At 39.1% G+C, this 72,089-nt stretch overlaps 1 protein-coding gene across 1 annotated transcript; it reads left to right on the top strand.

Annotated features, from left to right (window-relative positions):
* The first annotated feature begins 57,083 nt into the window (after positions 1–57,083).
* SCG2 (secretogranin II) lies at positions 57,084–62,655 on the top strand. Its single transcript, XM_036858101.1, has 2 exons — positions 57,084–57,185; positions 60,368–62,655. Exon 2 carries the CDS (start codon positions 60,382–60,384, stop codon positions 62,230–62,232), a length of 1,851 nt encoding a protein of 616 aa, XP_036713996.1. The 5' UTR covers positions 57,084–57,185; positions 60,368–60,381; the 3' UTR covers positions 62,233–62,655.
* Positions 62,656–72,089: the final 9,434 nt, after the last annotated feature.

Below are 72,089 nucleotides of genomic sequence, written 5' to 3'. Positions count from 1 at the left end.
CCAGGAAGGCCAATCAGGGCTAATGGGATTCAGTCCTGGCAATTGGTTTGTATTATCAGGAGAGCCTTGGGACTGTAAAGCTAACAGATGGATCCTACTAACATGCTCTGAGTCCTGAATTAAGCCACACTTGAAACCACAGGACTGTTCTGTTATTTGAGTCAATATAGTCCCTCTCTGTAAACCTATTAGGCTTGGGTTTGATGTTTTTGTAAGCAACTTTGGCGGACTCCCTGAACTTAATAGTTTTAAACAAATGTTTTAAAAGTAAACATATAGTGGCCTGAATGTATCAATAGAAACCTGTCCATTTGTAAATAGTCAGACTTATTTGCCTACAGCTGGATGGATTCTACCCTATCCAGAGAGTAATTTGAACCATCGGCTTTGACTTGAGATAAGGAGAATAAAGAACACTGTTTCCATGTTCAGGCCGACTGCACCAAAACCTTGAGAAGTCCTGAAGGTACAGCAAGAAATTAAACTTGAAAGTATACAATGTGGCATTATAAGACATTCTTTTATGGAAGCAGCTTGCTGTGGCAATTTTGGACTGGCATAATTGACTCTGGAGACAGACCTCCTGGGCGTGAATCCTGCTTGGCCACTTATTAGTAGTGAGATCATGGACAGATTATTTCATTTTTCTGTGCCTCAGTTTCCTCATCTGTAAAAAGGGATAATAATAGCACCTATTTAAAGGAGGTTTTACAAACCACATTTGCAAAATATATTATAGATGCCATATCATTTTTTTAAATTACAGATACACAAGGTAATAAACTAGGCCTATGAATACTGACACATCTTCTCCCCAACATGACACTATTTGGCCTGAAATAGAATACAAAGCAGTGACCCCAAAGTTCAATGCAACTCTGACTCTTCCTTCAGACCACCTGGGCTATTGAGACACCGAACTTTGGATTTCTATGACGAATAATGATGGATTCAAGAGCCCAATCAACTCACACTACTACATTTCTGGAAGCTTAGGCCCATCTTTTGCAAGGTCTGCTTGCTAGTTCATGACTAAGACATGATGAAAAAAATTCACTTGAGGCCAGTGGTCATTTTCACCTGGGCCAGTCTTGGTGACCTGACTTGGCTCAAAAGTAATAGAGTCATTGCTCAAAAAAGGTTTGACAAGAATATTTTAATAAGTACTAAAGAAATTTTTTTGGCTAATTCTGCCTCATGTGACCATGGAATAAGTAGATGTTTTCATTACCATATGCACCTTTTCAACATGTTTTGAGACATTTCAATTCATTCCAAGATCCCTGAAGCCATTTGACATTTATAGTTAGGTTCACTTATCTTTATCTTTACCTGCGTCATTTCCCCCTGTGGATGTCAAATCCCACTTTGTTTTAGCCTTTGAAAGGGAACAAAGCTCTGATAACCCAGAAAAACAGCCTAAAACTATTTTCTTTTTTTAAAAAATTTATTTTTATTTATTTGTTTGTGGCTGCATTGGGTCTTGGTTGCTGTGCGCCAGCTTTCTGTAGTTGTGGTGAGCCGGGGCTACTCTTTGTTGCGGTGCGCGGGCTTCTCATTGTGGTGGCTTCTCTTGCTGCGGAGCACAGGCTCTAGGCGCACGGGCTTCAGTAGTTGTGGCACATGGGCTCAGTAGTTGTGGCCTGTGGGCTCTAGAGTGCAGGTTCAGTAGTGTGGCACACGGGCTTAGTTACTCCGTGGCATGTGGGATCTTCCCAGACCAGGGCTTGAACACATGTTCCCTGCATTGGCAGGCAGATTCTTAATCATTGCACCACCAGGGAAGTCCTTAAAACTATTTTCAATAGTGTTGCTTCATTACTATATTATAGGTAAGGTAAACAAGATTCAACAGGTACAATAGTATTAAAAAGTATCTATAAGGTCAACTTCTTTTTGTGCAGCATACTGATGTGCACCCTTTTAAATAAAGTTCACAGAAATAAGCAAATATGTTTTTAATTGGGTTTTTGTATTAGACTTCTACAATCCATACTTATATTTAAAAGAGCTATCAGTTTATAAACTGAGAAACTGTCAAATAAAATGGAAATAGATAAAATGTTTTATTGCTAATAAATGACTTCATATGTTGAGTCAATTATTCTCTTTGCTAATTTGACTAGTTTTAGCTTTTTTGGTTACTTAGATAGACTTTCTCTGTCTTCATTTTACCCTCCTTCTATTTAGAGAAGTTAGAAAGCTAGGATTACGCTTCAATATGGCAGAGGAGTAAGACGTGGACATCACTTTCCTCCCCACAAATACATCAAAAATACATCTACATGAGGAACAACTCCTACAGAACACCTACTGAAAGCTGGCAGAAGACCTCAGACTTCCCCAAAGGCAAGAAACTCCCCATGTGCCTAAGTAGGGCAAAAGAAAAAAGGAAAAACAGAGACAAAAGAATAGGGACGGGACCTGCACCTCTGGGAGGGAGCTGTGAAGGAGGAAAAGTTTCTGCACACTAGGAAGCCCCTTCACTGGTGGAAACGTGGGGTGGGTGGGGGGGTAAGCTTCGGAGCCACGGAGGAGAGCGCAGCAACAGGGGTGCAGAGGGCAAAGTGGAGAGATTCCTGCACAGAGGATCAGTGCCGACCAGCACTCACCAGCCTGAGGGGCTTGTCTGCTCACCCACCGGGGCAGGTGGGGGCTGGGAGCTGAGGCTTGGGCTTCGGAGGTCAGATCCCAGGGAGAGGACTGTGGTTGGCTGCGTGAACACAGCCTGAAGGGGTTAGTGCATCACAGCTAACTGGGAGGGAGTCTGGGAAAAGGTCTGGAACTGCCTAAGAATCAAGACACCATTGTTTTAGGATGTGTGAGGAGAGGAGATTCAGAACACTGCCTAAACGAGCTTCAGAGATGGGCACGAGCCACAGCTATCACCATGGACACCAGAGACGGGCATGAAACGCTAAGGCTGCTGCTGCAGCAACTAAGAATCCTGTGTGCAAGCACAGGTCATAATCCACACCTCCACTCCGGGGAGACTGTGCAGCCTGCCACTGTCAAGGTCCCATGATCCAGGGACAACTTCCCCAGGAGAACTCATGGCACACCTCAGGCTGGTGCAAAGTCATGCCAGCCTCTGCCACCGCAGGCTTGCCCTGCATTCTGTACCCCTCCCTCCCCCCGGCCTGAGTGGGCCAGAGTCCCCTAATCAGCCGCTCCTTGAGCCCCCTCCTGTCTGGGTGAAGAACAGACTCCAGAGGGCTACTTACATGCAGAGGCAGGGCCAAACCCAAAGCTGAACCCCAGGAGCCGTGTGAACAAAGAAGAGAAAGGGAAATTTCTCTGTGCAGCCTCAGGAGCAGTGGATTAAATCACTACACTCAACCTGATGTACCTGGCATCTGAGGAATACCTGAATAGACAACGAATCATCCCAAAATTGAGGCGGTGGACTTTGGGAGCAACTGTACACTTGGGATTTGCTCTATGCGACAGACTAGTTTCTGATTTTTATGTTTATCTTAGTATAGTTTTTAGCACTTGATATCATTGGTAGATTTGTTTATTGGTTTGGTTGCTCTCTTCTTTTTTTTTAATTACTTTTTAATTTTTTTATTTTAATAATTTTTAATTTTAATAACGTTATTTATTTAACTTTATTTATTATTTTTTTCGTTCTTTCTTTTTTTCTCCCCTTTCTTCTGAGCTGTGTGGCTGACAGGGTTTTGATGTTCCAGCAGGGTGTCAGGCCTGAGCCTTTGAGGTGGGAGAGCTGAGTTCAGGACACCGGACCACCAGACACCTCCCAGCCCCAAGTAATATCAATCAGTGAGAGGTCTCCCAGAGATCTCCAACTCAACGCTAAGACCCAGCTCCACTCAACAACTAGGAAGCTCCAGTGCTGGACACCCCATGCCAAACAACTAGCAAGACAGAAACACAACCCCACCCATTAGCAGAGAGGCTGCCTAAAATCATAGTAAGTTCACAGACCCCAAAAACACAGCACTGGACATGGTTCTGCCCACCAGAGAGACAAGATCCAGCCTCATCCACCAGAACACAGGCACCAGTCCTCTCCACCAGGAAGCCTACACAACCCACTGAACCAACGTTACCCACTGGGGGCAGACACCAAAAATAATGGAAACTAAAAACCTGCAGCCTGTGAAAAGGAGACCCCAAACACAGTAGGTTAAGCAAAATGAGAAGACAGAAAACTACACAGCAGATGAAGGAGCAAAGTAAAAGCCCACCAGATCAAATAAATGAAGAGGAAATAGGCAGTCTACCTGAAAAAGAATTCAGAGCAATGATAGTAAAGATGACCCAAAATCTTGGAAATAGAATGGAGGAAATTCAAGAAATGTTTAACAAGGACCTAGAAGAATTAAGAGCAAACAATGATGAACAACACAATAAATGAAATTAAAATTTTTCTAGACGGAATCAATAGCAGAATAACAGAGACAGAAAAACAGATAAGAGACCTGGAAGAAAAAATAGTGGAAATAACTACTGCAGAGCAGAATAAAGAAAAAAGAATGAAAAGAATTGAGGACAGTCTCAGAGACCTCCGGAACAACATTAAACACACCAACATTCAAATTATAGGGGTCCCAGAAGAAAAGAAAAAGAAAGAGACTGAGAAAATATTTGAAGAGATTATAGTTGAAAACTTCTCTAATATGGGAAAGGAAATAGTCAAGTCCAGGAAGCACAGAGAGTCCCATACAGAATAAATCCAAGGAGAAACATGCCACAACACATATCAATCAAACTATCAAAAGTTAAATACAAAGCAAACATATTAAAAGCTGCAAGGGAAAAACAACAAATAACATACAAGGGAATCCCCATAAGGTTAACAGCTGATAATTCAGCAGAAACTCTGCAAGCCAGAAGGGAGTGGCAGGACATATTTAAAGTGATGAAGGAGAAAAACCTACAACCAAGATTACTCTACCCTGCAAGGATCTCATTCAGATTCGATGGAGAAATCAAAACCTTTACAGACAAGCAAAAGCTAAGAGAAAACAGCATCACCAAACCAGCCTTACAACAAATGCTAAAGAACTTCTCTAGGCAGGAAACACAAGAGAAGGAAAAGACCTACAAAAGCAAACCCAAAACAATTAAGAAACTAGTAATAGGCACATACATATTGATAATTACTTTAAATGTAAATGGATTAAATGCTCCAATCAAAAGACATAGATTGGCTGAATGGATACAAAAACAAGACCCGTATATATGCTGTCTACAAGAGACGCACTTCAGATCTAGGGACACAAACAGACTGAAAGTGAGGGGATGGAAAAAGATATTCCATGCAAATGGAAATCAAAAGAAAGCTGGAGTAGCAATTCTCATATCAGATAAAATAGACTTTAAAATAAAGACTATTACAAGAGACCAAGAAGGACACTACATAATGATCAAGGGATCAATCCAAGAAGAAGATATAACAATTGTAAATATTTATGCACCCAACATAGGAGCACCTCAATACATAAGGCAAATGCTAACAGCCATAAAAGGGGAAATTGACAGTAACACAATCATAGTAGGGGACTTTAACACCCCACTTTCACCAATGGACAGATCATCCAAAATAAAAATAAATAAGGAAACACAAGCTTTAAATGATACATTAAACAAGATGGACTGAATTGATATTTTTAGGACATTCCATCCCAAAACAGCAGAATACACTTTCTTCTCAAGTGCTCATGGAACATTCTCTAGGATATATAATAGCTTGGGTCACAAATCAAGCCTTTGTAAATTTAAGAAAATTGAAATCGTATCAAGTACCTTTTCTGACTACAACACTATGAGACTAGATATCAATTACAGGAAAAAAAAAACTGTAAAAAATACAAACACAAGGAGGCTAAACAATACACTACGAAATAACCAAGAGATCACTGAAGAAATCAAAGTGGAAATAAAAAAATACCTAGAAACAAATGACAATGAAAACACGACGACCCAAAACCTATGGGATGTAGTAAAAGCAGTTCTAAGAGGGAAGTTAATTGCAATACAATCCTACCTCAAGAAACAAGAAACATCTCAAATAAACAACCCAACCTTACACCTGAAGCAATTAAAGAAAGAACAAAAACCCCCAAAATTAGCAGAAGGAAAGAAATCATAAAGATCAGATCAGAAATAAATGAAAAACAAATGAAGGAAACAATAGCAAAGATCAATAAAACTAAAAGCTTGTTCTTTGAGAAGATAAACAAAATTGATAAACCATTAGCCAGACTCATCAAGAAAAAAAGGGAGAAGACTCAAATCAATAGAATTAGAAATGAAAAAGGAGAAACAACTGACACTGCAGAAATAAAAAAGGCTCATGAGAGATTATTACAAGCAACTATATGCCAATAAAATAGACAACCAGGAAGAAATGGACAAATTCTTAGAAAAGCAAGAGACTGAATCAGGAAGAAATAGAAAATATAAACTAACCAATCACAAGCACTGAAATTGAAACTGTGATTAAAAATCTTCCAACAAACAAAAGCCCAGGACCAGATGGCTTCAAAGGGGAATCCTATCAAACATTCAGAGAAGAGCTAACACCTATACTTCTCAAACTCTTCCAAAATATAGCAGAGGGAGGAACACTCCCAAACTCATTCTAGGAGGCCACCATCACCCTAATACCAAAACCAGACAAAGATGTCACAAAAAAAGAACACTACATGCCAGTGTCACTGATGAACATAGATCCAAAAATCCTGAACAAAATACTAGCAAACAGAATCCAACAGCACTATAAAAGGCTCATACACCATGATCAAGTGGGGTCTAACCCAGGAATGCAAGGATTCTTCAATATATGCAAATCAATCAATGTGATACACCATATTAACAAACTGTAGGATAAAAACCATACAATAATCTCAATAGATGCAGAAAAAGCTCTGGACAAATTTCAACACCCATTTATGATAAAACCCTTCAGAAAGTAGGCATAGAGGGAACTTACTTCACCATGATAAAGGGCATATACGACACAGCCACAGCCAACATCATTTTCAGTGGTGAAAAACTGAAACCATTTCCACTAAGATCAGGATAAAGACAAGGTTGCCCACTTTCACCACTATTATTCAACATAGTTGTGGAAGTTTTAGCTACAGCAAGCAGAGAAGAAAAAGAAATAAAAGGAATCCAAATCGGAAAAGAAGAAGTAAAACTGTCACTGTTTGCAGATGACATGATACTATACATAGAGAATCCTAAAGATGCTACCAGAAAACTACTAAAGGTAATCAACGAATTTGGTAAAGTAGCAGGATACAAAATTAATACACAGAAATCTCTTGCATTTATATACACTAATGATGAAAAATCTGAAAGAGAAATTAAGGAGACACTCCCATTTACCACTGCAACAATAAAAATAAAATACCTAGGAATAAACCTATCTAAGGAGACAAAAGACCTGTATGCAGAAATTAAAAATGATACAAACAGATGGAGGGAGAGACCATGTTCTTGGACTAGAAGAATCAACATTGTGAAAATGACTACACTACCCAAAGCAATCTACAGATTCAATGCAATCCCTAGCAAACTAACAGTGGCAATTTTCACAGAACTAGAACAAAAAATTTCACAATTTGTATGGAAACACAAAAGACCCCAAATAGCCAAAGCAATCTTGAGAAAGAAAAACGGAGCTGGAGGAATCAGGCTCCCTGACTTCAGACTATACTACAAAGCTACAGTAGGGGCTTCCCTCGTGGCGCAGTGGTTGAGAATCTGCTTGCTAATGCAGGGGACACGGGTTCGAGCCCTGGTCTGGGAGGATCCCACATGCCGCGGAGCAACTGGGCCCGTGAGCCACAGCTACTGAGCCTGCACGTCTGGAGCCTGTGCTCCGCAACAGGAGAGGCCGCAATAGTGAAGGGGCCCACACACCGCGATGATGAGTGGCCCCCACTTGCCGCAACTGGAGAAAGCCCTCGCACAGAAACGAAGACCCGACACAGCCAAAAATAAATATAAAAATAAATAAATAAATAAGACCCGGTGCAACCAAATTAATAAATAAAAATTTAAAAAAAAAAAGCTACAGTAAACAAGACAGTATTGTACTGGCACAAAAACAGAAATATAGATCAATGGAACAGCATAGAAAGCCCAGAGATAAACCCAGGCACATTTGGTCACCTTATCTTTGATAAAGGAGGCAAGATATACAATGGAGAAGAGACAGCCTCTTCAATAAGTGGTGCTGTGAAAACTGGACAGCTCCATTGAAAAGAATGAAATTAGAACACTCCCTAACACCATACACAAAAATAAACTCAAAGTGGATTAAACACCTAAATGTAAGACCAGACACTATAAAACTCTTAGAGGAAAACATAGGCAGAACACTCTATGCCATAAGTTACAGCAAGATCATTTTTGACCCACCTCCTAGAGAAATGGTAATAAAAACAAAAATAAACAAATAGGACCTAATGAAACCAAAAGCTTTGCACAGCAAAGGAAACCATAAACAAGATGAAAAGACAACCTTCAGAATGGGAGAAAATATTTGCAAATGATGCAACTGACAAAGGATTAATCTCCAAAATATACAAGCAGTTCATGCAGCTCAATATCAAAAAACAAACAACCAATCCAAAAATGGGCAGAAGATTGCCAACAAACACATGAAAGGATGCTCAACATCACTAATCATTAGAGAAATGCAAATCAAAACTACAATGAGGTATCACCTCACACCGGTCAGAATGGCCATCATCAAAAAATCTACAAACAATAAATGCTGGAGTGGGTGTGGAGAAAAGGGAACCCTGTTGCACTGTTGGTGGGAATGTAATTTGATACAGCCACTATGGAGAGCTGTATGGAGATTCCTTAAAAAACTAAAAATAGAACTACCATATGACCCAGCAATCCCACTACCGGGCATATACCCTGAGAAAACCATAACTCAAAGGCGTCATGTACCACAGTGTTCATTGCAGCTCTATTTACAATAGGCAGGACATGGAAGCAACCTAAGTGTCCATGGACAGATGATTGGATAAAGGAGATGTGGCACATTTATACAATAGAATATTATTTAGCCAGAAAAGGAAACGAAATTGAATTATTTTTAGTGAGGTGGATGGACCTAGAGACTGTCATACAGAGTGAAGTAAGACAAAAGAGAAAAACAAATACTGTATGCTAACACATATATATGGAATCTAAAAAAAGAAAAAAAAAAGGTTCTGAAGAACCTAGGGAGAGGACAGGATTAAAGACGCAGACATAGAGAGTGGACTTGAGTACACGAGGAGGGGGAAGGGTAAGCTGGGACGAAGTGAGAGAGTGCCATTGACATATATACACTGCCAAATGTAAAATAGATAGCTAGTAGGAAGCAGCCGCATAGCACAGGGAGATCAGCTCAGTGCTTTGTGACCACCTAGAGGGAGGGTGGTTGGGATATGCTACAGGGAGAGGATATGGGGATATATGTATATGTATAGCTGATTCACTTTGTTATACAGCAGAAACTAACACAACATTGTAAAGCAATTATAGTCTAACAGATGTTAAAAAAAAAAAGAAAGCTAAAAATGTGACATTACCTTGACTCTTTTGCAGCTAGGGTCCTGAACACCGAATAGATTCAGTTATTTGATAAAATTTTGTGAGCTCTAAAAGGCAGAAAGATGGGGTTTATCATCTTGAAGTAGAGTATAGATGGACAATTAGGCTCTAATAGAAATAAATATTAACAATGGCTGGATTCTACATCTCACCTTGGTCACTAGCTTTGTGGATGCAAGTGGCTTTGAAATTAGCAGCAGTTGAGATGGCTGTAGCAATATCTGACCTCTGCATCACATTTACAATGATGGGAACTTGGAACCAAACTTCTCCAGCCTTTAAACTGATTTTTTAAGCATTTAATCTTCCTTATTACCTATAGTAATTTCTGTCTTTTGCATTGAATCTTGACTATAACAAACAGCAAGTCATGTCTATAACCTATGTACAATTCAATGGAATATAATTAGCTTGTCATCCCTATCCTGGAATCCTTATATGAATATCATCTGCCCAGCCATTCAAAATGCCATGGAGAATGCATAAAACTGGTGCATATGTAATTCATTAAGAATACCCTTCTATCTGTCTGTTTGTAACTGATGATACTTGTACTCTTTATCCTTGATTTCATTCACTACACAAATACTTATTAAATTCTTAATCTTTGTCTAACATTATTCTAGGGGTTAGACAGGAATTGCTGAACAAGAAAACAGCCTTTGACCATGGGAAGACCCCTTGAGCAAGTAATTACCACTGTGATAATAATAGCTAACATCTTTAACAATTACCCCTAGGATATTCTGTTGTAGGTCATCCACATACCAAACTTTAAAAAGCACTGAACTTGGACTTAATTAATATGTTCCACATAATCAGTAATCTGCAAGTAAGTTTGGATGTGGAACCAGAAGGCACTAAATAGCATCCTCCATACTGAGCTATGGGTTTGAGAAAGAATATAGAGCTGGGTTATTTGTTGGAGATAACGGATTTCTTTGATGATTATTTCCAAACATCTGTTTTTCAACTTTCTCTTCCCACAGCCCCCATGGTGCAAATTTTGTTGGTTTTTTGTTGTTGTTTTTGCTGGTTTTAAGCAGCCATTTTCCTACTTACTGGCACCTTTAATTTGAAGGATAGATAATATATGTTTTATTTTTGAAAAAAACATATTTGCTAATAGCAACCAACATTTGGTCTGACCAAAATGGAATTTCACAGTTGACTCTCATATTAAATATTAGTAAAGCTTAATGTATTTCCTAATTTTAAAATAAAAACATATAAATAGAGGTTCTGCTGTTTTCCTCTAGTTCCTAATTGATTGTCTCATGCACAATCCTTGATGTGTCCACCCATGTTTGGAAACCTACGGCTTAGAGGACAATCTTTGTTGGCCAACTATTTTACCTTTTATATAAAAATTTATGGCATTTATTCACACAGAATATTCCATTATTGGATAAAGAAGATGTGGTATATATGTACAATGGAATATTACTCAACCATAGAAAGAATGAAATAACGCTATTTGCAGCAACATGGATGGACCTAGAGATTATCATACTAAGTGAAGTGAGCCAGACAGAGAAAGGTAAATATCATATGATACCACTTATATGTGGAATCTGAAAAAAAAAAAAAAAAGATGCAAATGAACTTATTTATAAAACAGAGATAGACCTACAGACATAGAAAACAAACGTATTGTTACCAAAGGGGAAGGGGTGGGAGGGATAAATTAGGAGGATGGGATTAACAAATACACGCTACTATATATAAAATAGATAACCAACAAGGATCTACCATATAGCACAGGGAACTATACTCAAAATACTGTAATAACCTATAAGGGAAAAGAATCTGAAAAAGAATATATATATATGTGTATATCTATATATATTATATATATATAGCTGAATCACTGTACTATACACCTGAAACTAACACAACATTGTAAATCAACTATACTTCAATAAAAACAAACAAATAAAAAGTAAAACAAACAAAAACAAAAAGAATATTTTAGTTCTCACCTCTAAGAACCATGGTTGTCCTCACATTTATTCATTTAATAAATATGTATTAAAAGCCTACTTTATACTATGAGTAATTTTAGGCTCTGAAGATATGTGAGTGAAGAAAACAAAATTCCTGTCCTCATAGAGCTTGCATTCTGGTCTGTATGTGAGCAAACAGACCAGAAATAAATAAACAAGCAAATATTTAATATGTCAGATAAGTGCTAGAGGGTAAAATAAAGCAGGTTAAAGGGGAAGGGAGTGCCAAGTACAGAACTGTGCTGGAGCCACTCTCAAGAGCCCATTGTGTGCATGTCTTCCCAAGTCAGCACTCAGTGATGTCATGTTGGTAGACTGAAATTGGCCATGATGGGGGTATTTATAGCATGGAAATGAACAAATGCTAGAAATCAGGACTTTTTTTTCCCAGAGAACTAATAGTTAAACATTTACCAGCACATTACTGGATAAGAGTGAGGGGTTCTATGTTATATAGGGTTATTAGAGCAGGCATCATTAAGCAGAGATAAGAAGGCAGTGAGGGAGTGAGTCATATCGATATCAGAGGTCAGGATGAACAGCGTTCTTGGAAGAGGGAACAGCAAGACCTTTGATAGTATAATTGGAGAAAGAAAGAAAATCTTCCACACTGGAGCAGTGTGAAATGGAGGCAACAATAGTGGGAGATGGTGTAGGAAATGTAGATGGGGCGGGATCATGTCAAGTCAGAGTTTGCTGCTTCATAGTAACCATCGGCTAAAGTTGAATAGCACAATCTGCTTTGAGAAAGATATGTGCTCTGCAGGTTGCAACAATCCCACTACTTGTGACTGTATTTCACCAAGCTCACCTGCTTCCCTGGTTTAAGTTTTCTACCTGGTCCCTCTAGGTGTATTGACCCTATTCAATAGCATTTTCTTCCCTCTATATTATAGCACATATTTTATGCTGCCTTGTGTGTGTGTGTGTTTTCAGTCAGTGCAAACAGTTTCCGTAACTCAGCTGAAACAAGGACTGTCTTTTTGTCCTTTTTAGTACTTGGAACAATGCCCTTCATGCAGTTGGTGTTTAATACATGTTTGTTGAGTAAAATAGGACTAAGGCTCTGTATTTATACTGGTACCTTCTCAGGATGTGCTAACCAATTTTCCTCTATTTAGTGAAATCCTTATTTTCTCCCAAAATTCTGAGCCTGAACTTATGATCCAGGTTTCATTAGCATTTATAGTATATATTTTAAGCTATTAAAGTTTACCTTTAAGTGATATTATACCACTTTACATATAGTATTAGGATCTCAAAATAGTATAATTCTTTTCCCCTCCTAACCTCTGTGCTATTATATTAAATGTTACTTTCACATGTATTATAAACTCCACACTACATTGTTATTATTTTTGTTTTTATAGTCAATTATCTTTTAAGGAGACAATAATAAAATATATCTTATATATTTACCCATGTAGTTACCATATCTGAACTCTTCATTCTTTTGTGTAGATTCATATTTATACATTTCCATCTGGCATCATTTTTCTTCTGCCTGAAGGACTTTCTTTAATATTTCTTATAGTGAGGATTTGCTGATGAAAAATTATGTCAGCTTTTGTACGTGTGAAAAAAAATCTTTATCTTGTTTTTGCTATTTTTTTTCTTAAAGTGGCCAAGTTTTGTCAGTTGCTCAAGTATGAGTAGTTTGTTGGATTAAAAAAATTAGTGTGACAAAATATACATAATATAAAATTTACAGTTTTAACCATTTTAAGTGTACAGTTCAGCAGCATTAAGGATATTCACATTGTTGTGCAATCATTATCACTATTTCTAGAACTTTTTCATTATCCTCAATAGAAACTCTGTGTCTATTAAGCAATAACTCCCCATTCTCCCCTCCTCCCCGTCTCTGGTAATCTCTATTCCACTTTTTGTCTCCTTGAATTTAACTAGTCCAGATATTTCATGTAAGTGGAGTCATATAATATTTGTCCATTTGTGTCTGCCTGATTTCACATAACACAATATTTTTAAAGTTCATCCATGATGTAACATGTGTCAGAACTCTAATATGGACAGGAAGGCGGGGGTGTGAGTTAGTGTCTTATGCAGGATGTTATAACTGACTACCATAGACTTGGCAGCTTATAAACAACAGAAACTTATTTCCCACAGTTTTGGAGGCTGCAAGTCTTAATATCAAGTTGCTGGCAAATTCGGTGTCTGGTGAGGAGGACCCACTTCTTGGTTCATAGATGGTTGTCTTCTTGCTGTGTCTTCATCATCGCAGAAGGGGCGAGGGAGCTCTCTGGGTCTCTTTTAGAAGGTCATTAATCCCATTTATGGGGGCTTCACCCTCATGTCCTAATTATCTCCCAAAGGTCCCACCTCCAAATATCATCACATTGAGAACTAGGTTTCCAAATATGAATTTTGGGCAAACACAAACAGACAACAAAAAGCAGGTAACATCTTCTAAGGAGAATACTTTTTTTAAAAAATGAAGTATAGTTGATTTACAATGTTGTGTTAGTTCTGGTGTACAGAAAAGTGATTCAGTTTTATATATATATATACATATATATATATATACATATAACATATGTATACCTACATATAAACATATATAATCTTTCTCAGATTCTTTTCCATTGTAGGTTATTACAAGATGTTGAATATAGTTCCCTGTGCTCTACAGTAGGACCTTGTTGTTGATCTATTTTGTAAATAGTAGTGTATCTGTTAACTTTCTACTTTAAAATTTTATGTTTCCATCCTCATCATCCTCATCATTGTTGAATTATTAAGACTTGAAATAAAGGAAAATCATCCACAAGACCATGCTGTTTGTGTCTTTGTTTTTTTTTTTTTTTTTAAAACCTATGTATTGATATCTCTCTGTTAGTGTGTCAAGTGGGTGTAAAGCGGCATAAACACAGCAGTGAAAAGCAGCTAAACCCCATTATAAAAATAAATTACTTTTAAAAACCCATGAAACAAAGACAGTGAAAGAGAGAGAAATTCTTACACAATTCGTTCAGGGGCTGTGATGCACCCTGGATTGACCATATCTAGACCCACAGCTGGATGAGACATAAGGGTGGACACTCTTGGGGCTGAGAGGTTTGGTGAGGTTGGGTGAGCAAACGCAGACCCTTTAAAGTAATACTGCGTGGTACCCATCCCATGGGTCCCAAATCTCCAGGTTCAAGGGCATCTTCCTACATCGAAAACATGCATGAGAAACCCAGAAGATGGTACACCGTGTGATGGGGAAAGGTTTCTAAAACGCACCTCATTTCTCATCTCCTTGTGCTCGGGTTCGCCATTCCAGCCACTTTACTAGCAATCTCCCTACTTGGAGCATCAGCACCTTTAACCTCCTGTTCCGTACAGGTTGCAATTTGTCCTGAGGATGAACGGGAAGACGGGGAACCAATGAGAGACTAGCTCTTGGTGTTGGGACAGGCACAGGTCACTCTATTTTCCCATCAGGAAGAAGAATTAACCACAGGCTCAGCCTGCCCCCCGGAACCAGAACAGGGCCTGAAGCCATCCTGCGCTTTTGCGGCCAGCTCCCAAAAAGCGAGTTGAAAAATGGAGCTCAGGGGCACTGCAATTCACAAACCTGCAGAGTTATAAATGATAACTCTCGTCCACAAATATATTGAGGGAAGGCAACGAAGAGGATTTGAAAGCAAGGCAGAATTGCAGGAAACAGATTTCAGGAGGTAGATTCGAATCGCCTTTAAAGCACAGGAAAAGCGGCAAAACCTCGACAATGATGCCCTTGGCCAAAAAGGGCGTATGCGTTTTTTCCTGAATATATTCAGGAAAAAACGCATACGCCCTTTTTGGCCAACCAAGCAACCTGGAAAGGCAAATCAGCGCTACAAAGAAGTCTCGCTTCCCATCGGTCAAAAGGGCCATGCTGAATAAAGTGTCAAAACCAGAAATGCAGGACAGGCCATGGAGAAATGGGAGCCTTGCTACGCTGATGGGCGGGATGTAAATTGCCAACAGCCACTCTGGAGAAGTGTACGGTGTGTCCTGAAACATCTAAAAAACACAGCTTAGAGAGCATAGGGCACTTCCACTCATGGGAGTATAAATTGGGAAAACTAAAAATCAGCAAGACACAGGCACCCCAAAACTGTTTGTGTCTTTGAACATTATTCTTGAAGTATGAACAAGGATGCTCAATCATATTGGTTAAGTGCTACCAAGTGTGACAGGTGACACAAAGTGCCTATGTAGTGAATACATATGAATAGCACAAATAATCTAGACTGCCATGAAAGAGTAGATTCAACAATTTCCCATTCTTGTCATACTTTATAGGAGAGAGTTTGGAGGAAGTAAATAAACATTCAGCAGCTTTGAGAACAATGCCAGGAAATAACTTTTTCTACTCACTGTGCTAGCAGGATGGAAAGATAGGGTTATAGGCTGAATAGATCCCTGTGCCCTGGTCAGGTCTGTTGTGCCACCCAGCCAAGGACAGAGCCTCTCCAGGGCTGGGGAAGTAGAATGGTGTAGAGGCTCCCAGGTTAGACTGTTAGGCTTAGGTCCGGGCTCCATCTCTCACCATGTGGCCTAGGACAAGTTACTGACCTCTCTGAGCCTCACTCTCCTCAACTGTGTAATGGGGATGATATTAATATTTACTACAAAGGGTGGTTTTGAGAAACGCATGCGGCAATCAAATAAAGGGCTTAACATAGTCCCTGGCATATGTTAAGATCTCAAGAAATATTAGTTATGAATTAAGGGTGATATTTGAAATGTTCTAAGTGGTAGGGCATGAATAGAGACCAATCTGAATTGTCACTTCCTGGAGATGTCATACCTTTAGTAACTGGATGGTGGGCAAGCCCAGGGGTATCGGGGAATTGGGGGGAGATAAAGAGCCTTTGCGAGACTTGAGGCAGCCACAATTAACCAACTGGTATAGAATTATTTAAATATGTCAATAATTTGCATGACCATACCCCTGCATATCAGGCTTGGTTGTTATTCTGATGATTATTCTTGCAAAGGAGTGTTATTCTGGAGGCATGAATTTGCTTATCACATTAAATAAATACTTTATGCTGATGACTCACAAATTACATCTCCAGCCTTCTTCTGCTCTACTGCCTACTGACATCTCTGCCTGGATGTCTTACGGACATGTCAGACTTAACATTTCCAAAGCAGAATTCTTGATCTCCCCTGCAGAAGGTTCTGTTTCTCTCCTGGTCTTTCCCACCTCAAGTTAATGGTGCCAGGGACCTGGTATGTCTCGGATGTCACTATTTCTCCACATATGAGGGGCTCAGTAAGGGAATAAATGGATGTGTGGTGCTTCCCCATGAATACAACACTCAGAGATGAAGCCTAGAGGTGGGGGCTGTGTGGCTAAGTGAATCACCTTCAGTGGAGCCAGACAGAACTAAACTCACGCTCAACTTTGTCTTTTGCTAGCCAGGCCCTTGAGCAAGTCACCAACCCTTCATGACCAAGTAATTTTCCTGCCTTATGGGAATAATATCACTGTGGGATGACTGTGTGCAGTCAAGACAATGTCCATGAATTGACTGACACACAGTAGGCATGCAACAGATGGTGGTTCTCGTATTTGTTATTGATGCTCTATTGATTGCCTGAGTCATTGGAAATTCCAGGACAGGTCAGCTGGCCAGGAAGTGAGAAATCTTCTGTTTTCTCCTCCTCACAAACTCACCATCTCTGACCTTGAATCTCTCACATAGTACTTAATTCTCCCATATTTGTTCAGAGCATCCTTCCTCAAAACTGTCTCCAGTATCTTAATTTCCTTGCCTTTGAAGCAGAACAGATCATATTTTCCACTTATCATGCTGAAGCGTTCAGAGAGTTAAGAAAATTATGTGAAAACTTGGAAATAGACAAAAGGCATTTGTTATGAACAGAATGTTCACCCCCCACCCCCAGTTTGTATGTTGAAGCCTTAACTCCCAATGTGATGGTATTTGGAGATAGGGCCTTGGTGAGGTAATTAGGATTAGAGGAGGTCATGAAGGTGGGGCCCGCATGATGGGATTAATGCCCTTATAAGAAAAGGTACTCGGAGCTTGCTCCCTCTTTCTCTCACTGAGTGCAAAGAAAGGGCTCAGTGATGGCTGCCTGCAAGTCAAATCAAGTTAAGAGAAGAGGCTTCAGAATGAAACCAACCTTTGCTGGCACCTTGACCTTGGACTTCTAGCCCCTAGAACTCTAAGGAATAAATTTCTGTAGTTTAAACTACTCAGTCTATGGCATTTTGTTATGGCTGTAAAGCTAACTAAGATAGCATTACTGTTTTTTTCAGTGCAATATTGCATATTTCTAGCAGGTGCACCTCTCCTGGGGACTATCTAATTATCCAGGGGGGTATATCTTTGTTAAACTTCCTATTTCCTATTAATTAGGGATTTTCACAGCCTTGTAAAAATAGATATTAACTGACAGCATTGCAGATTAGTGTTGGGGGCAAAGCAAGTAATTCCTACCCATAAAGTATGATCTAACATTGGGTTACCATTTATTGCCAAGTAGGACATTTAGAGTTTTGACACTATTGGCAAATTTATTTTAGCTTTCTATGGAGTGTCTGACTCTACTTCCCTATTTATTTATTTATTTAACATCCTTATTGGAGTATAATTACTTTACAATGGTGTGTTAGTTTCTGCTTTATAACAAAGTGAATCAGCTATACATATACATATATCCCCATATCCCCTCCCTCTTGCCTCTCCCTCCCATCCTCCCTATCCCACTCCTCTAGGTGGTCACAAAGCACTGAGCTGATCTCCCTGTGCTATGTGGCTGCTTCCCACGAGCTAGCTATTTTACATTTGGTAGTGTGTATATGTCAATGCTACTCTCACTTTGCCCCAGCTTACCCTTCCCCCTCTGTGTGCCCTCAAATCCATTCTCTATGTCAGCATCTTTATTCCTGTTCTGCCCCTAGGTTCTTCTGAACCAGTTTTTTTTTTTTTTTTTTGATTCCATGTATATGTGTTAGCATACAGTATTTGTTTTCCTCTTTTGACTTACTTCACTCTGTATGACAGTCTCTAGCTCCATCCACCTCACTACAAATAACTCAACTTTGTTTCTTTTTATGGCTGAGTAATATTCCATTGTATATAAGTGTCATATCTTCTATACATATTCATCTGTCGATGGGCACTCAGGTTGCTTCTATGTCCTGGTTATTGTAAATAGAGCTGCAATGAACATTGTGGTACATGACTCTTTTTGAATTATGGTTTTCTCAGGGTATATGCCCAGTAGTGGGATTGCTGGTTCATATGGTAGTTTTATTTTTAGTTTTTTAAGGAACCTCCATACTGTTCTCCATAGTGGCTGTAACAACTTACATTCCCACTAACAGTGCAAGAGGGTTCCCTTTTCTCCACACCCTCTCCAGCATTTATTGTTTGTACATTGTTTGATGATGGCCATTCTGATCAGTGTGAAGTGATACCTCATTGTAGTTTTGATTTGCATTTCTCTAATGATTAGTGATGTTGAGCATTCTTTCATGTATTTGTTGGCAGTCTGTATATCTTCTTTGGAGAAATGTCTATTTAGGTCTTCTGCCCATTTTTGGATTGGGTTGTTTGTTTTTTTGAAACTGAGCTGCATGAGCACCTTGTATATTTTGGAGATTAATCTGTTGTTAGTGGCTTCCTTTGCAAATATTTTCTCCCATTGTGAGGGTTGTCTTTTCCTCTTGTTTATGGTTTCCTTTGTTGTGCAAAAGGTTTTAAGTTTCATTAGGTCCCATTTATTTATTTTTGTTTTTATTACCATTTCTCTAGGAGGTGGGTCAAAAAGGATCTTGCTGCGATTTACGTCATAAAGTGTTCTGCCTAAGTTTTCCTCTATGAGTTTTATACTCTCTGGCCTTACATTTAGGTCTTTAATCCATTTTGAGTTTATTTTTGTGTATGGTGTTAGGGAGTGTTCTAATTTCATTCTTTTACATGTAGTTTTCCAGTTTTCCCAGCACCACTTATTGAAGAGGCCGTCTTTTCTTCATTGTATATCTTGCTTCCTTTATCAAAGATAAAGTGACCATATGTGCATCGGTTTATCTCTGGGCTTTCTATCCTCTTCCACTGATCTATATTTCTGTTTTTCTGCCAGTACCATGCTGTCTTGATTACTTTAGCTTTGTAGTATAGTCTGAAGTCAGGGAGCCTGATTCCTCATCTCCATTTTTATTTCTCAAGATTGCATTGGCTATCTGGGGTTATTTTGTTTCCATACAAATTGTGAAATTTTTTGTTGTAGTTCTGTGAAAAATGCCATTGGTAGTTTGATAGGGATTGCTTTGAATCTGAAGATTGCTTTGGGGGTATAGTCATTTTCACAATGTTGATTCTTCCAATCCAAGAACATGGTATATCTCTCCATCTGTTTGTATCCTCTTTAATTTCTTTCATTAGTGTCTTATTGTTTTCTGCATACAGGTCTTCTGTCTCCTTAGGTAGCTTTATTCCTAGGTATATTATTCTTTTTGCTGAAATGGCAAATGGGAGTGTTTCCTTAATTTCTCTTTCAGATTTTTCATCATTAGTATTTAGGAATGCAAGAGATTTCTGTGCATTAATTTTGTATCCTACTACTTTACCAAATTCATTGATTAGCTCTAGTAGTTTTCTGGTAGCATCTTTAGGATTCTCTATGTATAGTATCATGTCATCTACAAACAGTGATAGTTTTACTTCTTTTTTTCTCATTTGTATTCCTTTTATTTCTTTTTCTTCTCTGATTGCTGTGGCTAAAACTTCCAAAACTATGTTGAATAATAGTGGTGAGAGTGGGCATCCTTGTCCTGTTCCTGATTTTTGAGGAAATGGTTTCTGTTTTTCACCATTGAGAATGATGTTGGCTGTGGGTTTGTCATATATGGCCTTTATTGCTGAGGTAAGTTCCCTCTATGCCTACTTTCTGAAGGGTTTTATCATAAATGGGTGTTGCATTTTATCAAAAGATTTTTCGGCATCTACTGAGATGATCATAGGGTTTTTCTCCTTCATTTATTAATATGGTTTATCACACTGATTGATTTACATATATTGAAGAATCCTTCCATTCCTGGATAAACCCCACATCATCATGGTGTATGATCCTTTTGATGTGCTGTTGGATTCTGTTTGCTAATATTTTGTTGAGGATTTTTGCATCTATGTTCATCAGTGATATTGGCTACTAGTTTTCTCTTTTTGTGACATGTTTGTCTGGTTTTGGCATTAGGGTGATGGTGGCCTCGTAGAATGAATTTGGGAGTATTCCTCCCTCTGCTGTATTTTGGAACAGTTTGAGAAGGATGGGTGTTAGCTCTTCTCTAAATGTTTGATAGAATACGTCTGTGAAGCAATCTGGTCCTGGGCTTTTGTTTGTTGGAAGATTTTTAATCACAGTTTCAATTGCAGTGCTTCTGATTGGTCTGTTTATATTTTTTATTTCTTCCTGGTTCAGTCTCGGAAGGTTGTGCTTTTCTAAGAATTTGTCCATTTCTTCCAGGTTGTCCATTTTATTGGCATAGAGTTGCTTGTAGTAATCTCTCATGAGCCTTTGTATTTCTGCAATGTCAGTTTTTACTCCTTTTTCATTTCTAATTCTGTTGATTTGAGTCTTCTCCCTTTTTTTCTTGATTAGTCTGGTTAATGTTTTATAAATTTTGTTTATCTTCTCAAAGAATCAGCTTTTAGTTTTATTGATCTTTGCTATCATTTCCTTCATTTGTTTTTTATTTATTTCTGATCTGATCTTTATGATTTCTTTCCTTCTGCTAACTTTGGGGTTTTTTTGTTCTTTCTCTAATTGCTTTAAGTGTAAGGTTGGGTTGTTTATTTGAGATGTTTCTTGTTTCTTGAGGTAGGATTGTATTGTGATAAACTTGCCTCTTAGAACTTCTTTTGCTACATTCCATAGGTTTTGGGTCATTGTGTTTTTATTGTCATTTGTTTTTAGGCATTTTTAAAAATTTCCTCTTTGATTTCTTCAGTGATCTCTTGATTATTAGTAGTGTATTGTTTAGCCTCCATGTATTTGTATTACAGATTTTTTTCCTGTAGTTGATATGTAGTCTCATAGCCTTGTGGTCGGAAAAGATACTTTATATGATTTCAATTTTTTAAAATTTCCCAGGCTTGATTTGTGACCCAAGCTATGATCTATCCTGGAGAATATTCCATGAGCACTTGAGAAGAAAGTGTATTCTGTTGTTTTTGGATAGAATGTCCTATAAATATCAATTAAGTCCATCTTGTTTAATGTATAATTTAAAGCTTGTGTTTCCTTATTTATTTTCATTTTGGATGATCTGTCCATTGGTGAAAGTGGGGTGTTAAAGTCCCCTAATATGATTGTGTTACTGTCGATTTCCCCTTTTATGGCTGTTAGCATTTGCCTTATGTATTGAGGTGCTCCTATGTTGGGTGCATAAATATTTACAATTGTTATATCTTCTTGGATTGATCCCTTGATCATTATGTAGTGTCTTTCTTTGTCTCTTGTAATAGTCTTTTTTTTTAAGTCTATTTTGTCTGATATGAGAATTGCTACTCCAGCGTTCTTTTGATTTCCATTTGCATGGGATATCTTTTTCCATTCCCTCACTTTCAGTCTGTATGTGTCCCTAGGTCTGAAGTGTGTCTCTTGTAGACGGCATATATACAGGTCTATTTTTTTTTGTATCTATTCAGCCAGTCTATGTCTTTTGGTTGGAGCATTTAATCCATTTACATTTAAGGTAATTATCGATATGTATGTTCCTAGTCCCATTTTCTTAATTGTTTTGGGTTTGTTTTTGTAGGTCTTTTCCTTCTCTTGTGTTTCCTGCCTAGAGAAGTTCTTTGAGCATTTGTTGTAAAGCTGGTTTGGTGGTGCTGAATTCTTTTAGCTTTTGCTTGTCTGTAAAGTTTTTGACTTCTCTGTCAAATCTGAATGAGATCCTTGCTGTGTAGAGTAAATTTGGTTTTAGGTTTTTCCCTTTCATCACTTTAAATATGTCCTGCCACCCCGTTCTGGCTTGCAGAGTTTCTGCTGAAAGATCAGCATTAACCTTATGGGGATTCCCTTGTATGTTATTTGTTGCTTTTCCCTTGCTGCTTTTAATATTTTTTGTTTGTGTTTAATTTTTGATAGTTTGATTAATATGTGTCTTGCTGTGTTTCTCCTTGGATTTATCCTGTATGGGACTCTCTGTACTACCTGCACTTGGTTGCCTATTTTCTTAACCATATTATGTAAGTTTTCAACTATAATCTCTTAAAATATCTTCTAAGTCCCTTTTTTCTTTCTCTTCTTCTTCTGGGACCCCTATAATTCGAATGTTGGTGCGTTTAATGTTGTCCCAAAAGTCTCTGAGACTGTCCTCAGTTCTTTTCATTCTTTTTTCTTCGTTCTGCTCTGTGGTAGTTATTTCCAGTATTTTATCTTCCAGGTTACGTATCTGTTCTTCTGCCTCAGTAATTCTGCTATTGATTCCTTCTAGAGTATTTTTTATTTCATTTATTGTGTTGTTCATCATTGTTTGTTTGCTCTTTAGTTCTTCTAGGCCCTTGTTAAACATTTCTTGTATTTTCCTCATTCTATTTCTAAGATTTTGGGTCATCTTTACTATCATCACTCTGAATTCTTTTTCAGGTAGACTGCCTATTTCTTCTTCATTTGTTTGGTCTGGTGGGTTTTACCTTGCTGCTTCATCTGCTGCTTATTTCTCTGTCTTCTCATTTTCCTTAACTTACTGTATTTGTGGTCTCCTTTTTCAGGCTGCAGGTTCGTAGTTTCCATTGTTTTTGGTGTCTGCCGCCAGTGGGTAATGTTGGTTCAGTGAGTTGTGTAGGCTTCCTGATGGAGGGGACTGGTGCCTGTGTTCTGGTGAATAAGGCTGGATCTTGTCTTTCTGATGGGCAGGACCACATCCAGTGGTGTGTTTTGGGGAGTGTGTGAACTTATGGTTTTAGGCAGCCTCTCTGCTGATGGGTGGGTTTGTGTTCCTGTCTTGCTAGTTGTTTGGCATAGGTTGTTCAGCACTGTAGCTTGCTGGTCGTTGAGTAGAGCTGGGTCTTAACATTGAGATGGAGATCTCTGGGAGAGCTTTTGTCATTTGATATTACATGGGGCCGGGAGGTCTCTGGGGGACCAACGTCCTGAACTCGGATCTCCCAACTCAGAGGCTCAGGCCAGGTACCCGGCCAAGCATGAAGACCCTATCATCCACACAGCTCAGAAGATAAGGGAGAAAAAAAAAAATAATAAAATAAAATAAATAAATATATAAAAATAAAAATTATTAAACTAAAAATAAAAAATATTATTAAAAATAAAAAAGTAATAAAAAAAAGAGAGAAAGAAAGAAGAGAGCAACCAAACCAAAAAAACAAATCCTCCAATGATAACAAGCACTAAAATCTATGCAAAATAAATAAATAATTAAAATACTGACAGACAGATCCCTAGGGCAAATGGTAAAAGCAAAGCTATACAGACCAAATCAGACATACACCTACACACTCACAAAGGGAGAAAAAGGAAAAAAAAATATATATATATATATGTTTTTAAAAAAAGGGAAGAGAGCAACCTAATCAATAAACAAATCTACCAATGATAATAAGCTCTAAATACTAAATTAAGATAAACTTAAAACCAGAAACAAATCAGTTGCAGAAAGCAAACTCCAAGTCTACAGTTGCTCCCAAAGTCCACTGACTGAATTTTGGGATGATTCTTTGTTTATTCAGGTATTCCATAGATGCAGGGTACATGAAGTTGACTGTGGAGATGTAATCTGCTGCTCCTGAGGCTGCTGGGAGAGATTTCCCTTTCTCTTCTTTGTTTGCACAGTTCCCGGGGTTCAGCTTTGGATTTGGCCCCGTCTCTGCGTGTAGGTCGCCTGAGGGCGTCTGTTCTTAGCCCAGACACGATGAGGTTAAAGGAGCAGCTGATTGGGGGGCTCTGGCTCACTCAGGCCAGGAGGAGGGAGGCGTACGGAATGCGGGGCGAGCCTGCAGCAGCAGAGGCTGGGGTGATGTTGCACCAGTCTGAGGCGCACCGTGTGTTCTGCCAGGGAAGTTGTCCCTGGATCACAGGACTTTGGCAGTGGCGGGCTGTACAGGCTCCCAGGGGAGTGTGGATAGTGACCTGTGCTTGCTCACAGGCTTCTTGGTGGCTGGAGCAGCAGCCTTAGCGTCCCATGCCCGTCTCTGGGGTCCACGCTGATAGCTGCGGTTCATGCCCATCTCTGGAGCTCGTTTAGGCGGTGCTCCAAATCCCCTCTCCTCGCACACCCCGAAACAATTGTCTCTTGCCTCTTAGGCAGTTCCAGACATTTTCCCGAACTCCCTCCCGGCTAGCTGTGGCGCAGTAGCCACTTCAGGCTGTGTTCACGCCGCCAACCCCAGTCCTCTCCCTGGGATCCGACCTCCGAAGCCCAAGCCTCAGCTCCCAGCCCCCGCCCGCCCTGGCGGGTGAGCAGACAGGCCTCTCGGGCTGGTGAGTGCTGGTCGGCACCGATCCTCCGTGTGGGAATCTCTCCGCTTTGCCCTCCGCACCCCTGTGGCTGCGCTCTCCTCCGTGGCTCCGAAGCTTACCCCCAGGCCACCCACTGTCTCCGCCTGCGAAGGGGCTCCTAGTGTGTGGAAACCTTTCCTCCTTCACAGCTCCCTCCCACTGGTGCAGATCCTGTCCCTATTCTTTTGTCTCTGCTTTTTCTTTTGCCCTACCCACGTACGTGGGGTGTTTCTTGCGTTTTGGGAAGTCTGAGATCTTCTGCCAGTGTTTAGTAAGTGTTCTGTAGGAGTTATTCCATATGTAGATGTATTTTTAATGTATTTGTGGGGAGATGGGATCTCCATGTCTTACTCCTCTGCCATCTTGAAGGTCCCTCTACTTCCCGTGTTAATGAGTCAATATCTTACTGGCTCACTCATTTATTAATGAGTGAATGGAAAATTTGACATGTGTTCATTTTGTGTTTATATGAGAATCAGGTTTTTAACTTTTTTGAAAGTCATACTTTATTAGGAACATTAGTGAGCTCGTGTTTAGAGAAATCTCTGGCTGAAATATGTTGCCTCATTGATATGCATTATAAGAAGGGCATTTGTAAGAGTCATGATTCCTTCCTGAATGGTCTCTAACCTTCTGTTTCATAGTTTAGTGTCTTTCATGTACCTTGGTAGCCATTCTAGAGATTATCTTTTTAGTAGCACACAAGGAAAATCTAGGGCATTAAGGCATGCTCTCTGACAGACCATGATGTGTTTCAGCTGCTTTTTGACTTCTGAAAAATAAACTTTTCACTAATGGTTATCTTTCTTTACAGGGCAAATGAGGTGTTTTAAATTGAGTGTACTGAAATAGGATATTCTATTCACTGCCAATCTGCTAAAATGCTTAAAACAGATAAAATGTCACCAGAGTAATTTGGGGTTGTTAAATTTGTTATTTCTCTAGTTTCACAAATTAATGGAAACAAATCAAATGTCAATCACTCTTAAGGTAGCTTATTCTACCCCATTCAAACTATGAGATGCCTGTCAGGGTAAATTGCAGAGACAAATAGTGCTTGGTGACATGGTACATTATGATGATTTTATTTTTTTTTCTTTCATTCTTGTTTCAACACCGAACTGAATTTATAGATTTCTCCTATGTGTTAGAAAAGAAACAAACTCATGAAGTTAAGGTAGAACAGTCAATTCCTTAATGCTGAATTTCAGGTCTAAGTTATTAAAAGTCTTTGGAGTTGAACAATAGGCAGTGGGTAATTTATTAATCCTGTGTAAATAGTTCTCTTTTCTTTGCACAAATCTAACTGAAGTGACTTTTGGTGATTAATAATCAATTACTAAATCTTCTCACACTCAGGCTATTCTGTGTCATCACATATATATCATAACTGCCCATGACTGGAGGCATTATCAGAGTGATAGCCACATACTTACAGTTAAGAATCATAGGTACAGTGGAAATGCATTCCCTATAATATTGATTCCCAAGTAATCTTAGACATGATCTTCACCTTTCCGGAGGTTACGTTCTAGAAGAGGATATAATCATTAAACAAGTAATTAAATTGTGAGGAAGGCTATGATCTGAGAGTGCAGAGGGCTAGGGAACATGACCTATTCTCTCAGGCTCAGTGCTTCTTACATTGTTCTGTCATAATCTTTTTCTTTTTTCTCTTTTCTTTCACTCAACTACTCAAACAGATTAATCACTAGTTATCTAATGCCTACTACATACTTAACACTGGACCGGCTGGGAATTATGAATGCCCTGATCTTTGATGATTAATAAAATAGAAACAAAGTCCATCAACACCCAAGGGTGCCTACCCCAGGAGGAAGGACAAATGAGTAGAAGACATAATGAATATAGTAGATATGTACCAATGAAGGAGCAGAACTCTATCAATTTCATGTGCTATTTGCACCTGAGAAAGAGAGGGACCACTGTGTGCTTATGCGATAAAGAAGAGATTCATGGGGGAGGTAGGACATGAAACAGGCAAAGAAAGGTGGAGAGAAGATAGTTATCAGAGCCATTTGGGGGAAGGGGGACAGCATTTTATTTAACTAACACTTTTAGAATGCCTATTATGTGCCAGGATCTGGTCTAAGTGCTTTAGAAATGCTAACTCATATTTTTTAAAAAAATTTTCTTATTTTTCAAAAAACTTTTATTTTATTTTTGGCTGCATTGGGTCTTCCTTGCTGCGTGGGGTCTTTCTCTAGTTGTGGCAAGTTGGGGCTACTCCTTGTTGCGGTGCGCGGGCTTCTCATTGCGGTGGCTTCTCTTGTTGCGGAGCACGGGCTCTAGGCGTGTGGGCTTCAGTAGTTGCAGTACGCGGGCTTAGCAGTTCTGGTGCACAGGCTCTAGGGAGCACGGGCTTCAGTAGTTGTGGTGTGCGGACTCAGTAGTTGTGGCTCGGGGACTTAGTTAATCCATGGCATGTGGGCTCTTCCTGGACCAGGGTTCAAACCCAAGTCCCCTGCATTGGCAAACGGACTCTTAACCACTGCGCCACCAGGGAAGTCCCTAGAAATGCTAACTCATTTAATCCTCATAATAACCCTATGAAATATAATCATGTTCATCTTACAGATGAGAGTATCTGAAGCACAGAGAGGCTAAGAAGACTGTTCAGGTTATGTAGCTGTAAGTGGCAAGGTGGAATTTACAGCTGGGAATTACAACTGATGTGCTTTTAACCATTGTACCCTGTTGCCTCCCCAGCATTAACCAAGACACAGTTTTGGGAAAAAACCTGAGCTATGGGGAATCAGTTAAACTGTGGGTGTGTTGAGATGATGGGACATCCAGGTGGACTATCAGGTGCCACTTGGGCATGCAAGCTGGGGCTTGTTTTGAAGACAGAAACCTGGAGTAATAGACTGGGAAGTGAGTCATCTGCCAAGTGGTATAGGTGAAGCAAGGAATATTCTGTATAGTTAGCAGTCCTTAATTGTGCTCAGATGGAACACTTGCTAAATTCTGCCTACTTGACAGTCCTTAAGCAGAAAGGGGCATTTCCATTGTCTTTTAGGGCATGCCACTTATAGAGAGACTGCAAATCAAAATGAGGGAGAATGCAAAGATATTTGTAGTTGTGAAAAGTACCCATTGAGTGATATCAATCTGCACTGTATTACTCTGTCTAAAGTCAACATACACATAGTCACTATTGGGGAAAGGCTGTCTGAGGAGAAGAGAAGCTTCTATTTTAGCTATTTCTTGTTTTGCTTGGAGAGCAGAGCCTCAGGTTCTTGAAGGAAATGGTTTCAGGGCCTTTTTCAAAGTCACAGCAAGTGAAATTGTTAGAGTGTTGAACTGCTGCTATCATTATTCTGATGAACAATTCAAAACCTGAATTTGAATTATTCATGGCGTTTAAATAACTTATCAACATGAACAAAACTGATGTGAAACTGTTGCAATTAGAAAAGCTTACTTAAAGCTTGTAGGCAAATATCGTTAATTAAGTAATATTGCCTGCTGGAGATGGAGTTTCCAGGAACCAAAGAGAAATTGGAGAAATGGAAGTCCAAGAGGGTGAGAAAGAGTTGGGGGAAGGGCCCTTTGTGTTATCTCATGGTTTAGAATGCTTGAGGAGGTATTATCGGGAGTCTTAGCAGGCCTACTACTGCCTTAGGAGAATCTAGTTATTCAGCAAAACAAAAGTTAGAACAGAATTCATTCAACTTTCAATTACTTGCTGGAAGACTGACGGGAATGGTGGTGCTGATACAAAAATAAAAGTAACAAAGAGAGCATCCACCCGCAGGCAGGAGAACCAGGCTAAGGGTGGACAGGACCGGAGCTCAAGCCAGGTCAAGAGTGTGGCATCTGAGCACTTAGAGAAATCCTGAAGATCCCTTGCTGTATTTCATATGCTGTTTCTCCGTTTGCTTTGGGAACCATACTATTCTCAAGTCCTCCAAAGTGAGGAAGAGGTTTAGGGGAGATAGGAGACAACGCCATGAATACGCATGATCAAAAAAAAAAAAAATTTATCATGTGTTACTAAGATTGAGTCTGAAGCTCCAAAGCCAAATATTACCTATTTCTTATTTCTTAAAGAGCTCACAGTCATGCTGGGCAGGCAGAAAAGCAGATGGAGGGTCATGGGTGGGGCAGTAGAGGCATGCACAAGGTGCTGAGAAAGCACAGCAGAGGGATACAGCTGTCTGAGGGCCCAGAGTCTGAAGAAACTCAAGGTTACCAGTGTTGGGGGCCCACATGGATAGAATAGATAAGTGACTACACCAGTCAGTGTTCTTGGTTTCCAGCAACACATACCAATGCTGGTTCACTTAAGCAGCAATTAATGGAAGGCAGCTCCTTTAAAAAGTGGGAATTATAGCGATAAGCTTGGCAAACTGGCAAAACCAGGGGATTGTGGGAGATAAGGTCAAGGTAAAGTCACCTCACCATACTAGTTAGTGTTGGTAGCTACCACTGTCTCCTCCCAAATAAGATACTGTCACCATGCCACTGACCTCCACTCCACATCCTTGAAAACCTTTAACTGTTCCTGCTTCATTGAAACTGTCACCAAGATTCAAAGTGCTCAGTGCTGCTTGGCTAAATTCAGTCAAATGCCCCAAACCCAGATGCCATGGGAAAAGTTGAAAATGTCTCATCCCCCTTGTTTTACTAGTGTGGCTCCTTTCCAAGCCTGCCTCCCACCTATTTGGGAATTCTCTCACATGCTAAGGATGTTTGATTCCTGGGTGGCCAACGTTTTCACCAGCATCCTCTTCCAGCCCTGTGTCTTGTCCTTCAGCTATGGAGTATTAAGGCTGGCTGAACAGACAATAGGACACTTGTATGCACCCCACTTCTTGGGAGATACCTCGTTTCTCTCCTGAACAAGCTTCTATTATCTCCAGGAGTTGAGAAGAAACATGTCCTCCATGAAACATTGTCATATGCAGACATTTAGAATTTCTCAGCTAAAATTCTAACATGAATCTCCCAACCTGAGCTAATTCTACAAGGACCAGCAAAGGAGCCAGACTGTCACTCCTTCCTTGTGTTGCTGCTTTACTGCTCTGATTCACTCTCGCCCTTCCGACAGAGCCAAGGTAGTGCAAAATTGTGAACCAACTGTATTAGTTTGCTGGGGCTGCTGTAACAAAGTACTGCAAACTGAGTGGCATAAACAACAGAAATTTGTCTCACAGTTCTGAAGGCTAGAAGTCCAAGATCAAGGTGTCAGCAAGGTTGGTTTCTTCTGAGGACTGTGAAGGAGAAGTTTCTTCCATGCACCCCTCCTAGTTTCCTGTGGTTTCATGACAGTCTTTGGTGTTCCTTGGCTTATAAATGCATCACCCTTATCTCTGCCCTCATGTTCACGTAGCCTTTTTCCTGTGCATGTCTTTCTCCATATTCCCCCCTTTTAAAGCACACTCGTCATAATGGATTATGGGTGGACTCTGTTCCAGTATGACCTCATCTTAACTAATTACATCTGCAATAACCCTATTTCCAAATAAGTTCTCATTCTGAGGTATGGGAAGTTAGGACTTCAACATATGAATTTTGGGGGACACAATTCTACCCATAACTCCAGCCATCTAATCTACCAGTCAAATAAGTAAGCTGCTCTGTTTAGAAAAATTTAGTCAGGGTTTAGTCAAAAATGTAGTTAATGAGTAAGCCTATTGTCTGGTCAGCAAGAATGGAAAGTTCTATGGTGTGTAAAGTATGGCTAAATCAAAAATCCTTGAGTAAGAGCTAAGTGATTTATTGTACATGGACATGCTAAATTAAAACTTGAAGCAAAACAACCACCAAGCAAGCAAACAAGCAAGCAAGTGAATAGAAGGAATAAACCTAAATAGCTCTTGGGAGGGTCTGGTCTATGGTCTAAACAGAACACTTTAGCTGAATCTTAGGCTATAGATCTTCTACTCTATCAGTGCCTGACTTCACTAATACCTATTGAGTGGATCTGTGCTAAAAAGGGTGCATATATATATTTCTAATAGAATTAGGAAATAATTTTTAAAACACTCCTTCTATTATGTTAATCTCCAGTCGAACACCTTTAGTTTTCACCATTTTAATACTAAGTTGCTCTGCTGACTTTCAAGACTTCACTTTCTGGCCTCACCAAGGCTATTCAACCTTATTTCATATTTGTCAACTATTTTCTGCTCTAGTCAGATGCCTTCCTTATACCAAACACTCATCATTGGCTGAGTTCTTCAGCCTCTATTCTTTCCCTTTCCCTGTTAGAATCTTTCCATACTCTTAAGGTCCCATTCAAGTATATGCAGCCTTTCTTCTTCCCATTATGTTATTGTTGGTGGACTTTTCCATTGAAATCCAAATGGCATTCTAAACCTCCAAATATTTCAACTGTGTTGTGAACTAAAATCTATCAAGTGCTCCAGTCATGACACCATAGAAAGTTTATAAGCTCTTCAACTGAAAGGAGATGGCTTTATACCCACCTCTTGAATTTCCCTCAATTTCAACTTAGCATTGAACACAATCAACCATCAATGGGTCCTTAGTTGGAAGTCATTTTTTGGTTAAAACCTGACCTTTCCTCCCAAATACCATGATTGGGGAAGCATGACTGAAGTAGCTACCATGGTGTCTTTGAGAAAACTCTATACGATCTATATCTAGCAGATTATGCACTCCAATAATAATAATGCAATAATATGAGAAATGAAAGATTTAAAAATAAGTGAGCCAAGCATTATGGCATTGAAAACAAGAGTAGAAGAGAATGAAATTTCCTAAACTTGATTAACTTTGGAAAAAGCCTATGGCAAATATTATATATAATAGAGAAACTATAATGCATTACATATAAGACCAGAAAAAAGACAAAGATCCTTATACCAGCACTTATGTTTTCAGAGCACTGGAAGTCCTGCCCCATGTGAAAGTGATATAAGGTCTTAGGAAAAGAAATAAAACTGTTGTTATTTGCAGGTGATATACACTAATCTAAAATAATGCAATCACATCAACATACAAACTTTTTGAACTAACAAAGGGATTCAATAAGTTTAAGGATATAAAATTAAACTCCAAATAGCAATCAGTTTTCTTCTATACTACTACCAAATATAATATAATGAAAATTTAAATACCGTTTATAATAGCAACAAAACCCATAAAGTATTTAGGAATTAACTTTTGCAAAAAGACATAAACTTTTAAACTAAGTACACTGAAAATTATATAAATAAATGAAGAGACATTTACTTGGATGTAATGACTTAAATTCTCACAAAATTAATCTTTAAATTTAATGAATACCATTCAACTTTCCATTTGGACATTAAAAAGAACTTGATAAACCTCTAAAATTTATTTTGGAGAAGGAAGATCCAAGAATACCTCAGTTAACCTTTAAAACATTGAGTGCATACTAGCCTTTCCAGAAATCAGAATATCCTACAGTGCTGTTACAATTAAAATGTATGGCATATATTTAAGAATAGATATATAGAGCAGTGAAATGCAATGAAAAGCTGAGAAAGAGTCCCATGAATATATAGAACTTCATATACTACAATAAATGTGGCACCATAAAACAAAGGGGAATTGACAGATGGTTTAGTAGGTGAGATTGGGAAAAGTGGCTCATTATATGGAGAAAAATAAAACTGGATTTTTACTAATACCACAACTAAAGGTGAACCTTAAAGGGATTAAAGACCTAAACATAAGTGGGAAAACTACAAACTTAAGAGTAAAAAAAGGGGGCTTCCCTGGTGGTGCAGTGGTTGAGAATCTGCCTGCTAATGCAGGTAGACGTGGGTTCGAGCCCTGGTCTGGGAAGATCCCACATGCCGCGGAGCAACTAGGCCCGTGAGCCACAGCTACTGAGCCTGCGCGTCTGGAGCCTGTGCTCTGCAACAAGAGAGGCCGCGATAGTGAGAGACCCGCGCACCGCGATGAAGAGTGGCCCCCGCTTGCCGCAACTAGAGAAAGCCCTCGCACAGAAACGAAGACCCCAACACAGCCAAAAATAAATAAATAAATAAAAATAGTAAAAAAACAAAACAAAACAAAAAAACCCCCCAAAAACCTTTGTGACACAGGGGTAAAGGAAATCTTTTAAAATAAAACCTTGAATGACTACCTTAGGATAAAAAATGTTAAATTCAATGACATCCAAATTAAGGATTTATGTTCAGCAAAGAACACTATAGACAAAGTTTATAGATGGCAGAAGGGGATAAGATAGTTGCAATGTTTAACACTGACAAGGGATTAATATCCATACTCTACAAGACAGCAACCGCAAAAGAAAAATAGGTAAAAGATATAAATAGAAAATTTAACCAGAAGAGGAAATCCAAAAGGCCATCAAACATATGGAAGATTGTTCAAATTCATTAGTAATCAGATAAATGCAAATTAAATTAATGAGATAACATTTTACACATATTAGTTTGGCAAAAAGTGGGAAGCTGGAAGATGCCAAAGGCTTGGCTAGGATGGGAATGTGAAGAAAGAGGAGTTCTTAGCCTCTGGGGAGCAATCTGGCCATCAGAAAAATAAGAATATGCACAGATGTAAAGGGCTATGCACAGGGATGTCTTCTGCAGCATTGTTTGCAGTGATGGAGAGTTGGAAGCAATCAGAGGGCCCATCACTGAGTCAGTGGCCAGGTAAGGTGCGGGCGTTTATACTGCATGGATTAGCTGCACACGTAGCAACTAAACCAAAGAGGTACAGTGATGAGTGAAAAAAAAAAGTGCAAGAAATGCAAGGAGGCATCTAACACAATACAATGCACATAAATTAAAAATACATGCATATAAAAAAATAAAGCCCATTTTGTAAGAATACAAACAAAAAAGAAAAACATTAAACATATTAGTATGCTTGCCTATGGGAAGGTGGCAGGAGTTTGGGAATGGGAATGGAGAATGGGGATAAAAGGGAATTTAAAAAAAACAAAAACAAAAAACTTGCCTTCCGGGAGAGGCAAGCTCTTTAATTGGGTTTGGAGAGAGGATCATTGGATGTTATGCTCTCAGGCTGTCAATTAGAGAAAACAAGCGATGTGTTTGGATGCGTCACCTCCCTGGGCTCATCATCTCTGAGGCTGGAAATAGAATCCGGAGCTTGGGAGCCTGCGTCCCACAGATGGGGTCAGAGGTGCTGGATGTTGGGCTTCTAATTGGACATGCTGTGTCAGAGAGCAGAGCAGGGGCTTCCAAAGAAATGCACAGGATATATGTTTAGCCTCTGTGACGCATTTTAAAGAGAAAGCAAGAAGCAACAGTGACACTCTTGCATCCTGTGATTAAGCCCTGGGAGTTGGCTATCAGTGCTGTTATTTTGCAGTTACAGCTATGTCAACCATCACTCAGACTGTGTTCCTAAATGCCCTTGGGCATCAGTGGAACGGCCATATTTCCAAAAACACTCTGCAATGTCCTAAGGGCTTGCTGAGAACACAGATGCCTTCTTTCAGACAAATATTAAAAGTAAACTCCTTTTATAATCAACAGTGCTGTATTACATACTTGAAAGTTGCTAAGAGACTCGATCTTAAATGTTCTCACCACAGAAAAGAAATGATAATTATGTGATGTGACAGAGGTGTTTGTTAATGTTATGGTGGTAATCATGTTGCGATAGATAAATGTATGAAATCAACACTTTGTATACCTTAAACTTATACAATGTTATATCTCAATTATATTGCAATAAAAATTAAATAAATAATACAAAATAAACACACGTACATACACACATAAAGGAAGTTCCTGACTACTTATGACTTTCTCCTTGGCAAAGTGGAGCCCCAATGTCCTGCCCCCTCATTCATGCATAATTTTACCATCCTCATGTTGCCCCAGTGGTAGAAATCCTCAGGTGAGGTTAGTGGCTATGGAGGCTCACCCAGGGTAGAGCATACCAAAATGTTGATTCAACAGTCAGTTTGACTATGCCTCTCCAAGCCCCCAGACCCTCTCAACAAGTCATTGATGCCTTTAACCTACAGACCGGTGAGCCAAACTTAACTGGAATTAGGCTTATCTCACCAGTTGATGGGCTTTGGGGCTGGTCCTACTGCCACTCACCTGGAAGCCTCTCTGTCTTGGAGGAGCTCTGCGTAGCTTTCTGCCTCATTCTTCCTGTGTAGTTTTGCAAGTTCTTTTCCTGGGACTGGGATGTTGGTTCTTTTTTTTAGAGCATCTCTCAAAAGCTAGGCACTGGGAAACAAAAGGAAGCGCAGATAGATATGGAACCTTCTCTTAGGAAGCTTACAATCTAGTGGAGGAATCCCAGGAGTGACCAAGAAAAGTCCTATGACAGTAAGTGTGTTCAAGTATACCCAGGATATGTTTTCATCAGGTATGGTAAGACAGCAGACTTGGAAAAGATTGTCTTGAAGGAAGGTTTTTTTTCCCCCAGTTTTATTGAGATATTTCTGACATATAACAGTGTATAGGTGTAAGGCGTACAGCATAACGATTTGACTTACATCTACCACAAAATTATTATCACAGTAAGTTTCATTAACATCCATCATCTCATATAAATATAAAAAAAAACAACAGAAAAAATCTTTTCATAAATATAAGAAGTTTATACTCACAGATCCCTAAAAACAGAGACACCACATGCCAGGAAGGGCCACATGGGGAAGGATTAGGGTCAGTCAGGAGGCAGAGAAGGGGAAAGGACAGAGCATGGCCCAGAGACTTTATTGGGGTTTTGATTGGAAGGAATGGGGAGAGGCAAGGTAGATATTCTGAGCAAGTTTACAGTTGAACAATTTGAATAATTTTGGTGGGCTTTGGATGGGAGGTCCCAAATTGCCCAGTACCTGGTTATAGGGTGATTATTAAATTACCCCAATGCAGGGGGAATACTGATTTGGTATGTGAAAGTTTGATGAGGGAGACAGTAGGGTGTAGGCTCTGGATTGGTTGGTTTCTATATCAAAGGCACGCTTCCAAGGGGAGTCATTTACTGTCTCTAGGAGCTAGCTATCCCTGAAAGCGGCAGTCTCTCCAGGACCAAAAATGTCAGAGCATCAATAATACAGAAAATAAGAAAATATAGTTAATACAATAGGAAACTGGGTTTTTTGAGAGTCTGTGAAACAAGAACCTATTTTAACCTGGGGTGTCAGGGATGGCTTCTGATAGGAAATGATGAGTAAAGGGAAGGCTACACACTGAATGGAAGTTAATTAGGAGGGCTTAGGAGATATGCTCCATATTTAGGAAATGGCATGTGCAAAGGTCCTGGGGTGGCAGAAAGTCCTGAATGATTGAGGAACAGAAAGGTAAGACTGGAGTGGAAAGAGGTGGAGCTTGGGAGACAAGCAGGGGCGGGCTCCACAGGAACTGGTGAGCAGTGTTAGGGATTAGGATGTTAATTTGAGAGCAGTGGCTAGCCACTGAAGGATTTTCAGTAGGCGATGGTCAAGAATTCACACCCCACCTGCTTGGTTGGTCTCTCATTCTTGACCTGGATATGAGCAGAGCCCTCCTCTGTGTAAGTTGATCCTGTTGCTCTCCCTCTAGATACTAGGATCACCATCAGCTCTGGCACATTCCTGATGTGGAATATCACTGACTTACCCCTACCTCATCCAGCAGATGGAAATTCCTTAGATAAACAGCTGACCAACCATGCCTGTGTTTGCTCTTCCTGGCCACCTTTACAGCAGCGACCCCCAACCTTTTTGGCACCAGGGACTGGTTTCATAGAAGATTTCCATGGAAGGGAGGAATGATTTCGGGATGATTCAAGCACATTACATTGATTGTGCACTTTATTTCTATTACATTGTAATACATAATGAAATAATTATACAACTCGCCGTAATGCTGACAGGAGGTGGGGCTCAGGTGGTAATGCCAGCAATGGGGAGCAGCTGTAAATACAGATGAAGCTTTGCCTGCTCGCTGCTCACCTCCTGTTGTGCAGCCTGCTCCCCCCTGCTTTACAGCACAGCCTGAGCCAGTGCCCCAGCTCCCTCTGCACAGCTCTGGTCTTCCTGTCTTAGTTCATGTAGCTGCCATCCCAGCAAACAGAGGGGCATTCTAGTGGGGTTACTTTAGTCAAATTTGCAACATGTTGAATGACTTGATGAAAAGCGGCCCCTCTGTCAGGAAGCGCTCTCTCCTCCTAAGACACCCCAGCTAATGAATGAGAGATTGGTATGCAGAGGAGCACAGAGCTGAAATCAGACTGGCTTTTTCCCATTAAAAATGCACAAATAATAAATCAGCAAGACTTTAATGCAATTAGATGTGAAACCTAATTTGGACCAGTTAGATGTAAGGCCAATAGCTCCATGTGTCCAATCATAAAATTGCAGAAGGGTAAGTCCCACAATGGTCTTGAGATTCATTTCTCATTCTTAAGAGTCCTGTGCCTAAAATACAGAAGGAACTTGATCTTCTGTATCTGGTTCACCTGCCATCCCAACCTGATTTGTTTTAACTCTTCTCTGGGTACTTCTAGATTATTTGCTTTGCTCTAAACTTTGAAGAAAACACATGAGTGGGTGAGAGTGGGAGGCACCCAGGCAGTGGAGGAGTGCACCCTGAAGTAGCCCAGGGGGGCAAGAGGGGCAGTTGACAGTCTCACCTGTGCTGGAACAGCAGCGTCACCTGGGCTGGTGGTGTCCCTTGGGCTGGAGGCACCTGGCAGAGGTTGGAAGCTCAGCTCCCACTAGAGGGCTCTTCCTAGTTAAAATATTGGGAAGCTTAAGTGCGAGTCATGCAATGGAAAGAACACAGGACTTGGAGAGAGAAGACCCATGTTTGGATCCCTGTTCTGCCACATTCCACCTCTGTGACTTTGGGCAAAACAACAGAGATTTTCTCTCTCCTTTTAGAATAAGAAGGGTGGGATGGCTTCCTCTCCGGTGGAGAGCTACCTTCGCTGGATGTGTGGAGAGTCTCTTTCTGCTGACTTTGCCCCCCACCTGGCTCCATCTGGAGGTCTCTCAGCTCTTAGGCTACCCCAGAGTCTGAACTTCCCTTAGTTAAAAGCTGGAGGCAGTAAACATTCTCATTATAATGTAAATTAACTCTCTACACAGCTGCCCAAGTTGTTTTCCTGTGTTGTCATTTACTTCCTTTCTCTCCTTAGAAAGTGTGACAATAGGGCTTCCCTGGTGGCGAAGTGGTTAAGAATCCCCCTGCCAATGCAGGGGACACGGGTTCGAGCCCTAGTCTGGGAAGATCCCACATGTTGCAGAGCAACTAAGCCCGTGCGCCACAACTACTGAGCCTGCGCTCTAGAGCCCGCGAGCCACAACTACAGAGACCACGTGCCGCAACTACTGAAGCTGGTGTGCCTAGAGGGGGTGCTCCGCAACAAGAGAAGCCACCGCAATGAGAAGCCCATGCACCGCAGCAAAGAGTAGTCCCCGCTCACCTCAACTAGAGAAAAGCCCGGGTGCAGCAACAAAGACCCAGTGCAGCCAAAAATAAAATTAATTAATTAATTAAAAAACCCCACACCATTCACTTTATTAAAAAAAAAAAAAAAAGAAATTGTGACAATAATGAAGCCCAAGCCCTTTCACCTGGCATTCCAAGGGGTGGGGGGTCTCTATCAAGATGCTAGACTTGCACAGCATGCCAGGCAGTTTAGGGGCGTGGTTAGGAGGCAGGCAGCTCCTCCCCTTAGTAAGTTCCTGAGCTTGGGAACCTTGCTGGATTTATTCACCTTTATGTTTCTTCTCTGTAAAGTGAGAATAAGGATACCTATCTCACGAGATTATTATAAGGATTAAGTATTATAGCTTATTTTTTAAAACTTCCTGTAGTTGGAACAGGAAAACATTTAATAAATGTTAGTTTTCGTGGTGACAAACCAAATTTATCTTTTCCTACAGACCTGTTTTCTCCCCACTCTGGATCTTGCTCATATTTCTTTCTTTCTTCAAAGCCCTGTTCAAATACCAACATATACGTGAAGCCTTTCTTGAATTTTGGGAGAATTAATAACTCCTACTCCTTCTTGGCCCTTTCCTTGTGACTCTCTTGAGAATGTATTTTTATTCTGTTTTTTCTAACCATGATTTATGCATGTGCCTTTGTCATCCACCTTCATGCACCCACCCTCTCTCCCACCCACTAGGCTGTGAGCTATAAGAGGGCAGGGAACACAGCTCATTCCTTCCTGAATAATTCAATCAGTTCAATAAACATTTGATGAATGAGCAAATGACTGAATGAATGCATGAGTGGAAGGTTACTCAAATGACACTTTCTGTCATTATCACAGATTAGTTTAATCAGGGAGCAGGGGTTCAAGAAACTCAAGTTTCAAAGTGATTGGTGCTCATGGGAAGCTAGGGTCTGAGGTTTGCAATGCAGCCATGGAGCGACAGGCCTGTGTCAGGCCAAGGAAGGTATAGGGCGCCCAAACAAGTACTACTTCATTTCTTTTTAACTTAAAAAAAATATGCTCTGTGGCCTTGGTTTGTGTTGATGGTGACAAGTAATCACAAGAGAAATGATGACAAGCACAGCATGATGAAAATCTGATCCATCTTGCTGGATTTGGCACCCCTGAGTAATGGTGGCTCTTGAAGGAGGGAATTGCTTCTATCAGAGATTCATGGGGTGAAGTGGGAGGATGAGGGAGAACACATTCGCTATGTAGGCTATGTAAGATCCAGTTATACAAAACTGGGTTCCAGCAATCCCCAATTAGATTTAAATTTGTTCAGTGGGAATTCCGCTTTAATTTAAAAGATGGTCACCAAATTCTCAAGCAAATTTATTTTGCTTAAATAATCACATTTTGGGGTGGGATAAAATAGTGAGACTGTGAGGGTGAAAACTGTAATCTCAGTTCTGATAGGGGGTTGAGAATTCTCATCACGGTCTGGCATAATTGCCAGGTGCCAGCTCTCATCTACAGCTAGCCCCAGGGCAGCAAACAGAAGATAGTCGTAGAGGAAGTTTTCTGAGAATCCTTAGAGAGCTTTTCCATTTCCATGGCTTCTGGGAAATCACCATCAGTGACACCACCAATGGGTTGCTCTTGACACGTTAACTCTTTTACTCTCTATGTTCTTTTCATGCTCCATTCCAGTAGTTTTTGTCAACTTCTCAGCATTCACTTTAATCAGACCTGGCAGGCTCATCCCAAGTCTCCAGAAACTCAACAAAAGCCCTCCCTCTCCAGTTTCCTGACCTTGAACTCACTGATTTCTCCAGGTTCTACTCACCACCGAATCCCCTCTTTCAGAGTCTGCTCCTTTAACTTCTAACTCAAACCCTTCCTCTCGTCCAGTCCCCTGGTGTTCATGGTTGATGTAGGATGATTTTTCTTGGCTCCAATCTAGCCTTGTGCTGAAATGCTACCTTCACGTGCTTCTATATTTCCAGATTCTGGGACCTGGCGCAAGCAGGGTCAGACCTGGTGTTCAGCCCATGGTATCAGGAAGCCCAGTCTCCAACCCCAGTCCCCTGATTGCCTAGGAAATGGGGTCAGTCTATTTCTTATCTTTTTCTGCCTTAAGCAGGGGCTGGTTGTAATAGAAGAAAAAAGCATTAAGATCTCACAATATGCCAGACACTTTGCATTTATTACAGTTTTCCACTTAATCCTCCCAGCGTCCTTGTAAGGATAGGAAACATTAAGTGGTAAAGTCAGATATATAACCCAGGTAGTCTGAACACAGGTCACTTGTGTCTCTTCATGACACTCTCTGAGCCTCATTGTCGTCATCAAGAAAATAGTGACGGCATCAGTTTGAATCGCATAATATTGTCTATATTCAACAATTTTTTATCGAAAAAATGACAATTTCAGAGAGTTCAACATATAATATTCCCTACCTTATAGGTTAGTTGTAAAGATACAGTAATTGCCAAGTCTGTGCCACATAGTAAACTTAATAAACATTAGCTATTCTCACTACACCATACCCTTCATTTTCCTGCTTTATCTTTTTGTGTATGTTTCTATGGCTTTCTGCCCCCTTTATCACAGTTATAGCAGTATCCCTAGTATTTGGCATATAGTAGGAATTCAATAAATACTTATTGGATTGGATTTGATCGGATTTGTGAAGAAAAACAAAACAAGACTTGTGCTGTATTCTATGAATTCCAGAGTAGATGTCATTTGCAACCAATAACTGTATCCATCAAATTCTGAGCTATCCATATTGGTGTATGGTATGTACTTCACCTTTTCTCATCCGAGAATACCTGAAAAGTGGTTATCTCAGTGTTCTATTGTGGCTACTTGATAAAAACTATGAGATCACAATTCCAAGGCCCAAAGAGGAGGATATTCTGATAAGTAGAGGAAATCTTGGCTTCTGGCAATGCCTTTCTTATTCTTAAAATAGACTCATTCTTGTACTGGGTTTATTGTCTTTGGGTTTGGGAGACACAGGTAATCCCTGGAACATGCAGTGTCTTCTGGAGAAGCACAGGTGTGGGGAAAGAGACCCTGGACCCAGAGACGAGGCTCCAGAATGGCCACATACCCTGTGGGTCACGTGCAGAGTATGGGACCAGCCTGCTCTTTAGAGAATTGAAGAAAGCTCTGTGTAAAGATCCAGACTGCTTGGGAGGCTGAGGCGAAGCAAATGCTTCTATTCTCCTGGCAGCTTCAAACCATCTTAGACAAGTTCATATTTCCCTGCTATCTGAAATCTTCTCCAGCCCTCCTATGCAGAACTAACTGTGGTCTCTCTCCACCCACTGCTCCTTGTGTGTACATTTTCCCCAGCCCATTACATTTAGCTAAGTATAGATGTTTCCCCAAAAGCCATTTTCCCCACTAGACTCCATGTGGGCAGCCCCTGAATCTTATTCATGTTCTATACTCGATACCTAATGCAATGCTTGGCAGCAAGAAAATATACAGTAAATGTTTGCTAATAATACTAGTAACTACTACTACTAATAGTACTATGTTTACTAAATGCTTATTGTTCTGGTTGAATTTGCATAAAACCCTCTGAGGTGCCTAATATCATGATTTCTGTTTTATGAAGGAGGAAGCAGAGGCACGAGAGAATAGCCTGATCAGACCTCTACAGCCGGTAAGCGGCAGAGGCAGGGTTCAAACCCAGGCAGCCTGGCGCCAGAACTTGCCCATTAACTGCCTCTCCTTCCTTTTAACAGATGAATGATTCTTGACTTTTGGCTAAGATGAAGAGTAATGAAGCATAGTTCAGAAGGAAGGAATTCACCGTGGTAGGAGAAAAGCAGGATTTTATCTACTTGCCTTTTGATTGCTGCTGTCAAAAGACCCCCCAGTCCTACTTCGGTTGATGGATACTAGCGAGACAAACACAGGCAATTTAGAGATTTCAGAGTTGAGGTCAGGAAATAAAAGCCCAAAAGGGACTCTGAAGCCTCTCGTTCACTCAGAACGCTCTAATTGCCTCGGCCGCCAAGATGGCCGGGAGCCTTCGGGACGGCAGTCATTTCGGGGTTTGCGGATGGAGCGCCGTCCCTGGTTCCTCTGAAACGCAGCTGCTGCGTTGTCTGCCTCATCAGCATCCTGTAGTTCTCCCATCAGGAAAAGGCACCGAAGTGTCATGACCTGTCAGCCTCGTTCCTGAGTCTCATTAGGACAGAGCCTGGGGATGAATGTAATGAACGGCCGCGCCTCTATGAAGGCATAATGTGAAAATTGCTTCCACTGTGCCCCTTCCTGCTGGGCTGTGCGGAAATGCTGATGATTAAACCGTGAACTTGGCCTTGGGCTGAGGCGGCGGCGGCCGGGGCCTGAAAAGAAGTGTTCGCTTTCATTCAGATCTGCCTCTCAACCCCAGCAAAGCATGACTCACGTCTTACTCCCTATAGCCGTGTGTGTTTTGACTTTCGATTCATCCGTCTGACGCCACGCCGGGCTGAAGTCAAGGCTGCCGGTGCCAGCAGTAGTTTCCCAGAAGAAACTCCACCTCCGCCGGCTGGAGGGCGGAACTTGCCGCCAGCATTTACGAAAACGCTTGCGTTTCTTCTCTTCGTTCTAATTGAGGCGAGGTAGCAAATGACTTGCCTTGAAGCAGCGTCCAAAAATCAATTCTAATCACATTGGTATAAAGGAAATGATTTCTTTGCTTGGTTACTGTCTTAAAATTCAGGGATCGGAAGCTCGATTTCAGTGAATTCCCAGGGACTGGGAGGTGAATACTAATTAGGTAGCCTGACTGCAGAATGCCTCAATCTTTCCAGAGCATTTCTACAACTATTATGTAACTGGATTCTTGCAACAACTGTCTGAGGCCCTCAGCCTAGGTCATAGTACCCTCATTTGACAAATGAAGAAGCCGGGGCCCAGAGAGGTTGAGTGATTTGCCTGAAGCCACACAGTCAGACAGAAGCCCAGCAGTCTATCTTCTGCCATATGTAACTGCTGCCTGTTGAATCTGTTCTGAGTCAAGTTTTACTGTGGAACTGAAATATTTTTTAAATTAAAAACAAATTTTTTGGTCACTGAGTATAGCATTCTCAGAGATGGGAAGAGGAGGAGGGCAATGTGATGATATCACCAAAAGTTCTGGACCCAAAAATGAGGACTAAACCTCACTGAAGGTTAAACTACAGTGTAACACAAAATTTCCAAAAAAATTGTCAATCAAAGAATTATTTTTATCTCTAAGCATTATCAGTACTATTATTTTCTTAATATATATTTTCTATATTTAAGAAAAAATATAGAAAATTTTGTTCTATAATTTCTTCTTTTGTTAAGCTTAAATATAAGGAGGTATCACTGCTTCAATTTGAAAAATTTATCACCTACATAAATAGGAGGCAACCCAAACCATAAAGTCAATAAAAATATAAAGTTGTTAATAAATGTCTTGTTAGACCCTACAACCTACAGAGAACTCTGAGCCTAAGACCAAAAAGGGAAGATTTCCAAGTATTAGAAAAGTGATAAAAACAGACTAGCCCTCAACTGAAATTTTCTTCTTTATATAACCAAGAAATTTGTGCAAGGAATACATTTCAGACTATGACATTCAGTATTACTTGATGCTATGCCTACACCTGGCATAAAATCACTTCCAATAGTGCTGTGGATATGCCTTCCATACGTTGGGAAACATAGATGCATCTGATTGGCTCCTTTGAGAACAGGAGTCCAGGAAAAGGCAGGACAAGATCCTCATTGCAAATTCATCTCATCATTCTTCTCTGAGTAAGTCTATGACTGCAAGGTTATAGACATTCAAGTTACAATAATGTCCCAAACCAGTTGATTTCAATATTTGTATCAGTCAGGACAGGCTAAGTTATAGATGGTAACAAACAACACTCCCCAAACCAATAAAACAACTTTATATCTTGCTCACACTGCATGGCCGTGAAAGGTCTGGAAGGCAACTCTGAACATTGCTGGCTGTCACTCAGGGACCAGGCTATGTGAGCAGCCACTATCTCAAACTTTGCCTGTTGCTGTGGTGAAGGAAAGTGAACTCTGTAATATGTCCGTTCTGGCTCACAGGCTAGAACTTTCATAGGGTGCCACCCCATCATTAGAGTTCAAGAAGTTTAATTCTATCATATGCTCAGAAGAAGGAAGGATCAGAAATATTTTGTGAAGAGTACTAAAAGCTACAATAAAAAAAAAAATTAAAGTCGCATATTCACTTGAGCGTCTGTATACGGCTCTGGAGCTGCCTGATTAAAAAACATACTATAATATACATATAAACATTTGTATTCCCTTTCATGAGATTCAATGGACCTCAAGTTAAAAATCTATGCTCTAATAAGTGAAGTAACTGCAAACATTATTTTTTTTAAAGAATCAAAATAGTAGAGAAGAGGGATAGACCGTTTTCCGAGCAAGGAGAGTGATGTGAATGAAAATGGGTCTGAAGAGATTAAATATATCTTCTGGTAGAAAGGTTTACACAACTGAAACAGAAAACCTAAGGATGTGAGACTGGAGAGGTTTGGGAGAGCATTAAGAAAAAAAATCAGTGAAAAACTTTGGACTATGGAAAGTTAACTTATTTGGTATCAGTTAAGCAGGGGAGACTCATAATAGAAAAATGTTGAAAGATAATTTGCTACTGTGTTTTTAAGGATTAAGCCCCATGGTTTGTACTTAGTAGGCAATTAATATAAATTGGCTGTTTGATGTTGTTTTAAATCAAACACCCCAGTCATTCAGTCAACAGTATTTCTTGAGTGCTGGCTCAGATTAGAAATAGAAATTATTTTCCTTAAGATGCAAACACCTGATTTCCTGGAGGAAAAGGACATGTGTGGAAGGAGATTAGTGATAAACCTAATCTCCTGCTGGGGAGAGATTCTTAGAAAAACCAGATATAAGAGGATGTGAAAATGGATGGATGAATAAGAAAGGAGCAACTGGGAAGACTTATCAATGGTTGGGGAAAGGAGAGGGGCAAAGGAGTGGAGAGGGAGAAAGTGCAGGAATGAGCTGAGGAGATAATGATTCCATGGTTGAAACCAAGGGGCAGAGATGATAATTAATCATGTGATGCCATTGAGAAGGAGATAAGAGATCAGAGAGAATTTGGTTGGCTTGATATGTTTATTTGTAGATGTTATTATTTTTAAGGTTGGTTTGGATGGCTTTTGGGTATAGGGTAAGAGAAAAAAGGATCCTTGGCTTCATGACCTCAAAGAGATTATTGTCAACAGGGAAGAGAGTAATCTAAGAATTTCCCAAACGAATGTTGCATTACAACTGTAATAAGTACTAACCAGGAGAGATATGTGGTCCATGAGAGAATATTTTGCTAAGAGGTTCCCAGATGATGCTGATATTCTGGGACCACACTTTGAGGATCTCTGCTCTAACATGTACTTTACGTCACTCCACTTATAGTTCAAACAGCTTCAGTGTCAAAGTAGTTAGATGATTTGACTTGTGCACTAAATTCTGGACCAAAAAATCCAAGAAAAAAATTGACTGTGATGTGGAATACAGACACAATGGCTGGATTTGGGGGAGAAGGTTTTAGGTTTTAGGAGACTGTTTTCAGCTCTCTACCTTATATTATATATGCAAGTGCCCTATCTCTAGAACTGATATATTCATTTTATCAAAACAACACTCTAAAATCTATGCAAAGGCTAAGTGAACTGTGAAAGTCATCTGGTAAGGCAGTGGGAGCCCCGGACACAAAATGCTAAACTTGACTGTAATAATGCTAAACTTTGATCTTAAAGACTCTCCTACATCTTACTGGGCTTCTTATTAAAAGGAGGGGTAAGAGTATGTAGTTGGGTTGTTTCCAAACAGAAAATATCCCTATTAAAACATTTGCATGTAAATCCTGAAAGTGTTTATTCATAAAACAATTATGCCAGAAGAACTTGAAAGATTGAGACATTCAATGTTGTTTTAGGCAAAGTAATTTACTTCTAGTGCACAAACTTCGCTCTCCCAAAGCCCACTGAAGGATCAGATGCTCAAACATGCATGGTATTAGATTAAGAGAATGTTACTTTTTCTTCCTCCAAGCACCAGATGGTTCCAGAATCCAAAGGCAATGGAGAAGAAAGCCTAAATTTATTTGGTTTAAGTGGTTCTCACTGAGGGTTTATGAGAAAGATCATATTTTAGTACCTAGCAGACAAATGCAAAAATAATTTCACAGCTGATCCTCATTTCACAAAGAAAAGAGGCACAGGGTCCAAGGGTTAGAAGGGCCTTAAATGTTATCTAGTCCATAAAGGGCCACCAGTAATGTGGTATCTTGATAAGAAGAGCAAAAAAATTACAAAGAATAAACAAATACTAGAATTATAAGTAGCTTACTTTTCTTTATGTGTAATTTAAAATTTTAATTCAAATACTAGAAAATGTTTTACAAAATAAGGGAAAGAGCAGAAAAACATAGAGTGGCCCTATAATGAAAGAAAATTTTTCTTAAAAAAATTTTAAACATAATTTGCTAGCAGTGCTTGAAGCTCAAACAAATAAAGGCAGTTCATTTGCATAAGGACACTTCGAAAGGATTAAAAAATTCCAAAATGGAGTGTGTGAAGCTTTGACAGTAGAAATAATAAAATGTTAACTCAATTCAACACAATATATTTTTGGTCAGCCATTGTCCAAGGCCTCTTAGAAACTAATGATTTTGTCTGGAAAACTAGGTAGTTACAGTATTAAGTATACCAGTTTCTGATTTATATGTTCTCTGACAGGCTCTGCTTTTGCAAGGGAAGTGGAAAAACATTTTACTCTTCTTTGATAGTGAGTTTTTTAAAAAGTCATCTATGTTAGGAAAGAATATCTATTAATAAAAAAATTGTACTCTAAAAGAAACGAGTTTAAGTAAATTTTGGAAGCAACGCATCAGGGTGGTAAAGAGTCAACAAGGAGTATAAAGAAGAAAAATAAAAATAAGGGAAGAGAGGAAAACAGGTGAGGAATGAGCAATGAAAAGTATCCCAGTGCAGACCACCCCTATCCCCTGGCAAGTGCTGGAGGACCTTAGGTCACATATGCTGCAGACTGGATCCTCCATGAAAGTCTTGTCTTCCAAGGGAGAGAAGGTTGAGGGAGGAAGTTAGAGTCAGAAGAGGGGAGAGAAAGAGGAGAAGGCAGATGTATTGGCCTTCTGGATCTTAATTGCTTTCATATAAATTGAAACAAAATGAGAAGTGTAATGGAGTGGAAGAGAGATATTTTCAAACTGAAGGATTACTAAGGCAGAAGATTGCATGTACAAATGATAGGAACATCAGAATCCGGTCTAAATGAAATATGAAATTGAATAACAAAGGACAAAATGATTAAGATTTAAGAAAATCTGATCATAAAATGAAATTAGTCCATTCTAATTATTTAGATTTAAGTTGTGAATGATTAGCTTGACCTCAACAGCACCATGGTGAGGATGCAAACTAATTTAGTAAAAACTATTATCATAACACAGGACATAATTACTTTGAAAATGTCCAAGATATAGAGCTTTGCTTCTTGGAGGCAAAGATAATTGCCAGTTTAGCCCTACCAGAAAATTAAAATTTTGTGAAGAACGTTTAAAAAGATCTTACCTCAAGCTTAGTGATAAAAAGATTTATGTTATCTTTAATATACATGCTCTAAAAGATTTCATATCAACATGAAGTTTTCTTTCTCTATGCATATTGCACTTTAACTTCTTCTCCAAATAGATTTCTATTAGAGAAAATAGTTCCCTTTAGAACAAATAAGTACTGGCAAAAAATTAATGACTTCTAGAGATATACTAAATATAATTCACTGAAAAATCTGTAAAACACTGGCCACTGAATAGAATTTTCCAAATTCAAGAACTACTCTCTTATTTGGAACACATTATAATATGCCCCATAGCATCAAGGAAGTGATCTGATGTAGACTCTTGTTTTCCATTTTTGCTGCCCCAGATAAGAGTCTGAGCAGTGACCAGGAGAAACAATTGGGACAACCCCTGAGGAATTTTGTCAAAGTGACTATATTCCAGACTTGGATCTTTAATTATTGGATCCATGCCATGGTCATTTCTGTATTCCTATCACCTAGCAGAGTGCCTAAATCATAGTCTTTATTATGGAAACACCTTTGGAAAGAACTAGGTTCAAATCTTACATCTATCAATTATGAGTGAGGAAACAGTAGCCAATTTAGTTATTTCTGAGTTTCAGTTTCTTCAACTGCAGAATGGAGACAAAAATAACTATCTATTAGAGTTGACATGAGGGTTAAATTAGGTTGCTGAAGCTCCAAGTACAGTGCCTGGAACATAACAGAACTCAGTAAATTATAGGTGTTTATCATAGTCTATAGTAGGCAAGAATTCAGTTACTCACATATGGCTCATAGCTCTCCAACTCCTTTAGCTGATGGAGCCAGTCCATCCCAGTGGCTGCCTCCTGATATCTCACTTCTACTTGGAGATTTTGGATGAGGTTTTATATGGATTTTGGAGGATTAAAGACATTCTCAGGAAAGAGGTTGACTATGGGGCCTTGGAAGAACTATAGCTTCTGGTCCTTGTCAAAAAGCTTAGTTCCACATATATGCACTAGCCTGATCAAGAGTGACATCCTTACAGAACAAAGATGGAAGAGTAGAAGGACGTGCTCTCACTCCCTCTTGCGAGAACACCAGAATCACAACTAACTGCTGAACAATCATCGACAGGAAGACACCGGAACTCACCAAAAAAGATACCCCACATCCAAAGACAAAGGAGAAGCCACAATGAGATGGTACGAGGGACGCAATCACAATAAAATCAAATCCCATAACTGCTGGGTGGGTGACTCACAGACTGGAGAACACTTATACCACAGAAGTCCACCCATTGGAGTGAAGGTTCTGAGCTGCACATCAGGCTTCCGAACCTGGGGGTCCGGCAAAGGGAGGAGGAATTCCTAGAGAATCAGACTTTGAAGGCTAGCGGGATTTCAATGCAGGACTCTGACAGGACTGGGGGAAACATAGACTCCACTCTTGGAGGGCACACACAAAGTAGTGTGCACATTGGGACCCAGGGGAAGGAGCAGTGACCCCCTAGGAGACTGAACCAGACCTGCCTGCTAGTGTTGGAGGGTCTCCTGCAGAGGCAGGGGTTAGCTGTGTCTCACCATGAGGACAAGGACACTGGCAGCAGAAGTTCTGGGAAATACTCCTTGACATGAGCCCTCCCAGAGTCTGCCATTAGCCCCACCAAAGAGCCCAGGTAGGCTCCAGTGTTGGGTTGCCTCAGGCCAAACAACCAACAGGGAGGGAACCCAGCCCCACCCATCAGCAGTCAAGCGGATTAAAGTTTTACTGAGCTCTGCCCGCTAGAGCCAGCTCTACCCACGACCAGTCCCTCCCATTAGGAAACTTACACAAGCCTCTTAGATAGCCTCATCCACAAGAGGGCAGACAACAGAAGCAAGAAGAACTACAATCCTGCAGCCTGTGGAACAAAAACCACATTCACAGAAAGATAGACAAGATGAAAAGGCAGAGAGCTATGTACCAGATGAAGGAACAAGATAAAACCCAACAAAACCAACTAAATGAAGTGGAGATAGGCATCCTTCCAGAAAAAGAATTCGGAATAATGATAGTGAAGATGATCCAGGACCTCGGAAAAAGAATGGAGGCAAAGATCGAGAGGATGCAAGAAACGTTTAACAAAGACCTAGAAGAATTAAAGAACAAACAAACAGAGATGAACAATACAATAACTGAAGTGAAAACTACACTAGAAGGAATCAATAGCAGAATAACTGAGGCAGAAGAACGGAAAAGTGACCTGGTAGACAGAATGGTGGAATTCACTGCTTTATTCAATTCAGAATAAAGAAAAAAGAATGAAAAGAAATGAAGACAGCCTAAGAGACCTCTGGGACAACATTAAATGCAACAACATTCGCATTATAAGGCTCCCAGAAGGAGAAGAGAGAGAGAAAGGACCCGAGAAAATGTTTGAAGACATTATAGTTGAAAACTTCCCTAGCATGGGAAAGGAAATAGCCACCCAAGTCCAGGAAGTGCAGAGAGTCCCGTACAGGAAAAACCTAAGGAGAAACACGCCGAGACATATAATAATCAAATTGGCAAAAATTAAAGATAAAGAAAAATTATTGAAAGCAGGAAGAGAAAAACAGCAAATAACATACAAGGGAACTCCCATAAGGTTAACAGCTGATTTCTCAGCAGAAACGCTGCAAGCCAGAAGAGAGTGGCATGATATACTTAAAGTGATGAAAGGGAAGAACCAAGATTACTACAACCAAGATTACTCTACCTGGCAAGGATCTCATTCAGATTTGATGGGGAAATCAAAAGCTTTACAGACAAGCAAAAGCTAAGAGAATTCAGCACCACCAAACCAGCTCTACAACAAATGCTAAAGGAACTTCTCTAAGTGGGAAACACAAGACAAGAAAAGGACCTACAAAAACAAGCCCAAAACAATTCAGAAAATGGTCACAGGAACATACATATCGATAATTACCTTAAACGTGAATGGATTAAATGCTCCAACCAAAAGACACAGTCTTGCTGAATGGATACAAAAACAAGACCCATATATACGCTGTCTACAAGAGACCCACTTCAGACCTCGGGACACATACAGACTGAAAGTGAGGGGATGGAAAAAGATATTCCATGCAAATGGAAATCAAAAGAAAGCTGGAGTAGCAATGCTCATATCAGATAAAATAGACTTTAAAATAAAGAATGTTACAAGAGACAAGGAAGGGCACTACATAATGATCAAGGGGTCAATCCAAGAAGAAGATATAACAATTATAAATATATAAGCACCCTACATAGGAGCACCTCAATACATAAGGCAACTGCAAACAGCTATAAAAGAGGAAATTGACAGTAACGCAATAATAGTGGGGGACTTTAACACCTCAATTACACCAATGGACAGATCATCCAAAATGAAAATAAATAAGGAAAGAGAAGCTTTAAATGACACAGTAGACCAGATAGATTTAACGGATATTTATAGGACTTTCCAACCAAAAACAGCATATTACACTTACTTCTCAAGTGAACACGGAACATTCTCCAGGATAGGTCATATCTTGGGTCACAAATCAAGCCTCAGTAAATTTAAGAAAATTGAAATCCTATCAAGCATCTTTTCTGACCACAATGCTATGTGATTAGAAATGAATTACACGGAAAAAAACGTAAACAACACAAACACATGGAGGTTAAACAATACGTTGCTAAATAACCAAGAGATCACTGAAGAAATCAAAGAGGAAATCAAAAAATACCTAGAGAAAAATGACAATGAAAACACGATGATCCAAAACCTATGCGATGCAGCAAAAGCAGTTCTATGAGGGAAGTTTATAGCTATACAAGTTTACCTCAAGAAACAAGAAAAATCTCAAATAAACCATCTAACCTTACACCTAAAGCAACTAGAGAAAGAAGAAGAAACAAAACCCAAAGTTAGCAGAAGGAAAGAAATCATAAAGATCAGAGCAGAAATAAATGAAATAGAAACAAAGAAAACAATAGCAAAGATCAATAAAACTAAAAGCTGGTACTTTGAGAAGATAAACAAAATTGATAAACCATTAGCCAGACTCATCAAGAAAAAGAGGGAGAGGACTCAAATCAATAAAATTAGAAATGAAAAAGAAGAAGTTACTACAGACACCTCAGAAATACAAAGCATCCTAAGAGACTACTACAAGCAACTCTATGCAAATAAAATGGACAACCTGGAAGAAATGGACAAATTCTTAGAAAGGTATAACCTTCCAAGACTGAACCAAGAAGAAATAGAAGATATGAACAGAACAATCACAAGTAATGAAATTGAAACTGTGATTAAAAATCTTCCCACAAACAAAAGTCCAGGACCAGATGGCTTCACAGGTGAATTCTATCAAACATTTAGAGAAGAGCTAACACCCATTTTTCTCAAACTCGTCCAAAAAATTGCAGAGGAAGGAACACACCCAAAGTCATTCTATGAGGCCACCATCACCCTGATACCAAAACGAGACAAAGATACTCCAATAAAAAGAATATTACAGACCAATATCACTGATGAATATAGATGCAAAAATTCTCAACAAAATACTAGCAAACAGAATCCAACAACACATTGAAAGGATCATACATCATGATCAAGTGGGATTTATCCCAGGGATGCAAGGATTCTTCAATATACTGAAATCAATCAATGTGATACACCATATTAATGAATTGAAGAATGAAAACCATGTGATCATCTCAATAGATGCAGAAAAAGCTTTTGACAAAATTCACACCCATTTATCATAAAAACTCTCCAGAGAGTGGGCATAGAGGGAACCAACCTCAACATAATAAAGGCCATATATGACAAACCCACAGCAAATATCATTCTCAATGGTGAAAAACTGAAAGCATTTCCTCTAAGATCAGGAACCAGACAAGGATGTCCACTCTCACCACTATTTTTCAACATAGTTTTGGAAGTCCTAGCCACGGCAATCAGAGAAGAAAAAGAAATAAAAGGAATACAAATTGGAAAAGAAGAAGTAAAACTGTCACTGCTGGCAGATGACATGATACTCTACATAGATAATCCTGAAGATGCCACCAGAAAACTACTAGAGCTAATCAATGAATCTGGTAATGTTGCAGGATACAAAATTAATGCACAGAAATTCTCTTGCATTCATAAATACTAATGATGAATAATCTGAAAGAGAAATTAAGGAAACACTCCCATTTACCATTGCAACAAAAAGAATAAAATACCTAGGAATAAACCTACCTAGGGAGACAAAAGACCTGTATGCAGAAAACTATAAGACACAGATGAAAGAACTTAAAGATGATACCAACAGATGGAGAGATATACCATGTTCTTGGATTGGAAGAATCAATATTGTGAAAATGACTATACTACCCAAAGCAATCTACAGATTCAATGCAATCCTTATCAAATTACTAATGGCATTTTTTACAGAACTAGAACAAAAAATCTTAAAATTTGTATGGAGACACAAAGGACCCTGAATAGCCAAAGCAGTCTTGAGGGAAAAAAGTGGAGCTGGAGGAATCAGACTCCCTGTCTTCAGACTATACTACAAAGCTACAGTAATCAAGACAATATGGTACTGGCACAAAAACAGAAATATAGATCAATGGAACAATATAGAAAGCCCAGAGAGAAACCCATGCACCTATGGTCAACTAATCTACAACAAAGGAGGCAAGGATATACAATGGAGAAAAGACAGTCTCTTCAATAAGTGGTGCTGGGAAAAACTGGACAGCTACATGTAAAAGAATGAAATTAGAACACTCCCTAAGACCATACACAAAAATAAATGCAAAATGTATTCGAGACCTAAATGTAAGACCGGACACTATAAAACTCTTAGAGGAAAACATAGGAAGAACACTCTGATATAAATCACAGCAAGATCTTTTTTGATCCACCTCTTAGAGTAATAGAAATAAGAACAAAAATAAACAAATGGGACCTAATGAAACTTAAAAGCTTTTGCACAGCAAAGGAAATCATAAATAAGATGAAAAGACAACCCCCAGAATGGGAGAAAATATTTGCAAATGAATCAGTGGATAAAGGACTAATCTCTAAAATATATAAACAGCTCATGCAGCTCAATGTTAAAAAAAAAAAAAACCCAATCCAAAAATGGGCAGAAGACCTAAACAGACATTTCTCTAAAGAAGACATACAGATGACCAAGAAGCACATGAAAAGCTGCTCAAAATCACTAATTATTAGAGAAATGCAAATCAAAACTGCAATGAGGTATCACCTCACACCAGGTAGAATGGGCATCATCAGAAAATCTACAAACAACAAATGCTGGAGAGGGTGTGGAGAAAAGGGAACCCTCTTGTACTGTTGGTGGCAATGTAAATTGATACAGCCACTATGGAGAACAGTATGGAGGTTCCTTAAAAAGCTAAAAATAGAATTACCATATGATCCAACAATCCCACTACTTGGCATATACCCAGAGAAAACCATAATTCAAAAAGACACATGCACCCAATGTTCATTGTAGCACTATTTACAATAGCCAGGTCATGGAAGCAACCTAAATGCACATCGAGAGACGAATGGATAAAGAAGAAGTGGTACATATATACAATGGAATATTACTCAGCCATAAAAAGGAATGAAACTGGGTCATTTGTAGAGACGTGGATGGATCCAGAGGCCATGATACAGAGTGAAGTATGTCAGAAAGAGAAAACAAATATCGTATATTAACGCATATATGTGGAACCTAGAAAAATGGTGCAGATGAACCGGTTTGCAGGGCAGAAATTGAGACACAGATGTAGAGAACAAACGTATGGACACCAAGGGGAGAAAGCTGGGTGGTGGGGGTGTGATGAACTGGGCGATTGGGATTGACATGTATACACTGATGTGTATAAAATGGAGGACTAATAAGAACCTGCTGTATAAAAAAATAAATAAAATAAAATTCAAAAAAAAAAACTGCGCTCTTAGCCACTTTCAAGTATACAATATTGTTAATTATGGTCATTATGCTGTGCATTACATCCCAGAACCTATTCATCTTTTAAAAAAAAAAAAAAAGGAGTGACTTCCTTGAGGGTTGTTGAGACCTCTGCTGAACCAACTCTACCCTCTAAGAGTAAACTTGTGGAATTTTCTGAGGCTGTGTTGATACTGGTTAGTTCAACTGGCCACACAGAACTACTGGAAAGCAAATCAGGTGAAACTCAGAGTGGCTTATCTTTGTCAAGATTTAAAAAAATGTTATCATGTATGTAAAGCTACCAAAATGTCTGCAAATGAGCTGATTTCATTGAGGTGGTGCTTGAGAAATGAGATTTGTTAACTCAGGTCTCTTCAACCTAGCGCTTAACCTTGCTCTAAAATCCCATTATGAGGCATAAATAGATTAGACAAATTGGCCACAGGACTCCAGTCTAAGCCTGTATGAGTTCCATGTCAATCCACAAATGATGGTCTACCACTCATTAGGAATCAAATAGCTTTACCAGGAGATCAAAGAGAGAGAATGAAGGGCTACTTTTCCCAAGATTATTTTTTTTCCTAAGGTTTTAAGCTATCTCTGTTTCCTTGAGTAGTTCAATAGTATTGTGGTTTACCTAGCATCGTTAGAAATCATTAAGTAAAACCTGGTAATGAGAAATCTCAGCTCAGGCTTCTTTTCCCAGGACCCCCACTGAATTTCTAGATTGAATCATGTTCCCTGCTGTCTGTTCTGGCTGACATCTTTCTTAGTACTTTCCAATTTATATCAAATCAAAATAATCTGTTTGTCGCTCATCCCCACCAGGCCAAAGGATCCTCAAAAGAAAAAAAGAGCATATATATATGTATATATATATATATATATATATATACATACAAATATATATGTCATCGTCTTTGTATCTGGCACTTAGTAGGCATTACAACTTACTGAATGGATAAATCAGTGGCTGATTATTCATTTAACAGAGACAAAAGGAGTCTCTTATACAGCAAGATTCTTTTGTATACTTAAAGTATATTTCAAAATATACTGTCTTTAGGAGAATCATATCTTTAATGAAATGAAGTTAAAAATTTAGACTTACATAAATTATTAAAATATATAATCAGGTTACCTGGTAAAGCACAGGAATGATTATGAACTACAAGTCTGAGAGGTTGGAGTTGGAAGTATTATATTATTCCCTAAACTGGTCACATTTATGGAAGGTATTCAATTCATCTGATTCAACTGGAGAAGGAAAATATTCATAGTATAACTTCCTTTTAGTTACAGATGAGTTACAATTACATATGTGTCACACTTTCCTCAAACAGTGAATATGTTCTTTTTCTTATTGGAAGTATTTTCAACTTCTGAACTTCCCTTTTTGAGATCAAATGTTGTAAAAGATGCCAACAGATTCATATAAAATTATCAATTACGAGACCTGGGACCTTAGAAATATCCACTTCAAAATTATATTGAAGCTCTAAAGCAAAATTCCAACTCATTAGAGCCTTAAAGGTAACTCACATAAAAAAGAGAAAACTTTTTTATTCAAATAAATATGATTTTAAAAACAATGCTGCTTGTGGTTATGATATAAAATATGATTTCATATTCATAATGTGTCTTCTGTTCCTCTTGGAGCATACTGAGGAATGGTAATTTCTTTGTGACCACTGAAGGAAAAAAAAAAAAGTCCTTGTCTGTAAAACTTTCTTATAATGACGATTACAACAGCAACAGCAATAGGAAACCTTGTCACAAGCTATTAGAACACAGACGAGATTATATTGCAATTAGCCATGTCTATCTGATGGATTTTTCTTTCTAAGGGAAATTGTGCAAAGCATTTTATTTCAAGCCTCAAAGATTTTGATAAAAGAAAAAAAAGGAAACTGCAGTTTTTGCCACAAAAAGACAGGTGGCGTAAGCATGCAACCTTTTTTTTTTTTAAAGATATATAAAGTGCTTATTTTCTCTCTGAAGAAGCTCGCCTCTGCTCGGGTTTGTGGCTGAGCTGGTGACGTCAGTGTGGCAGTGCGGAGTCAGGCGCGGCGGCTCTCTATAAGCCCAGGAGCTGTCCGGGTGCTGAAACGGTCCGAGCAGCTCACGCAGCGGACCAGGAGGAACGTGCTGTGGACGTTCTCTGCCACATAAAAAGGAGGTAAGACTGCTTTTCCCTTTGATTTACTTGAAAGTTCTAAATTGCGTGTTCTCTCCTTAATTCCTAGCTAAGAAGAAAAAGACCATTTGGCAAGCTTGTATCTATAGAATAGCTGAACAGTAACCTGCTGCTCATCGGCCAATGTAAGGACACTATATACGTGTACATATATATGATTGCATCTGTGATTTATACCACTTGCTGTTAGGTGTTTACTAACCATAGTGCTATTTAGATAATCATATATAAGAAGCATGAAAAAGTTTAGGATATTTGTGTCAATACACATTATTAATGTAAAGTTAACCAAGACTGATATTTTGTTTCTTTCCTTAATTTATTGTTTCTTCCCCTAAGAACCAGATACAAGGCCAAGGATATAATTTATATGCTTCATATTCTTAACAGTAGGTTTCCAATGATTCAAAGGCTGCTAAACACGTTAGTGATAGAAGCAACCAATTTTGGAATTAGGTTTTTTTTCCCCTTTGACATTTACCTTGCAAGAGCTCAAAGTTAACTAACTCTATACAATTATTTTCTCAATTGGTATACTCTGAAAAGGCTTACATTATTATTTCCTTATTTTAGTCCTAGGAAGGTAAGATTAGAATGAGCTTCCTTGTTTATTCACGGTGAAATATTATCTTGGGTTATAGGTTGGATATGACCATGGATTACAGAGAGATCATAATTTGGAATGCATGAGGAAAACATTCATAACTGTACAAACTATTATTATTATGCTTTGGTTGAAAGAGATTGTACAATATTTTGCTAAATATTTTGAATGGGACAAGTGTTTCTTTTTTCTGTATCCTAAGTAGTTGAATTGCTCAAATTTGATATATCCAGCTGCATTTGTTAATGCTCTAGTCTAATTTCAATAGAAAAGACATTTTAACTTACAAGGCTTTAGTCCAAACTCTATATAGAATATTAGAGCTGTTGAAACCACCTTCACTACTTAGATGAGCTGCTACCTGGGAAAGAAATCCCTTGAGTCTTACTCAAAGGCAATAACTGTGTCATCCAAACTGAATCTGAATATATGACCAAACAGTAGCTCTTGTTAGGCTGTGGTTTAAATAACTGCATTGGATATTTTGCCCCAACTGCACAGCGAAGCCCACCTACAAGATAATGATTTTAAAGACCAGCACATAACCCATCTGTTAAAAATACTTCAGGATAATGGTCTCAAAGAAAATAAGTTTACTAAGATTCTTAAAACTACTAGTCTAAATACCAATGTTGAAAATTGATTTCCAAATCTAAATTAATCCTGAAATAGTATAAAGAAAATGCATAATGTGCTTTTACTTAAACCTAAGAATTTATGAATATAATTTCCTTTAGTAAACATTGATTCATAGCAAATATTTTAGAAATTTCCTCTGACATGCCTTTAAAGATTTTCCTTTCAGTAAATTAAGTAGTCAAGTTAATGGGGATCTTTTAAATAAATGTATATTTTACTAACTAATTTTAATAATCATTTTAATAAATAAATCTGTGCTAAAGAAATTTCTGTAAGTACAACTTTTTTTTAGGTTCTAAAAACTGAGAACATTACTTAAATACCAATATAATCTAGTGAACAATGATATTTTCTACAATTGATGTCTAAGCTAATAGATAATTGTACCTACATAACTTAGCTTATATATCACAAAACCATAATTCAGGTAAGATATCATGAACAAACTTATATAATTCCTTTACATTTACTTTATTTGTAACAAAAATTGCAAGTATTAAATTAGGTTTAAATGTTATCAATGCCAAATGTAAAACATGTAAAAACTAATCCTTTTGCTAATTCATACGTGAGACTATCAGGCCTTGGAGAAAAAAAAAATGAATGAAAAATTTTAAGTAGGAAGAATTCAACACATTGTCTGTATTTATCTAAATTGGGAGTTACATAGTGGTTATTTTAAGATTTTCTAACAGTATGAGTCATTTAAGATTTCATAGGTCCACACCCAAATAGACACAGACATAAGTCAAGCTGAATCTGAACACTCACAAGTTCAGAAATAGACTGGTTAAGAAAGCTTATGTTCTTTCTGTAGCATCTGTTATTATTTACTATACACTCTTGAGGGCTGAGGAAAAATATAACCATGATTGCATTTTACAAGACAGTCACAATAAAATTATTAGAAGAAATATGGAGCGCAGATATTTTAAAACAGTTTATATTTTAGTACATTTACATTGAAATAAACTTCACTGGATATCATGGATTTATTATTTTTTGTAACTCTAGCTATTGTGCTTGTGTATCCTGACGGTACCCTGTGTGTTATTACATTTCAATCAAGATGAGTAATTATAAAATGCCAGACTTCTAAATTAAATATTTTGGAATTCAATGGGTAAAGAAATACTGCTTTGGGGATATTTAAAGAAAAACTTCATTAGGTTTACCTATAGCTGGGACTTGGGAAGACCCATATTCTGGAGGTCATTAAGGTATAGACCTTCCAAAATTAATAGTATGATTTAGTGGCAGAGTGAGAACAAGTTATTTCTGAAAATGTATGTGAATGGGACTCATCTACAAGATAATTCAGTATGATTAACATTAACATGGTATATCACTTCATCATATATAGTAATGTCACTGCTGCTGTGTTTCTACAACAAATTAGGTGGACAATTCAGGAACTAAATCACATGGTTTTCGATAAGGAGATAACTCTGTGTGTGTGTGTGTATGTGTGTGTGTGTGTGTGTACATGCCTGTTTTAAATTAAGCCAGCTAATTTTTTTGCCAGTGATTTCAGAAGGAATGCTGTACAAGATAACTAAAACTCATCTTGGAAAGTCTTTATTTAACAGAAACAATGCATACTACAAAACAAACAACATGTTTTATAAATTAAAAAATAAAATTTGAGAAACTTCCTATCAGTGTTTTTGCTATTATTTTGACCAAGAGAATGCCATACAAATTTGATGCAACTGGGTAGCAATTTTGCTAAAGATTCCTGTGGTTAGCCTGTGAGGATTGTGTAGGAAATATTTATAGATTTTAAAAAGAGTCATCCTAAATTAATGTGGAATAATCTCTACTACGGTTTCTTTTCCCCCTCAATGGTCAATAACCTCTTTTGCTATAGCGTCTATTAGTCTGTTTCATTTGTGTTAACTCATGTTTTCTGTGCTTTAAGGAAATCTTTCAAACATGGCAGAAGCTAAGACTCACTGGCTTGGAGCAGCCCTCTCTCTCATCCCTTTAATTTTCCTCCTCTCTGAGGCCGAAGCAGCTTCATTTCAGAGAAACCAGCTGCTTCAGAAGGAACCAGATATCAAATTGGAAAACGTCCAAAGGTTTCCCAGTCCTGAAATGATCAGGGCTTTGGAGTACATAGAAAAGCTCCGACAACAAGCTCACAAAGAAGAAAGCAGCCTAGACTACAATCCCTACCAAGGTGTCTCTGTTCCCCTTCAGCAAAAAGAAAATGGTGACTTGCCAGAAAGTTCAAGGGATTCCCTGAGTGAAGATGAATGGATGAAGATAATACTTGAAGCTTTGAGACAGGCTGAAAATGAGCCCCAGTCTGCACCAAAAGAAATCAAGCCCTATACCTTGAATTCAGAAAAGAACTTCCCAATGGACATGCCTGATGATTATGAGACTCAACAGTGGCCGGAGAGAAAGCTCAAGCACATGAGATTCCCTCCTATATATGAAGAGAATTCCAGGGACAACCCCTTTAAACGCACAAATGAAATAGTAGAGGAACAATATACTCCTCAAAGCCTTGCTACATTGGAATCTGTCTTCCAAGAGCTGGGGAAACTGACGGGACCAAACAACCAGAAGCGTGAGAGGGTTGATGAGGAGCAAAAACTTTACACAGATGATGAAGATGATATCTACAAGGCTAATAACATTGCCTATGAAGACGTGGTTGGGGGAGAAGATTGGAACCCAGTAGAGGAAAAAATAGAGAGTCAAACCCAGGAAGAGGTAAGAGACAGCAAAGAGAATATAGAAAAAAATGAACAAACCAATGATGAAATGAAGCGTTCAGGGCAGCTGGGCCTCCAGGATGAAGATTTCCAGAAAGAGAGTAAAGACCAACTCTCAGATGATGTCTCCAAAGTAATTGCCTATCTGAAAAGGTTAGTGAATGCTGCGGGAAGTGGGAGGTCACAGAATGGGCAAAACGGGGAAAGAGCAACCAGGCTTTTTGAGAAACCACTTGATTCTCAATCTATTTATCAGCTGATTGAAATCTCAAAGAATTTACAAATACCCCCTGAAGACTTAATTGACATGCTCAAAACTGGAGAGAAGCCAAATGTATCAGTGGAACCAGAGCAGGAGCTTGAAATTCCCTTTGACCCTGAAGACATCTCAGAGGTTGACTTAGACCATCCAGATCTGTTCCAAAATAAGATGCTCTCCAAGAATGGCTACCCCAAAACACCTGGTCGTGCTGTGGCAGAGGTTCTACCAGATGGGCTGAGTGTTGAGGACATTTTAAATCTTTTAGGGATGGAAAATGCAGCAAATCAAAAGCCTCCATATTTTCCCAATCAGTATAACCGAGAGAAGGTTCTGTCAAGACTCCCCTATGGTCCTGGAAGGTCTAAAGCAAACCAACTTCCCAAAGCTGTCTGGATGCCAGATGTTGAAAACAGACAAATGGCATATGAAAACCTGAATGACAAGGATCAAGAATTAGGAGAGTACTTGGCCAAGATGCTAGTTAAATACCCTGAGATCATGAATTCAAACCAAGTGAAGAGAGTTCCCAGTCAAGGCTCATCTGAAGATGATCTACAGGAAGAGAACCAAATCGAACAGGCCCTCAAAGAGCGTTTGAATAAACACAGCTCTCAGGAGACTGACAAACTGGCCTCGGTAAGCAAAAGGCTCCCTGTGGGGTCCCCAAAGAATGACGATACCCCCAACAGACAGTACTTGGATGAAGATCTATTAGTGAAAGTGCTGGAATACCTCAACCAAGAAAAGGCAGAAAAGGGAAGGGAGCATATTGCTAAGAGAGCAATGGAAAATATGTAAGCAGCTTTCATTAATTGCCCTACTTTCACCCCTCCCACCCCAAGCAAACACCAACATTTCTCTTTAGTGTGTTGACTTCTATCTTGTTAACACTGTTATACCTTTAAATGATGTACAGGCAGATGATTCCATTTCACTGGGGTGTCTACTTCACTAACTCTGAGCTGTTCTCTTGTGTGTGGATATATGTAAATGTTATGACTTCTGAATAAAAAATATTAATCATATCCCTTATTCAAGAAAGATATCTATGATAGTGTTTAATAGTGTATCTAATGACTGTGGCATTGTTGATGCTCACATATGACAAAGAGTGTCCTATAATTCTCTTGAAAGTTTTTAATACTTATTGAATTATTTTGTTACTGTCTGTAGTGTTTTGTGGAGTATTGGAGCAAAAAAAAATAAAGCATTATAAATATATAGTTTTATTTAAAAGGCCTTTTCTATTGTGTGTTTTGTTGTTGTTTAATAAATGTTATTTCTGGACAACTGTGGGTTATTCATTCTGGAAAACCAGAGACGGTGACTATGGAGCAAGCAGTATGGAGCTAAAAGAGAAAATCATCACCTTCCACAGTCTATCCAGGTAAGAAATAAGGAATTTAAACATACGACCATACTACACATTTGCAGAATGCAACATCCTCTAGCATCCCACTACCTAATGCTTGCCTATAGTTTTTCTCATATTTATGATTATGGAATAAGACTTTTGGTATCATATTTATACCTTTTACCCTTGATTTATATAAATGCAAACATTTAAGTCTTCCATAACCAGCACTGAAAAAGAAGGGATGTGTATAGGACAGTCAGAAACAATTACAGACTTGGAAGCAATCTACCTATTCTGAGGTCACCCTGGTCCCCAGAACACAAGGCTGCTACTCTTTTATATGGTTTGAGAGGGGCCAAAGGATCCCCAAACTGACTGTCAGGTAAGTGAATGGCTTAGGTACAGTGGGAATACCTCAGCTGCCCTCTCTCTTGTCCACGTGTTAGAGAGAATCCTGAGTGGGCTAAGCAGTACATAATTGTTATGATGTGCGTCACTTCAGGGGTAGATGCTATCAGCATCCCGATATATCAACAGGGAATCAACAACAACAGCAGCGAGAAAATGTATAGAGCAACAAAGCAACAGTGGTCATAAAAAACCAAGGAAATAAATCACAGTTACTATTTACTGAATATTTATTTTGCCCCAGGCACAATACTAAACACTTTATCTCATTAAATCTGTACTGTATCACTGTCAAGCGCCACTTATTATCACCCTTTTACATCATAAAAAGCAAAACTCAGAAAGTTTAAATAACTTCCCCCAAGTCACCCAGTATTATAAATTGCCAAAGCCTGTGTTCTTAACCACTTCACTACACTGCCTCTCTGGGGAGGGCCGTTTCAGCTGAGGGATGGGACATTGGATGTGGGGTGGTGGGAGGCTTATGTAGTCTCAGTATGGGTCATTTCCAAGGGAGGGCACTTGTGTGTGTGTGTGTGTGTGTGTGTGTGCGTGTGTCAGCGGTGGAGAGGAGAGACAATCCTGGAATGATTAAAAGGCAATGAGAAGGCCCTGCACACCTTGGGGAAAACACTGAATGTAGGTTTTCCTACTTTGTAATTTTGTCCAGACTCTTTTCTGTCCAATCATCATATACTTTCATGGAAATCTGGAATCTATAATCTAAGACCTTAGAGGGGAATTGTCTCTACAGTGTTTCTAATAAGTGGTTTTTACTCAAATACCTCATGGGGCAGTACTATGAATTCAAGATTATGGAGAGATCTAGGATATTTGTGCAGCTTAAAGTCTAAGTACATATTTATAAGCCATGCTTTGCAGATGTTCACATACACCACCTGCCCATTACATTTTCTCTTCGATTTTCTGTTTCATGCAGCCAGCCACTCCTAGTACCCTAAATCAGCCACGTGACTCTCTCCATGCTTGCCCTAAGCAGAATGAGACCTTGGCACACGTCCACCCAACAGATACTTGCCTTCACTGTGATGTGTGAATGTTCTACCGGGAGGTTAGAAAATGAGAGCAAGTTAATTGACACAGCACAGCTGATGAGGCCCCAGGCTGGGATTTACACACACATCAGTGGGCTGGCAAACCCTGCACTCCTTCTGCTACACGGTGCTGCTTTTTCTCAAAGTCTCAGTTACACTTGAAATGCCCTGATTCTCTGACAGTGACATTTCTGGCATCAGGATTGGCAGTTGGGGAAATATATTAATTTGGGATATATATTCTTTACCTGACTTCTCTCAGACACTAGTCAGCAAGCATCTTTGCCTTTTTGCAGCATCACCATGTACCCAGCTATTGAGTCATCAGATTTATTTACTTCTGATCTAAAGGTATTTTTTCATAAGTGTTTTAGTACATTGCTTACTAGCGTAAGAAATTAAGCTCTAAGTATCATTCAAGGATGTGGATGACAAACTAGTTGGGATTAAGGCAGCACTGCCCTTTTCCCTGGCCAGAAGCCTCCTTCAGCAGAAGTCAGGAAGTAGTTTGAGCCCGCCTCACAAACTCCCCCTGCAGGCCACCACTGGAAGTGTGCACTACGACTGTAGCCCTTTGTAGGAGTCCATGCCTTGACAGGAGTCAGATGGCCTAGCACTCTGTATGCTTTCGGCAAGACCACCACCTACCAACCCTTCCCTCCCCTCAACACTCCCAGCCTCTTGACCCTACCCATTTTGGGGACAGTTAGGACTAAGCTGATGGTGCCCTTTATAACTAGACTTCCAAGTCATCCCTCATTTCTCATACTCACCCTTCCAAACTTTATATATCACTTCTTTGGACCCCAATTCCTACTCTGTCCCATATCCTATATCTTTTTTCATTTGTCTTTGATACTCAAGGTCAGTCATCAGAAAAATCCCCTGCATCCTCAAACTCTTCTGTGAGTGTTCCTTTTAACCTTCTTTCTCTGAGGAAAACCTACCTCTCCTCTGAGGTTCCTGTTTCCCCTGAAACTCTCTTTCTCCTCTTTGCTGCCTACAGTACATATCTCTTCCATAAAAACATCTGACTTTGAATCTCATGCCATCACTTACTACCCACCCTTTACCCCCCACTGTTGCGGACATCTACTGCCCCAGGTCACTTACCCTCACTCATTAAATATAGTTCCTGCTCACTGTCACTTTTTCTAGCACTGATTCTGTGTTCATACTTGTTGTTTTCAATATTCATAAAGATGATCTTTGCAATATATTCCAGGCTCCATCCTCCAGCAGCTATTCACTTGCATAGTTATGCCCTTGCTCTTTTCCTTACTAATAACTGCAACCTATCCTAAATCTGAATTCTAAACATTTCACTCTAACAACCACTTTCTATATTTCCATGGTACTGCCTCTAGTACCTTAATTCCAGTAATCCCCAACATCCACCAAAAATGTAACCTATGGATCCTACAGTCTTTCCACTCTCTCTTATCCCCTTTATTCTTCACCACCCACATTGTCAAGTTTAAATTTCATGGTTCATCATTATAGTCATTCCTTTGTAAACATTAACTCCCTTCTGTCTCTTGTGTTTCATTGTAACTTCTTTGCTAAACAAGAATTCTAGTAAAGTCCAATTCTCCACCCACTCTTACCTTCTCTCCTACAACTGCATGATCTAGCTCTGAGTTTCCTAGTACTCTCTGCATTACTCTCTTTTCTGCCTGCACTGGCTTTCTCACTGTTCCTTGAATATGCCTCAAGAGTTTTGCATTTGCTGTTTCCTCCTTCAGAAGTGCTATTTCCCCAAATATCTACATGGTTTTCTCTCTTACTTCCTTTAAGTTGTCTGTACAACTATTGACTTCTTGATGCCACTCTTTCTAAACTTTCAACTCCTACACACTTTTCCTATCTCCATTCATTACCTGATTTTTTTATCCTTAGCACTTTTACCTAACATTCTTAATTTTCACTTTTATTTTCTTTATTGTCTACTCCTCCACCACTAGCATGTAATCTTGCTGAGGGTAGTTATTATTTGTTTTATTCATTGTGGTATCTCTAGCTTCCTAGAACAGTTACCGGAATATAAAAAATTCACAGAAAATAGATATTGACCAAATGAATGAATTGAGAATGAAGAAATAAGGGAGAAAAGATAGGAGAGAAGGAAGAATTGAACTTAACTTTAAATTTAGAACAGTGGGACTAGGAACCAAGATGGCAGAGTAGAAGGACTTGCTCTCACTCCCTCTTGTGAGAACACCAGAATCACAACTAGCTGCTGGACAATCATCAACAGGGAGACACTGGAACTCACCAAAAAAGATACCCCCCACATCCAAAGACAAAGGAGAAGCCACAATGAGACAGTAAGAGGGGCGCAATTACAATAAAATCAAATCCCATAACTGCTGGTGGGTGACTCACAGACTGGAGAACACTTATACCACAGAAGTCCACCCACTGGAGTGAAGGTTCTGAGCCCCACGACAGGCTTCCCAACCTGGGGGTCTGGCAACGAGAAGAGGAATTCCTAGAGAATCAGACTTTGAAGGCTAGTGGGATTTGATTGCAGGACTTTGACAGGACTGGAGAAAACAGAGACTCCACTCTTGGAGGGCACACACAAAGTAGTGTGCACATCGGGACCCAGGGGAAGGAGCAGTGACCCCAGGGGAGACTGAAACAGACCTACCTGTTAGTTGGAGGGTCTTCTGCAGAGGCGGGGGGTGGCTGTGGCTCACCGAGGGGACAAGGACACCGGCAGCAGAAGTTCTGGGAAGTACTTCTTGGCATGAGCCCTCCCAGAGTCTGTCATTAGCTCCACCAAAGAGCCCAAGTAGGCTCCAGTGTAGGGTTGCCTCATGCCAAACAACCAACAGGGAGTGAACCCAGCCCCACGCATCAGCAGTCAAGAGGATTAAAGTTTTACTGAGCGCTGCCCACCAGAGCAAGAGTCAGCTCTACCCACCACCAGTCCCTCCCATTAGGAAACTTACACAAGCCTCTTAGATAGCCTCATCCACCAGAGGGCAGACAGCAGAAGCAAGAAGAACTACAATCCTGCAGCCCGTGGAACAAGAACCACATTCACAGAAATATAGACAAGATGAAAAGGCAGAGGGCTATGTACCAGATGAAGGAAAAAGATAAAACCCCAGAAACACAACTAAATGCAGTGGAGATAGGAAGCCTTCCAGAAAAAGAATTCAGAATAATGACAGTGAAGATGATCCAGGACCTCAGAAAAAGGATGGAGGCAAAGATCAAGAAGATGCAAGAAACATTTCACAAAGACCTAGAAGCATTAAAGAACAAACAAACAGAGATGAACAATACAATAACTGAAATGAAAACTACACTAGAAGGAATCAATAGTAGAATAACTGAGGCAGAAGAACGGATAAGTGACCTGCAAGACAGAATGGTGGGATTCACTGCTGTGGAACAGAATAAAGAAAAAAGAATGAAAAGAAATGAAGACAGCCTAAGAGACCACTGGGACAACATTAAATGCAACAACATTCACATTATAGGGGTCCCAGAAAGGGAAGAGAGAGAGAAAGGACCTGAGAAAATATTTGAAGAGATAATAATTGAAAACTTCCCTAGCATGGGAAAAGAAATAGCCACCCAAGTCCAGGAAGTGCAGCGAGTCCCATACAGGATAAACACAAGGAGAAACACGCCGAGACACATAGTAATCAAATTAGCAAAAATTAAAGACAAAGAAAAATTATTGAAAGCGGCAAGGGAAAAATGACAAATAACATACAAGGGAAATCCCATAATGTTAGCAGCTGATTTCTCAGCAGAGACGCTACAAGCCGGAAGGGAGTGGCATGATATACTTAAAGTGATGAAAGGGAAGAACCTACAACCAAGATTACTCTACTCAGCAAGGTTCTCATTCAGATTCTACTGAGAAATCAAAAGCTTTACAGACAAGCAAAAGCTAAGAGAATTCAGCACCACCAAACCAGCTCTACAACAAATGCTAAAGGAACTTCTCTAAGTGGGAAACACAAGACAAGAAAAGGACCTACAAAAACAAGCCCAAAACAATTCAGAAAATGGTCACAGGAACATACATATCGATAATTACCTTAAACGTGAATGGATTAAATGCTCCAACCAAAAGTCGCAGGCTTGCTGAATGGATACAAAAACAAGACCCATCTATATGCTGTCTACAAGAGACCCACTTCAGACCTCGGGACACATACAGACTGAAAGTGAGGGGATGGAAAAAGATATTCCATGCAAATGGAAATCAAAAGAAAGCTGGAGTAGCAATACTCATATCAGATAAAATAGACTTTAAAATAAAGAATGTTACAAGAGACAAGGAAGGGCACTACATAATGATCAAGGGATCAATCCAAGAAGAAGATATAGCAATTATATATGCACCCAACATAGGAGCACCTCAATACATAAGGCAACTGCAAACAGCTATAAAAGAGGAAATCGACAGTAACACAATAATAGTGGGGGACTTTAACACCTCACTTACACCAATGGACAGATCATCCAAAATGAAAATAAATAAGGAAACACAGTAGACCAGATAGATTTAATTGATATTTATAGGACATTCCACCCGAAAACAGAAGATTACACTTTCTTCTCAGATGCACACAGAACCTTCTCCAGGATAGATCACATCTTGGGTCACAAATCAAGCCGCAGTAAATTTAAGAAAATTGAAATCCTATCAAGCATCTTTTCTGACCACAACACTATGAGATTAGAAATGAATTACAGGGAAACAAAACGTAAAAAAGACAAACACATGGAGGCTAAACAATACGTTACTAAATAACCAAGGGATCACTGAAGAAATCAAAGAGGAAATCAAAAAATACCTAGAGACAATTGACAATGAAAACAGATAATCCAAAACCTATGTGATACAGCAAAAGCAGTTCTAAGAGGGAAGTTTATAGCTCTACAAGCCTATCTCAAGAAACAAGAAAAATCTCAAATAAACAATCTAACCTTACACCTAAAGGAACTAGAGAAAGAAAAACAAACAAAACCCAAAGTTAGCAGAAGGAAAGAAATCATAAAGATCAGAGCAGAAATAAATGAAATAGAAACAAAGAGAACAATAACAAAGATCAATAAAACTAAAAGCTGGTTCTTTGAGAAGATAAACAAAATTGATAAACCATTAACCAGACTCATCAAGAAAAAGAGGGAGAGGACTCAAATCAATAAAATTAGAAATGAAAAAGGAGAAGTTACAACAGACACTGCAGAAATACAAAGCATCCTAAGAGACTACTACAAGCAACTCTATGTCAATAAAATGGACAACCTGGAAGAAATGGACAAATTCTTAGAAAGGAATAACCTTCCAAGACTGAACCAGGAAGAAATACAAAATATGAACAGAGCAATCACAAGTAATGAAATTGAAACTGTGATGAAAAATTTCCAAAAAACAAAAGTCCAGGACCAGATGGCTTCACAGGTGAATTCTATTAAACATTTAAAGAAGAGCTAACACCATCATTCTCAAACTCTTCCAACAAATTGTGGAGGAAGGAACACTCCCAAACTCATTCTATGAGGCCACCATCACCCTGATACCAAAATGAGACAAAGATACTACAAAAAAAGAAAATTACAGACCAATATCACTGATGAATATAGATGCAAAAATCCTCAACAAAATACTAGCAGACAGAATCCAACAACACATTAAAAGGATCATACACCATGATCAAGTGGGATTTATCCCAGGGATGCAAGGATTCTTCAATATAAGCAAATAAATCAATGTGATACACCATTTTAACAAATTGAAAAATAAAAACCATTTGGTCATCTCAACAGATGCAGAAAAAGCTTTTGACAAAATTCAACACCCATTTGTGATAAAAACTCTCCAGAAAGTGGGCATAGAGGGAACCTACCTCAACATAATAAAGGCCATATACGACAAACCCACAGCAAACATCATTGATAACGGTGAAAAACTGAAAGCATTTCCTCTAAGATCAGGAACGAGACAAGGATGTCCACTCTCACCACTATTATTCAACATAGTTTTGGAAGTCCTAGCCATGGCAATCAGAGAAGAAAAAGAAATAAAAGGAATACAAATTGGAAAAGAAGAAGTAAAACTGTCACTGTTTGCAGATGACATGATACTATACATAGAGAATCTTAAAAATGCCACCAGAAAACTACTAGAGCTAATCAATGAATTTGGTAAAGTTGCAGGATACAAAATTAATGCACAGAAATCTCTTGCATTCCTATACACTAACGATGAAAAATCTGAAAGAGAAATTAAGGAAACGCCCCATTTACCACTGCAACAAAAAGAATAAAATATCTAGGAATAAACCTACCTAGGGGGACAAAAGACCTGTATGCAGAAAACTATAAGACACTGCTGAAAGAAATTAAAGCTGATACCAACAGATGGAGAGATATACCATGTTCTTGGATTGGAAGAATCAATATTGTGAAAATGACTATGCTACTCAAAGCAATCTACAGATTCAATGCAATCCCTATCAAATTACCAATGTCATTTTTTACAGAACTAGAACAAAAAATCTTAAAATTTGTATGGAGACACAAAAGACCCCAAATAGCCAAAACAGTCTTGAGGGAAGAAAACAGAGCTGGAGGAATCAGACTCCCTGACTTCAGACTATACTACAAAGCTACAGTAATCAAGACAATATGGTAATGGCACAAAAACAGAAACATAAATCAATGTAACAAGATAGAAAGCACAGAGATAAACCCACCCACCTATGGACAACTAATCTATGACAAAGGAGGCAAGGATATACAATGGAGAAAAGACAGTCTCTTCAATAAGTGGTGCTGGGAAAACTGGACAGCTACATGTAAAAGAATGAAATTAGAACACTCCCTAACACCATACAAAAAATAAACTCAAAATGGATTCAAGACCTAAATGTAAGACTGGACACTATAAAACACTTAAAGGAAAACATAGGAAGAACACTCTTTGACATAAATCACAGTAAGATTTTTTTTGATCCACCTCCTAGAGTAATGGAAATAAAAACAAAATAAACAAATGGGACCTAATGAAACTTAAAACCTTTTGCACAGCAAAGGAAACCATAAACAAGACAAGAAGACAACCCTTAGAATGGAAGAAAATATTTGCAAATGAATCAACAGACAAAGGATTAATCTCCAAAATATATAAACAGCTCATGCAGCTCAATATTAAAGAAACAAACAACCCAATCCAAAAATGGGCAGAAGACCTAAATAGACATTTCTCCAAAGAAGACATACAGATGGCCAAGAAACACATGAAAAGGTGCTTAACATCACTAACTATTAGAGAAATGCAAATCAAAACTACAGTGAGGTATCATCTCACACCAGTTAGAATGGGCATCATCAGAAAATCTACAAACAACAAATGCTGGAGAGGGTGTGGAGAAAAGGGAACCCTCTTGCACTGTTGGTGGGAATGTAAATTGATACAGCCACTATGGAGAATAGTATGGAGGTGCCTTAAAAAACTAAATATAGAAGTACCATATGATCCAAGAATCCCACTACTGGGCATATACCCAGAGAAAACCATAATTCTAAAAGACACATGCACCCCAATGTTAATTGCAGCACTCCTTACAATAGCCAGGTCATGGAAGCAACCTAAATGCCCAGCGACAGACAAATGGATAAGGAAGAAGTGGTACATATATACAATGGAATATTACTCAGCCACAAAAAGGAATGAAACTGGGTCATTTGTTGAGACGTGGATGGATCTAGAGACTGTCATACAGAGTGAAGTAAGTCAGAAAGAGAAAAACAAATAACATATATTGACGCATGTATGTGGAACCTAGAAAAATGGTACA

The sequence above is a fragment of the Balaenoptera musculus genome, chromosome 7, assembly GCF_009873245.2.
Source record: "Balaenoptera musculus isolate JJ_BM4_2016_0621 chromosome 7, mBalMus1.pri.v3, whole genome shotgun sequence".
NCBI classification, from domain to species: Eukaryota; Metazoa; Chordata; class Mammalia; order Artiodactyla; family Balaenopteridae; genus Balaenoptera; species Balaenoptera musculus.
This window is presented reverse-complemented; position numbering and strand designations above follow the sequence as displayed.

What these genes read in the sequence shown, in the direction of transcription:
- SCG2 (XM_036858101.1), top strand. Translation starts at nt 60,382, where the DNA reads ATGGCAGAAGCTAAGACTCACTGGCTTGGAGCAGCCCTCTCTCTCATC.